This window comes from Euphorbia lathyris, chromosome 9 (genome assembly GCF_963576675.1).
Source record: "Euphorbia lathyris chromosome 9, ddEupLath1.1, whole genome shotgun sequence".
Lineage (NCBI taxonomy): Eukaryota > Viridiplantae > Streptophyta > Magnoliopsida > Malpighiales > Euphorbiaceae > Euphorbia > Euphorbia lathyris.
The window spans coordinates 42,115,054-42,187,142 of NC_088918.1; the positions used below are offsets into that span (position 1 = coordinate 42,115,054).

Genomic DNA, 72,089 nt, shown 5'->3' on the forward strand with positions numbered 1-72,089 from the left:
TGAGTACTCTTTTTCCTTTAAACAAGCTTTTTCCCATGTGGTTTTTCTTGTTAAAGGTTTTAACGAGGCTCATTTATAAAGACCTATTCGCTGTAATAAGGTGTTTCTCTCATTAATAAACATTGTTGGTTTTATTATTCATGTTCTTTTTATAGTTTACTGCTGCAATATCAATATTCCAGTCTTAAAAAGAAGGGGGGCATCCAACGCTCTCCACATTCAATGTAGATCCGCCACTTGGCGGATCCTGATCACCGATTGAGTTAAAATGATCATTGGACGCAAGGTCTTTACACTCTCTTATCCCTCCCAGAGAGGGATTCACAAGTCCTACGGGCGGATCATTTCACCTCAAAGATAGGTAGCAAATTGAACCCCTGGGCAGCTTTACTTCCTCCAAGAAGGAATAAAACAGCTTCAAACCTTCACAAAGGTTCATACCATGGAGTATGGCTAGCCACCTACTCCAAACATAAAATCCTAAACATGCTTATGTTTAACGTACTTCTCTACGTAAATGTGAGAGTAAAATAAATGGATAACAGTGTAAAAGATTAACCAGATTGTACTTAGAAGATTTTTTACAAAAAGATCTTTAAACAGAAAACTAAATAATAATAGGGGCATCCTCTTTCTTGCTTCCTTCGCCTATGATGCTTGCTTGAGGATCCTTCTTCTCCGCAGTCACAGATCCGCCACCAGAAGATACCTCCTTATCCTTTGAAGAAGTAGGACCCGGTGGAAGGACAGAATCAGGAATGGGCTCTGTGCCTACCTTGAGCGGCATCTCTTCAGAAGATCGGCGTTTGCAGAGGCAATGGTGGAATTGGCATTCGCTATCTCTTTTTCTAACCTTTCAATGGTTGCCCTGTCCGCCACGTTCTGAAGGAGTCCATTTTCCAAAGTACGCACACGGGCATACAGCTATAAAAGACAAAATGATTTAGTCTAAGGGCGAAAAAGAGGTGAAGGAATTATCATTATCTACATTCTTTTTGAACTCACCGAAAGAAGCTCCGATTTCCCCTTCTGGACATGAGTTGGCCCAGGGATTTGGTTATAGTTCCTTTGTACCTCTCCCACCTGACCCAAGGCCTCATCCAGATCATTCAGAAGGGATTCATTCTCAAAAGAACCTTGGGCCCCCAATTTGGCAGACCAATATCCTCCAATATCGGGCTTCGCCATCTGCACAAACAGAGAAGAGCCATACATCACTTTAGAATCGGATGAGCAACATAGGAAATCAAAAGATGGATTACCTGAACAATCTTCTCAGCAGGTTTGGCGGATCGTATCGCGTCCGCCATAATCTTGGTACTACCCATAGTGTTGGGCCGCCTCTTCTTCAGTGGCGGATCAACAGCTATCTCTGCAGGACGTTTGCCCGTATCGGCTTGAGGATTAGCCGCTTGACTTTTCTTACGCGCTTCATCTTCCAAAAGCTTCCTGCGCGTCTCTGCAAGAGCGTGATTGGCCTTAGATACACCCCTGCCAAAGAAGACATCAAGACATTGAAGTAACGGAAAGGTACCTTGATCAAACTGAGTAATTTTCGAATAAATAAATTGATCCCCTTCTCGGCGAATCAATGGAATGTCACTCATCATGAAGGCTAAGGCATCTGCATAAGTCCATGCATCCGCCTTGATCTGCTTCATGAGATCCGCCACCTCTTCATCACTGCTTGTTAGGATCCGCATGTCACCCGCCATATGTAGCGGACGAGAATTCCAAACTGAAGGGAAACCTAACGGTTCATCCTCCTTTATCTTCACATAGAAGAAACTCTCATCCCAGCTATGAACGTTGGACATTTTGTCGTAAAAAGGCGAATAGACACCAAATTTGGCGAATGTAAGATAGGATTCTGACTTCCTCTTGGAAGGTTTATGAAAGGCCCTAAAAATACGGCCCGTATAAATAACGCCTAAATTTGAAGCGAGATAGCATTCTAGGGCCATGTCGAGCCAGCCATTAGGATGTAACTGACTGACGGCAATGTCAAAGTATGAGAGGATATCCGCCATTATCTTGGGAAGAGGAAGGCGAAACCCTCTCTCTACATGACTACAGAATACAGTAAAGAAGTCGTTAGGCGGATTGGAGGGGCGTTGATGAGAAGCAGCAAGTTGGGTTTCGTAATTTTTGATCCACGGAAAGCGATCCACCAGATTTGCCAAATCCGCGGCATTCATACGGGATGGAGTGGACTCCGTGCGAGGATTCTTTTTCTTAGCAGGGAGGGAAGAAGTGGCCATGGAACCCAGAAACCGGTTACAAGCACCGGCCGGAACGGCACCGGAAACAGGAAAAAAGGAAGAGGGATTTCTGGTTGAACGAGTCTGGTAATGGTTACGCGCCGAGTTATTGAACTCAGCTAAACCGGAATTAATCGCACCTACAGAAGATTGGGAGTCCTCCGACGATGAAGTGGTCCAGCTAAAATCTACTTCAATCTTAGGAGGGCATGACGAGTTAAAAAGTTCAGAAGTCGACCCAGAAGACGAGGATGAACTTCTAAACATTCAAGATGAAAAGAAAGGGCACTTACATGGAAACGTAGAAGGTTGAAGAAGAGCTCTGGAAAACTTCTAGGAAAAGCTTCGAAAACGGAGAGAGATGAAGAAATGAAGAAGAAAGAGAAATTAGAAGGAGAAAAAGGTTTCTTTTGAACCTACCTGGGACAGTGTGCCACCACACGTGTCAACCATCAAATGGCATTGAACAGAGCGCACATTAATGATGGAGCATATGACGGCGCGCGGAAGTCTAAAAGCCCTAAAGGACTTTAAAGGCATTTTAGGGGGGGCTTCTGATAACATCGAGATATTATCATGAGGACCAAAAGAGATATTTGCCTTTAAGTAGGCCACGTAGCAAAGGAAGTCAGCTGGCGGATCTCCCTGGACTAGCTCTAAGAGATCCGCTGGCGGATCTATAAGGCGAATCTCTCCATTCACCTTGGTAACGGCTGGCCGCCGACTCGGCCATAAAGGATCATTAAATGGGTCATTAACTGTCTTACCCGCCAGGTTAAGAGTAACTTGTAACCGCCATTAAATGAGCATTAATGGGGACTTTCTAGTTACCTAGAGGTTACGAACTTCTCAACTATATATAACCTACCATTCTAGGCTATCAAGGTACTCAGACTTTTCTATATTCTCTAAGCTTTGTCAATACAGTTTATTCTTCATATTCTCTACTGACTTTGGCATCGGAGTTTCCCCCGTCGAACCCAACGACGCCCCCCACAGGGACGAGCTCCGATCAGAAGTTTCTCCCTTGTTATCAAACCTCTAAGGCAAATATTGCAGAAACCTGAATGTTCTGGACGTCTTACGAAATGGGCAATTGAGTTAGGAGAATACGACATCAACTTCGAGCCTAGACAAGCAATCAAGGGACAAGTCTTAGCCGATTTCATTGTGGAATGCACTGGAGAGAGAATAGTGGCAAGAGAGAATGAGCACACATGGAAATTATTCGTTGATGGAGCATCAAGTTCAACAAGGAGTGGAGCCGGAATAGTATTGATATCTCCCGAGCAAGAAACAATCGAATACTCCTTGCGTTTTTCTTTTCCAAGTTCAAATAATATTGCAGAGTACGAAGCCCTTATAGGAGGAATGAAACTTGCAAAAGAATTACAAGTTCAAAAGATAATAGCTCACAGTGACTCACAGTTGGTGGTTCAACAATTCAATGGAGAGTATGAGGCGAAGGAACCTATCATGATTAAATATCTACGAAAGGTCAAATCTTTATCTCGAGAGTTTAAAGATTTCCAATTGCTACAAATCAATAGGTCTTCTAATAGCCACGCAGATGTTTTATCAAAGCTTGCATCATCAATGGAAACGAAAGGAAGAATGGTGCATTTGGAGGAACTTAAAAGGCCGAGCATAGAGGAAAAAATTGTAGCATGTATTGAAGAAATACAAGATTGGAGAACACCATTTGTAAAATTCTTGAAGACGGGGGAGCTTCCCGTTGAAGCTACGAAAATAAAGAAACTGAAGATAAGAGCAGCACGTTTCACTTTGATAAATGATGTCCTATACAAGAAGGGTTTTTCGATGCCACTTTTGAAATGTTTGGGTCCACAAAAGGCAGATTACGCTCTAGCTGAAATACATGAAGGGATATGTGGGCAACATTTGGGAGCAAGAGCTTTAGCAAGTAAAGTGTTGCGTAGTGGATTCTTCTGGCCTACATTGAGGGATGACGCTTTAAAGAAGGTTAAAGCTTGTGATAAATGCCAGAGATTTGCAACCATTCAAAGTGCTCCAGTCTCGCTTTTGAGAACCTCAATCGAACCAACTCCATTTGCAAAATGGGGATTAGATTTATTAGGACCTTTTCCCCAAGCAACCGGAGGAAGGAAATTCCTGATAGTAGCAACAGATTATTTCACGAAATGGATAGAAGCAGAACCCTTAGCTACTATTACTGCGAAGAAGATAGAAAACGTGGTATGGAAAGATATCATATGCAGATTTGGGCTACCAAGGGTGATAATTACAGATAGAGGGAAGCAGTTTGATTGTGATTCATTCAAAGGTTTTTGTGAAAGGCTTCATATCCAACTCAGCTTTGCTTCAGTAGCATACCCACAAGCCAATGGGCAAGTAGAAAGAAGCAATCGAACAATCCTAGAAGGTTTAAAAATGCGCCTGGATAAGGCAAAAGGAGCATGGGCGGATGAGCTTCCATCAATCCTTTGGGCATATAGAACAACCAAAAGAGTCCCAACTGGAGAAACTCCATTCAGTCTAGCTTATGGAATGGAAGCTTTGATCCCTGTTGAGATTGGAGCAATTTCTCCAAGAATGGTTGATTTTGACGAGGAATCAAATTCTGATGCACTACAGGATAACTTGGATTTGTTAGATGAGTATAGAGATCAAACGTGCATACGGTTAGCAGCATACCAACAAAGAGTCTCTCGTTACTACAACTCAAGGGTGAAGGAAAGAGTGTTAGTAGAAGGAGATCTTGTTCTGAGAAAGACAGCCATAACCAATGCACATTTGGAAGAAGGGAAGCTTCGTCCAAATTGGGAAGGACCGTATCGGGTAAGAAGGATAGTTGGACCTGGAACTTGCTTACTCGAAAGAATAGAAGGAAAAAAGATTCATAAGACGTGGAATGCAAATCACTTGAAGCTCTATTTCCAGAGCAATTGTATTAACACTTATTATGAATAAAGAGACTCAGGCCGTGATTACGGTCCCGTGGTTTTTCCCCACATTGGGGTTTCCACGTAAATATTGTGTGTTTTCTCTTTATCATTTGTTTACCAGCTTACTTTATTCATGCTACGTGCTTTTAATTTATTATATAACGCTGAAGAAAAGCTAATAAATCTGTAAAGATTATCATTCTATGCTAATAAGCTTTAACGTATTTTCCAAATGTGTTAAGGAAAATGGTAAAATAAAAGCTGGTAAAATAAAAGCCCATCTTCTACGAGGGAAGATATGCTCTTTACCATGGATCTTTACCATGATGCACACAATTGTGTTCCATTAAAGCTGTTAAGACACATGGTATAGATAGCTCTTTACCATGATGCACGCAGTTGTGTTCCATTAAAACTGTTAAGACATATGGCATGGAGAAAATACAACTTCTATAGGGGAAGACATGTTTTTTGCCATAATGCAAGCAGTATAAATAAGTTCATCAAAATCACATTTAATTCGGATTGAATTTCACGTGATTGGGGAGCAGGAAAGATTAAATAAACATAACTCAAAAAGGAAATGATAAAGTTTTCCAATAAAATGAAAATGTATCTCTAAGAAGCAGGGGTGGTAGAGGCATCATCATCATCATCAAGATCCTCATCAACTCTATGATCTTCATCCAAGTTTTGCAAAACAGCTATTTTTTCATCTTCTATAATCCCATTCTTCCCGTGAAATGTCCAAGGCCCGCTAAGATTCTCCAAATCATCGTAGAGACCTTTATTAAAAGAGGGTGTGACATCCTCTTCATCGGGGTCGAAACTTTGCCATGGACGGGAGTCAGAAATTGATGCAGTTTTTTAGAACACTAACTCAGGATACATTCGGCCATGTTCTTCCTCAAGAATTTGGCGAGCTAGATAGAAACCTGTCTTGCTAAAAGAGACCCCTACAGCACATTTCCTTTGGTAACAATCAAAAGATTCTCTGTATGATTGAACGTTGGTAGTGGGCACCGATTTAAGTTCTCCTTTCAGCTTTTGAACCATCTCACGCTCAACGTTTAACTCGCTTTGGAGTAAAGTAACATCGTTAAGAAGCTTACAAGTCTTCTCTCCCAACTTCTTATTATCATCAACCATGGCTGAATATTTAGAAGCATCCTCTTTGAAATGATCACACTCAGACTGCAGCTTTTTATTATAATCTCGAAGATCTCTAATGGTTTGCTCCATTTTCTCTTGATGTGTATGACAATTTTCTAGCTTTTGGTTCCGCTCTTGAAGATCTTTGATAGTCTGATCCATTTTTTCATTGCGAGCAAGACAATCGTCGAGCTTTTTCTTCCATGATCTCGCGAACCCAAAGGCAAGAGAAGCACGTTGAGCTCCCTGTAACAATAAGAAGAGGTAAAGAGACATCTTTGGTTATTTCTAAATTCACGATTATATATAAAAAAGAAAACAATATATAAGCCTATCACCTCAACAATCCGGCGCTCGGCTAAGTCCATGTTATGTTGGATATCTTTAAAATATGTTTCTTCATCTCGAGGAAGAATGGAAGAATACATTAATCTTGAAGCTACCCCAGGAAGAAAAACAGAATCTGTATCAAGCAACCCAGGATACACTCTAAAATCATCGTCGTTTAAAGAACGAGTCATGGTAGGTTCATCCCTATATAGCTTCCATAATGATTTAGGTCTATCTAACAAGGGAAAAGATGGACGAATGTCATTTAAAGACTGGGATCGAAGTGTCCTCCTTGAAATGCGTGGGGTTTTAGGGTGTGAAAAATCTGAGCCACCCTTGTCAGCATGGAAGGTGTTTGTGCGCAGATTGGGAATATCTTTCTCAACTCCACTCTCACAAGCAACTTGGGGATCTCCCGTCTTTGATGAGTCGGCTTTAGCTTCCTTACAAGGATCTGTATCGACAGATGCATCAATAGTTTTAACCTTTTTAGAGGTTAAGGTATCATCTCTAGAATTTACCGAATCATGAACATTTTCTCTGCTACGTTTCTGGTTGCCCGTCTTCAAAGCGATGAGAGCAAATTTTCCAGGCGTGGAAGTCATACCTATAAAAAATAAAAGAAGTATTAAAGTTAACAAAGCTACTTTATTTTTAGAAATATCATTTGCTATATCAACTTAAGTCATTCACCAAGCTCAGATATGGCGGGTGTAGAAATTTTCGACATTTCAGACATTGAAGAAACGCTAAACTTCTCGACCAAGGATGGATCATCTACGGAATCGGATGCAGATGCCATATTTATAAATTTAGGAACTATATTTGTCTCTTCCGATGAAGAATTAAAACTCAAAGTCTTGCCATTTTCCACATGTATCAAAGATGTAATTCCCCAACCAGTCGTGATACGTCGGAAAGCATTTAAAGCGTGGTTGAGAGGACTTTTCGCATATTGAAGAACAGGAATCTCGAAAGAATATCTCTCTAAAAGCTTAGTATGCGATGGCCATGAGACACCTCTTCTAATCCAACACCAACTCCATGGAAGTGGAATATTCCATGCCATTTTAGGAGGAAACACGAGGATCCATCTATCTTCATATCGCTCGATAGGAGGAAGATCATCAATAAATAATCCATCATTGCACATATCAGTCCTCTGAAGAGAAAATCGCCCGGATTTGTCCTTGAGAGGTCTAAGAATGTAAAAAAGATGAAAAAGGTTGACGGCTGGAACTACTCCTTTTTTATTACAAAGAGCATAAAACGCTACAAGCAATCTCCATCCTTGAGGATGAAGTTGAGACGGAGATAATTTGTTGCTTTTCAAAAACTCCATGAAAAAAGAAGGTAAAGGAAAACGAACTTCCATCTCTAGTAGAGCCTCATGTATGGCGAATGATTCTGAAGGAACAAAGGCAAAGGAGGTCTTCAGGTCTGGAGGGAGGCGGCCCTCCCAACCAGACGGAAACGAGAATTTTGTCTTGAAAGTATGAACATCATCTTTTGATAGACGAGTAGGAACGCATAAAGCCAAAAAGTCCAAGGAATGAGGCCCCAATGCTTCGGATATGTGTTTTGATGTTTGCTTGGTACGAACCATGATAAATATTCTTCAATAAAACAAGCCAACTGCGGAAGAAAAAGCTCAAAAACAATTAAAAACAAAGGCGATTAGCATTTTACAAACGGGTTTCTTCGCCATTTCGAGGGCAAAATATACAGAAAGATATTAAGAGATGATTATTATCTCTGTCAAATATAGGGTACATTTATACATTTAATAGAGATATGAAAGAGTAATATTTGTCAGCTGGGTAGAGCATGAATATATTTCATGTGACATTTTCAAAATGATAGTGGATCATGTCATGGGGGAGTAATAAATTAAATTAAAAATAACAGGTTTTCATAAATGATTTTAATAACTATTCACTGCTTGGTAGTTCGAAATCCAGTAATTCAAAAAAATAAACCCTAAATATCATAAATTATAGATAATAGGTTTTTATTAATGACATATGTTTTGATAGTATCTATTAAATTTTAAATTACAACAAACTTTATACCTTTCTTTCACACCTCAACTCAATTATAATTCTACAATTAGAACTTCCCCTTTCATCAAATTATTCCACATTTGATTTTGTCAAACCCAAATATTATGTCTTAAAAAAAAAAAGCTCAAAATACTGGAAAAAGAAAAAAACAGATGGTTGGCACAAATAAATGTTACAGAGACAGACGGCGCCAATTTATTAGCTTTCTCACATTAGGTTTCATTAAATGCAATTCTCTTTCAAGCTATCCTTGCTAATTTATTACAAAAAGTAAAATAGAGAACTCACATACAAGGAAGAAAAAAAAAGAAAAAATAAATAAATAAAACAGTTTACATGCCTGTGAGAAAGAAGACGCCGCAAAAGAAAATTGAGGAGGCAGAAATTGAGGAGACAGATGGATGATGATAGGTACGCTGTTGATTGTTGATGGCTTTAAATATCACATGTGTCTAATATCCTAAGTAGAATAGGACTCTAATACCTATTATTATTTTAGTTTGTTAATATTTATTATTATTTTAGTTTGTTGAGATAAGGAGTAAAAAATCCATATCCTTATCAAAACAAGTACGTCCATCACTATCCCATAAAAACAAGGGATTTGATAAGTTTGCAATTTAAAAATTAAAAATACCCACTCACTTCCACCTACTAGATCTATATAATTAAATATTGTTCTTATTTTCTTGAAAGTTTCTTATGTTTATATTTATGTTTATTTGTCTTAATTTCTACTCTATGTTGTTGACCTCAAAGGATCATATGTGCCACCGTCCATAAAAAAGGATACGGCCAAGAAAAATGTTGGAAATTTATACAAGAAATGTATACAATAGCCAATTTAACCATATTCATTTATTACTCTTATCCTTGAAAAAATTAAAAAATAAGAGTGGGGAGCAATTGATATAACTTTAATACACGTAACTAAAGGTTTCATTAACTACACCCACGTTCAAAACCATATCCTCATGATAATTCCAAGGTAACCACCATCCAGGTAACTTCCTCCTCAATTCCTATAAATAGTCTTTCAATTAATGAGGAGGGGGTTGGTTTTTAGAGAGAAAAAAGAATATTATATTTTAAGATATCTGACTTAAGCATCGGAGCGTTTGTGGGAAGATCGCTTCCCACATTGTAACAGGCTTTATCCTCAAAGAAGACGTTCAACCTTCATCTAGAGACGTTCAACCTGCATCCAGGGACGTTCAACCTTCATCCAGGAGGTTCGATCCTCAAGGAACGCCAACGGTCATCATCCTGTTTGGAAGGACCGCCTTCCTTCAGAGATTCATCGATTGATCTCCCATTCAACAAATTTATTGTTTTAGTTCAGGCTACAACAATTTTTATTTTTATCTTAATGGAGGGGACGAAACCCCAGAGCATAACAAAGAACAAGTTAAGTGATACTAGTCATCCTCCTAGGAAGACAAGTACCATAAATATCAGAAAATAAGATATCCAGGATGCTTGCAGGGGGCACTTCACACTCCTGAAGACCCAGGGGTAAACTTCCTGCATAATTCGTCATCCTTATCATTCTTCACCAAATCCACAATCACAAGCGAGTCCATTTCGAATACAACTCTACGGAAATATCTATCCCAACTTCAACCCGAAGTACAGACCTCATAGCTCCGTAAACACAGCACTACAAATACCTAAGTTAACAGCGAACCCTCCTACCCAAACTCCATTGTCATTCCGAGCAACGCCCCCTGCAGCCGCCGGACCCGGGGCTCCCTTACAAGCGCATCACTATTCACCTTGATCCAGCTCTTTGACGGGGGCTTCCAACTAACCAGGACAGTCCTTCTACTTCTATTTCTCATGTACTGCTCATCTAAAAAGGCTTTCTGACATTCCCCAGCTTTACCATATACAAATTCCAGCTTATTTTGACAAACAGCAGTATCCGGATCGAACACCGCCGAGCATCTCCACCGCCATAGCCACCAAATGGTGTAGACAAACACGGTACTCCATCCTATACCACGCCAATTCCCCTTTTTACTGAGACCAGCTAACAGCCAAGAACTAAGATCAGCGCGGCAAAACTCAATCCAATCCGCAGTAGGTATCAGGATCCGCCAAAGCCCCACAGCTTCACTGCAGTCCCTCAAAACGTGCAATAATGACTCCGACAAACTGCACACTAAGCACATATCAGACTAGCTCAGATGTCTCGCCATCTGAACCGCATTAACCAAAACAGCTTCATACATTAGTAACCAAATGAAGTATTTCAATCTCTCCGGGATTTGCAAATTCCAAATCATCTTCCAATTCTTAGGGCCCGTTTGGTTCACCTGTTGCTGTTTGATGTTTGCTGTTTGCTGATTGTTGTTTGCTGTTTGCCGTTTGCTATTGTTGTTTACTGTTTGATTGATTCTTAGTGTTTGGTAAAACTATGATTGTTCGTTGCAGTTACGATGTAAATGACTAATATGGACATGACTTAAATTGATAAATAAATATATAAATTTAATTCAAAAATTAATAAATTAATTTATATAATGCAAAATAGTTTAACGTAAACCTAACATTAGAATTATTATCTCCCAACTTCATTCATAAATCTAACATGTATTAAAAATCACAAATTTCATAATTAATTATCCATTTTCTTCTCCAACACTACACATCAAGTCATCAATATATTATCTATTAAATGGTAGGAACTAGTGAAATTCATTGTAAATGAAGGACTCACAGATGTGTAATTTGTCGTTTGTTGGATTCAGCCACACATAAGTAATATCACATGACTTTAATCAATTTTCAAGGAGATGGATAAGGGTATCAAAGACATAAAATAGTTAAACGTAAAAGTAGTCTAGAAAAGCAGTAAAACACTGTTGATAGGAAAGGCAGCTATTTTATTGTCAAACAGCAATAAGCAGCTATAGCCAAACAGTATAATATCTGCTGTTTAAAGGTGAAAGGCAAACCGCAACTAAAACGGAGGTAAACAAGCACCCTCTTAGTATGCATCAAATCCCTCCACTGGACTTGAGTTAAACTAAACGCAGATTTGACGCTAAACATACATGAACTAGTGAGCCGCCACCTCCATGAATCTTGCTGCTCGTCGCCAGGAAAAACGACCATTGATGCCAGATGAAGCAAAGTAGAGCTCGGAATCAGACCATGAAGCATCTCCCAATCCCAGCCCCCTTCCCTCCTCCAATAGGAAGCTATAGATCTACCTCTAACAGTCTCAGGAATCGCTGAAATACAATTTTCCTCAAGAGTGCTATCCCCCACCCATCTATCAGTCTAGAATTTCGTTGAAGTACCATTCCCGACGAGCCTTTCAAGCCCATGATTCAATAAAACTGAACCCTGCACAATGCTCTTCCAAACATGACTAGAATTTTGCTTAGCACAAATCTCCTTAAGATCAGACGTACCTCTCATATACCTGTTCCTCAAAACTTGAACCCAAAGGGTCGAGTCTTTAGTGATTAACCTCCAACCAAGCTTCGCCACCATAGCCAAATTAAACTCCCACATGGGGCGAATTCCCAGGCCACCCTAACATCTTGGTTGACACACAATGTCCCATCGGACAAGGTGAATTTTATGCCGGCTACCCACACTACCCCACAAAAATTGATGATTCAAACGATCCAAAAGGTGACACACATTTATCGGCATAATCGTCGTCTGCATAATGTAAGAAGGAATAGAGGAGGCAACAGAGCGAATCAGGGTAGTTCTACCAGCAAGGGATATACAATGACTCTTCCACCCGTTCAGCCTGTTCTGCACTCTATCCACTACATGCTGAAAGTCAATGCGATCCACACGTTTATGGAAGAGAAAAACTCCCAGATACTTACCCAGGTTCATAGTCGGTGCCACTTGAAACACCACGCAAATCCTATAAGCAACCCACTCCAGAACATTAGAGGAGAAGGAGACCCTCGATTTGGAGAAGCTAACACACTGCCCTGAAGCAAAACAAAAATTGTTCAGGACGTCTTTCATCGTGATGGCCTGATCTACTGACGCCTGCACCATCAGCATGATATCATCAGCAAACATCAAATGAGAGAGCTTAGGACCTCTTATAGACACTTGCATCGGCTTCCAGCTCCCATTCCCAATGGCATCACCAATAAGATGGCTCAGCCGCTCAATACAAAGCACAAACAAATAAGGGGACAGAGGATCCCCTTGACGAAGACCACGGTTCGGGCTGAACTCCTGAGACTCTTCTCCATTCCACAAAACTGACATATGCAGAGTGGAAACACAAGTCATAATCAAGTCCACCCAATGAGGAGGAATATTAAGAAGCACCAGCATATCACAGAGGAAATCCCAATTAATGCGGTCATAAGCTTTCTCCAGATCAAGATTAAGGATCATGACTCCCGTTCTACCTAATATTCGTTTAAGGGAATGCACAACCTCTTGCATAAGAATAACATTATCAGAAATCTGCCTACCCGGAATAAAACTACTGTGACACGGGCCAATGAGATACTGGAGGTGTTCTTTTAATCTCAGAACTAAGCATTTAATGATGGTCTTAAACAGAACGTTACATTACACAAGCTAATGGGCCGGAATTGGGTCAGGTTAACAGGATTGGCCACTTAATAATAAGGGTAATCAGGGTTGTGTTCAAACCCTCCTCCAAAACTCCCGAATTGAGCGCCTTCAGAGAACAAGTGCAAGCAGCGGGCCCAAGGATGTCCCAGAACTTCTGGTAGATAAAAGCTTGGAACCCATCTTTACCAGGCGCTTTAAAAGGGGGCATAGCAAAAATTGCTCTCCTGACATCCTCAGTAGAAAACAACCTGTTTAGACCATCAATGGCCGTAGCGTTCCAATTTGAAAAACTCTAACAAGTCCTGAGCTTTGGTCTACCCCTCACGTCATCCGTGTACACACCCTGAAAGTAGCTAACTGCCAGCTGCTTCAGACGATTATCATCCCAAATCCACTCACCCTCAATATCTTGAAGACCATCAATGCGATTTTTCCTCATACGGATCAATGTCGAAGTATGAAAAAACCTGGAGTTCCGATCACCATATTTAATCCATTGAACACGGGATTTTTGGAACCAAAGAAGTTCCTCCTGCAGAAGAATCGCCGACAACTCATTATACAATCGTCTTTCCAGTTTAAACAGACATCCCTCATTAACCTGACACAACCTTTTTTTAACACCATCAAGACGAGCCATAAGCCTTTTCTTTCTATAGAAGATATTACCATAAGTGATAGAGTTCCAATTCTAAAGACTAGAAGCCAGATGCTGGAGGCCCTTAACCAACCCATTCAACCCATCCCATTTATCTCTAAAGACAGCAGCAAAATCAGGGTGTTCAGTCCAAACAGCCTGAAATCTAAACGGAGTGCGGCTACGCCTCGGGCTACCATCCATTACATCAATCAAAATAGGCGAATGGTTAGAGTTGTGTCTCGGGAGATGCCGAACAATCCCGTTAGGAAACAAATGCCTCCAGCCAGAATCACATAGAGCCCGATCCAACCTACAGGCAACACGAGTGCGAGGGGAGCACCCACAGAACCAAGTAAAAGGGGGGCCAACAAACCCCACATCAATGAGCTGGAGAGAGTTAATCCAATTAGAAAAAGAAGCACAACGAGAAGCAGAAACACTTGAGCCTCCTAATTTTTCCTCAGCGGATTTAATACAGTTGAAGTCTCCTGCAATAACCCATGGAAGTCTGACAGAGGACTTAACACTCACCATATCTGCCATAAACTGACTCTTAGCAGCGCCCTGGGGTCTTACGTAAATAGTAGTAAGCTCAAACTTAACTCCATTTGAGCTACCAACCAAGATAGTGACACAGGCATGAATAAACTAGTAATTTTTGTACTGAACATCAACTAGCACATCAGCAGCGTCCCAGAACATCCAAATTCCTCCCCTAAAGCCATCAGTTTCCATAATCTCCATAGAACTAAACCCCATACCTTTCCGAATTTGGTCTGCACGGGTTCCATGAATTCTAGGTTCAAGAAGAACAACAATAGAAGGGCGATGGGTCCTAATAAGATGAAACAGCGACCTCTGGAAGACCCTTCCTTCCTCTAGTGCCAAAGCAATTCCAAATGACAAAACGCATTAAAGGAAAAACAAAAAAGAGAAGCAAAAAACACCAACAACGCTTATCTAGGGGGGTGCAACCTCTCTTCCACAACTCCTTCCATGTTCTCTAACTCCTCAGATATCCTACCAGTAGCCAAACATTCACTTTGACTAGAATGGAGGCCGCTAGTCTGTCCCCCAGCATCCGACTGCAACCGAATCCATTTACCTTTATTTTTCCTTGCATCAAAGCCAGGTGGAGCCAACTTCAAGGCCTTGTTAGCCCTATTCGACTCAGGACCAGCCAAGTCCCTAAAAGAGTTCTTGCTCACAAAAGAGCTGCTACTTGTAACCACATTCAACCTTTTCCCTTTCTTGTTTCGACTCATATGAGCCTCATTTAGCCCCGAGCTAGCAAAGACCTTGCTACCAATTTCCTTACTCTTGCCCCAATCCGAATGGACTCCCTCAAAGGGATTCACATCAACATTCCCAGGGTCAATAGCAAGCGGCTTAAAAGGGACTCTGACACGAGAAGCTTGCTTCCTTCGGGGCACAGCCATCCAAGGTCCATATGAAGGAAAATAGGCTAACGTTTAGCAGCGGAAATACAAAAATTTTAACCTTTTTCCATTAACCCAAGATCCGTTAATCGCTATTTCATATAAAGAGGGATAGAAGGAAATACCTTTCGAAGTTCTAGCTACCGTTGCAATCGATGTGCCCACAACTCTTACTCCGAGTTCCCGAGCACAAGACAAAAACACAAATCAAAATCAAGTTCGAACTCAACCGTGTATAAGCAATCAAGAATAGATTGCCTTTAATTAATCAACACAAGATCAAGGAATAAGAGAAAGTGATGAAAATCGATCGAATCGGAAGGAAGCAGTGAATGATCTCGTCCTCAACAAGGGGGTCGAAATTCTCTCTCTTCGGTAGACTAGGGCTTGGCCGAAATTTACATATAAGGGGGTATATATACTCTCTTGTATCTAAACCATCTTTAGATAGAATTAGGTTTACTGAATAAGAATTTAATTCGGAATAAAATTCTTATTAGTTATTATTTATAATTATATCTAAATATAATAATAATAACTTATTGGTAGGATAATAATAGGAGCAATTTAATCTCATTAAACCTTCTAACTTATTATCCTTTAATTAATTTAATTTACAATCATAATCTAATTAGGATTGCTTAAAATCAAATTAATTTCTTTATGTATTTTATACATAAATTTCGCCCCCTATATACTGGGCCTTAGTGGACTCAGTTGGGCTTCCATCAATTAATTAACATTTGTTTCTCTTTTGGGCTCCAAGTCTTATGTGTGACCCATTAGGTTCTTATTGCTTCTAGCTGTATGCAACTATTAAATTAATTTTCACAGAATTATATTTAATCTTTGCATAACGGAATGAGTACGCGAAACGTGATTAGCAAATCCAAAACATTCCCCCAGAGCTATAAGAAGACAGGTTGATTCTGTCGTTGACCTTTCCGTATTAGTCACAGTATAATTCGATCCTACATCAACTACATCCTTGAACTGAATATTATGACTATGGATAATGTCAAGTCACATATAGCGAGACGTTCGTTTTACTTGTACAGGCCGAGTTAACTCCAATTAGATAGGTTAAGTGAAATCTGCATTTCAAGTCTTAAGCTATCACCTTGCAAGGATTTAGAGTCAAGTCTTCCACAAGCGATCCTTGGACGTATCTCCCATTTATCGAGAGTGACAAATGCTCAATCCAATGTATAACTATCCTGCAATTACTTCCTGTGATACCCAACATCTGCCGTTCACACCCCAGAGTCATCTATGTTATGGATCGTGTTACAACAGGATCAAAGCATCACATTCCATAATCCATAATCATTAATTAACATTCCTTTGAGTCTTAGGATTACTTATACCTATTAATACCAATGAGATGAACAGCTGACAAGGATAAATCTACCCATCCTGTTATCTCAAGTCGGGTCCCCGATCCTAATGAACTCTCTTTCATTAGATCCATGTAACTGTCCAGATATCTGTATATCTGAAGCTTGTGAGATCAGCTCTCTGTCTCGACAGAAGACATTGTTACATGCAAGTCTCAGCAGTGATATGTCAATCCTATTTCTAAACATATTACTTGACTTGGGGTGGTTTTAAGTTTATTAGTTTATTATAAAGTTTCGTCTCACTTCATGCTTGTATGAACACTTTACAATCACTTTAAACAAACTTAGGGATTTCCTTTTATTAGACTTATTTAGTTCTTAAAAGGGGTTGCCTTTATATAGTTATGAAACCATATCTTATTAAAACAAATGATATAAAGAACATTTCATTTACATTAAGTTTATATCCTAGAACAATTGTCTATAGGACACTAAACCCCAACACTATACTCATGCTCATCCCGACTTGAAATAGTAGCAGCGGGAATCAGAATTGACTCACTATTGTTTCCTTCAATCATAGGATCCATTATAGGCTTCTTAGTCTGCTTCATTGTATCATTCTCAACTCGTGTCACTCTTGTGCACAAAAACTTCATTGACACTAGGCCATGAGCAAACATGTCTAAGATGACCATAACGACCGCAGCCAGTACACACGGTATGTAAACCTTCATATTCTACTCTCTGCTCCATCCCATAAAGATCAAAACAAGCAATACAGGGTTTCAGCAGGTTAATCTCAACATAGACCGTTGCAAACTTACCACGATCAGCAAAGGTCGTGTTATCATCGACCTTAATAGACTTTCCAATAGCTTCGGCAATAGCCAAAAGAACATCTTGATTATAATAGAACAATGGTATTTGAGGGAACCTAAGCCACACAAGGGTAGATTCAATAAGGGAGTCTGAAGGAGAAAACATGGGGGACCAGGTATGAACTGTCAAATAAGTTCCTTGAACAATCCAAGGTCCATCCAGTATTACATGCTCTCTGTCCAGGGGGTCATCAAATTTAACAACATAAAACCATTCCCAACTTCCATCATCTTAAAGTTGGCAATCGGCTTCCACAAATCTAAAACCTTCTTGTGCAAGGCAATACAACCCAGCTTTCTCCCTAACAGCTTAATGATTAGGGCACTATCCCATTGAGTTGTTAATTGTTGTTTCAGGGATGAGTCAAGTGATACCTTTGGGTATAAAGGATTCGCCTCATCAACAGTAATCACCATTTTCCCATTCTCACGAAGGTTTTCATGAACCTTGGAATCCCGTAGCACTTCTTTATTCAGTAATAGGTCTCTCTAGTTCCTGCGTGGTGGCTCCACACCATGATTCAATCTCGACCACGAAGGCCCCTGTGGAACAGAAGAAAAAGGATTCGGGGGGTCAGCCGGAGGCCGGCCGAAGACGAGCGGCTGAAGGGTCTCCATTAGGAGACCGAACGACAATCGCAAGGTTAATCGCTAAGAGGATTTATCACAATATCCTATTTTTTCTCCAAGATCCTATTTTTTCTCCCCTTACCTTGGGCTTAGCTAATTAAGCTTGCTTCATTACCCAATTAACTATTTTAATATGTTCTTTCTTTTATTTTTAATAAGTAGTATATATACTTATAAGACCTACCAATTATATTAATTGTAACATAAAAAATGGAATATAAAAGTAAACTAAAATTCAGGGAAAAAATAAAATTATTGTGTTGCTTATTAAAAAGTTAATTTTTATCGATGAAAAAATAAAAAATTAACACAAATACAGTAGTATTATGGTTTGTTTTTTCCATGCTTTGTTTGTTTGTATTTTATACTTTTATTTATCACCACGAGATTAATTTCATATCCATCATCTAACGATAAAAATACACAAAGTAATAGTTAATTTATAAAATGTAAAATAACCATAAAATTTATCTTAATATTTAATATTTAAATATTGAAACATTTAAACAATAGAAATATTTAGTAAGTGATATGGTTGAATCCTAAAAATCTGTGTATCAACCTCCAACTGCATAAAAGTGATGTCAAAAGAGGGTCGTTGTCCGGCGAACCCGCTCTGATGTCTAAGTCATTTTATAAAAAGGTTGGAGGATAATCACAATCAGCAAACAAAAGTTGTAATATAAGCTTAATAAAATTTGTATACATTGAGTTGCGCTTACTCTATTTATACTAATATCGAGTTATAGAAAACAATTATGGATTGTGGAGCAGTGTGAACCACGTGTCTCATGTTGATAGGAGGACATGTGCTCAGATATCGGGTTCTGATATCCCTCAAGACCACTAGGCCCGTGATTCTCGGAATCGGGCGTGATTATAGTAACGATGAATCCTTGACTGGGTTTAGTGGGACTTATTGAATCAAGTTTCCTGATACACAGTCGTATTATTTTATTTTACTAAGGAGATGTAGCATATTCTCTATCTTCGAGAGTTGGTTCACACCTCTTAGGCGTCACATGGCAAAGTTGTATCTGCCTGATATGAGATGCCCTTCTTTGGGTCTAATTTATTGTTCTTTAGAACGAGAAAGTATTGGCTCTGAAAAGCGTTGTACTTGTTCTTTTCTGATAAGTTGAATGAGAGAGATTTGATCTTGATGTCTTTTTGGATTTTTAAAAAAAAAATAAAGGACTGATAAAGAGATTATGCGAGCGTTTGACGGTCGGTTTTCCCGACACCTAGTCTAGTTATTAATGTGACTGTCAAAGCTCTATGCTACTGAGCATCTTTTCAATTAACAGTGGTTCACTTCTGTCTTGCCACATGTCGTCGTTGTTCTATTTTTAAGGGAGCATGCAAGGGGTTTTTAGTTCTCTTTAATCATTACCCATTAATAATGATGTCATTTGTCGATTTGTTTGCCCTTTGAATAATATAAAAGGAGAAAGGTATTGGATGAATTTCTTTGATTCCTTATCCACTTGTCTTATCCTCTATTTATTCATTGTCCTTCTAAAGACTAGAAGGTTCTTTTGAAGGACGACTTCTTGATTTCTCATATTGATCTCGATGAGACGTGGTCATGTTTTTTTATGATGGACGTGCCTCTCCTTCTCTTTTTTCATTATCGAGTGAACATATCTGGGTATTTATGCTCCATGTGTTAGTTAAGGTGGCGATTCTTTTATGAGCAGTGTTGTGAGAATTCTAGAGGGGATTTTTATCTTACCTTTCCTAAACCTTTCTAAGTCCTCGGGTGGAGCTTTTGGACTTTACAAGGTTTTGGGATGACTAGAGCCGCTTTTCATTGTTTCTTAAAGCCCAAACAAAGGAGTAGGTGGGAGCAAAAGGAATGGTTTGATTGGCAGCCTAACGTTGAGTGGGTTTTTTTGAGTAAGTTTTAGAACATATGAGTTTCCCAAACAATTTTGTAAAGTTGACGTTGACGTGTGCTTCTATAGTTTCTATGTCTTTCCTGGTTAATGGGCAACCAAAGGGTTCTTACAACCCACTAGAGGGCTCAGGTAAGGGGACCCTATTTTCCCCTATATAATTTTAATTTATGCAGAAGCGTTTTTAGAGAATATCAGGAAAGCTGTAGAAGAAGGTACACAATAAGAAATTGAATTTTTTTGTGGGGAAAATTAGTGGAGAATATCAGGAAAGTTGTAGGAGAAGGTACACTGCAAAAAAGTCAGTCGACATAGTCCTAACATCTCTCATTTGTTCTTTGCTGATGACTCAATAATTTTTGGTCGGGCTGATTCTATTGAGATTAGGGTTATTAAAGACATTCTCATTAAATACGAACATGCTAGTGAGGTTATCAACTTTGATAAGTTGGAAATTTCCTTCAGTTGTGGAGTTTTGAGCCTAAGAAGGTCTGAAATATGTTATATGAAGAATGTGAATGAGACATGGGCATTTCCTAAATATTCAAGTCTTCCTATAATTAATAGGTGTTAAAAAAAGGAAGTCTTTTTGGGAGAAAGAAATGGTTCATCTTCGTCTTAAATGGTGGGAGGAGAGATTTTTATCGGCTAATGGGAAGAAATACCTATTAAATCAGTGGTTTAGTCAATACCTCAATATGTTACGTATTGCTTTTTGCTTCCCGAGTCTTTCTGTCTAGAGATTCAAAGGCTTATTACTAGGTATTGGTGGTGGGGGAGGGGATTAAGGAAACGACATATGCATTGGCTCTCTTGGGATGTCGTTTGTCAATCTAAAAAAATGGAGGTTTGGGTTTTCACTGGCTTCGTTCTTTTAACATTGCTTTACTAGGTAAGCAGTGTTGGAGATTGGTTAAAAATTATGGATATGTATGTGCTATGGTGCTCAAGGAAAAGTATTATTGCAACTCTGATTTTCTAAATGCCACGATGTGTTCTAATCCTAGTTTCTTTTGGAGAGAGTGTTGGGAAGCTAGGAAAATTTTATGTCGCAGCTTAATATAGAGGATTAATAATGGCTCTTGGGTTAACATGTGGCAAGATAATTGGGTCCCTACTATCAACTATAAAGAACTGATTGTTTCTTTGGTCCTCCAAAGTTGGTTCTAGTGTAGGAACTTATTGCTTTAGACTCAGGAGTCTGGGATAGACAGTGTCTTACTGAGTGTGTTTTCCCCTAATGAAGTAGCTAAAATTATGAAGATAAAAATTAGTTTTAAGAGACTTGATGATGAGACTTTTTGGGCCCCCTTATTGGGGTTTAGTGTCCTATAGTCAATTGTTGTAGGATATAAACCGGCTGTAAATGAATTATTCTTTTATTTGTTTTAATAAGATATAGTATGTTTAAACTATATGAAAGGCATTAATCTTTTGTAAGAAAATTAATCCCAAGTTTATTTAAGTAGTTATAAAGTGTTCATACAAGCATGAAGTGAGACTATACTTTATAATAGACCAGTAAACTTAAAATCAAGTCAAGTAATGTGTTAAAGGGGTTGGCATATTACTGTTGAGACTTGCATGTAATGGTGTTTTCTGTCGTGGCAGAGATCTGATCTCACAAGCTTTAGATATGAAGATATCTAGACAGTTACATGGATCCGGTGAAGGAGTTCATTAGGATTGGGACCCGACTTGAGATAACAGTATGGATAGATTTATCTAAGTGTCAACTGTTCATCACATTGGTATTAGTAGGTATAAGTAATCCTCAGACTCAAAGGAATATTAATTAGTGATTCTGGATTATGGAGTGTGATACTTTGACTCTGTTCAAACACGATACATAATAGGGAGGACCCTGGGGGGGTGTGCGGGTAGGTGTTGGGTATCACACGAAGTGATTGCAGAATAGTTAATATTGGATTGAGCATTCGTCACTTCTGATAAATGGGAGATATATCCAGGATCACTTGTGGAAGACTAGACTCTAAATCATTGCAAGGTGTTAGATTAAGAGTTGAAGTGGAGATTTCACTTAATCTATCCATTCAGAGTTAACTCTACCTGAACAAGTAAAATGAACGTCTCGATATATGCGACTTGACACTATCCATAGTCATAAGATTCGTTCGAGGATATAGCTGGTGAAGGATCGAATTATACTGGACCTAATACGGAAAGGTCAACGACAGAATCAATCTGTCCTCTTATAGCTCTATGAGAATATTTACGGTTCTGTTATTCACAGTCCGCGCACTCATTCCGATATACAAAAGGTTGAATGTAATTTTGAAAATTAATTCACTAGATGTATACCGCTAGTAGGAATAAGAACCTAATAGGTCACACATAAGATTTGGAACCAAAAGAGGACATAATAATAATTAATGAATGGAGAATTAAAACTGTTTAAATATGAACATAAGGGTGGCCGAATTTTATATATAAATGTATATATTATTTTAGTTAATTTATTTAGATAGATATAATTGGATTATAATTGTGCTTAAATTAATTATAGGATAAATAAGTTAGGAGATTTAATGTGATTACATCTCTAACTATTAACTAATAATATCCTATCTAAAATAAATATATATATCATGGATAATTAATTTATTTAGATAATTGTAATTAGATTATAATTATGATTAAATTAATTATAGGATAACATAGGTGTTATATCCCTAATTATTATCCTATCAATAATAAATATTATTTATTATATTTAGATTTAATTATAGATGATATTAATATTAATAAGAGTGCTATTTGGAATACGACTCTAATTAAGTGTTCTAATTCAATCTAACTAGGGATTAGAATTAAAAGGCTATAAATACCCCCTATATGGGAATTTCGGCCTAGACAATATTCCAAGGGTTGGAAATTTCGGCCGACATAGATTGAGGAAGAAATCATCCCACTCGTCTCCATTCGATTAATTGCTATCTCTATTTCTCTTTTCTTGATCTTGTGTTGATTTGTTAGAGGCAATCTTTATTGATTGCTATTGGTTGAGATTCTAATCGTTTACTTGTTGTTTTGTTTGTGTTCGTGAAACTCGAGATTAAGAGTTGTGGGCACTTCGTTTGCAACTGTAGATAGATTCGCCAATAAAGATATTTCGTTCTATCCCTTTTTATATGAAATAACGTTTAACAGATCTTGGATTAAGGGAAATAGGTAAAAAATTTATATTTCCGTTGTGCCCGTGTTTGCCTATTTTCCTACACCGCTAAAACATGATTTTTCACTGTGACTAATGCTTATTATGTGGCCGAAAATCTAAGAACAACAACATTGGATTAAAGGGTTCATGCCGAGATGATGCCTTATGAAGGAAGCTAAAATGCCCATCCAAAATCATCCATTTTATTTAGAAGCTAGTGAAAGGAATTCTACCTAGATTTGATCAACTACATAAACGTGGGATTGGTTCTAGTAGGAGCTACCAAGTATGTGGTTTTCCTAATGACAATTTATTTCATATTTTTATATAGTGTGAGACGGCAAACGATATTTGGAAAATATGCAATTTGAGCCTTCGTTTGGACAAGATGATTGCTCGAGGTGTCAAAATGTGTTGACCCAACCTATTCAATAAATGGATCAACCCAACACAATCCATTTAGTAGATGGGTTGAGACAACCCATTTATATATGGGTTAACATGACCAACTCATTTATTAAATGGGTTATATATATAGGTTGACGCATTTAACCCAATTAACTAAATTTAATTAAAAACTGAAAAAAAACGTAGTATAAAAACATTTATCTTTTGAAATTCTGATGGGAATTCAAGATTTTTTGAATTCCATAAAATACTCCAGAAATATGTAGTTCTAGATTCTAAAAAATACTGGAATTTCAGGATTTTAGAATTCCAAAAAATATTGGAATTCTAGTATTTTTTTAGAATTCCAGATTCTAGAATTCTAGAAATATGAAATCCTAGCATTCTTGAATTTTGAAAACTATTGAACTTCTAGCATTTTCTAGAATTTCAGAAAATACTGAAATTCTAGTATTTTTTTTGAAATTCTAGAAATATGAAATTTTACATTATGGAATTCTAGATTTGAAATTTTAGGAAATTCTGGAATTTTAGAATTTCTAGAATTTTAGAAAATACTAGAATTCTAGATTACGGAATTTTAGAAAATACTGAAATTCCAAAACTTTGAAATTTCAAGAAAATACTGAAATAGTATTTTTTGGAATTCTAGAAATCTCAAATTCTAGATTCTAGAATTCTAGAAAAGTGTTGAATTCCAAAAAATATTGAAATTCTAGATTCTGCAAAAAAAAAAAAAAAAAAGTAGAAGGAGAAGGAAAATACCCATATATTTTAACGTTGTTAAGAGATTTGCCGCGAATTTGCTAACGACATAAACCACATGGTTATTTTTGGAACACAAAAAACATAGGTACGATCTGCGAGTTTTTTTAAAAAAATCATTCATGACCCAATTTATAAATGGGTCAACCAATCCATCTATTTTATGGGTTAAGTGGGTCATTAAAAAGGTCGTGACCAATTTTGACACCTCTACTCCTAATGTTGGCGAGTGGTTAGCAGAGTGTATGAATAACCTTTCGCGGATCGAGTTTCAACTTATGGTGGTGGCCTTGTGGTGGATGTGGGCCCGGATAAACAAATTTATTCACGAAAAAGTGTACAATGAATCCTTTGTGCTTATTGTCAAAGTTATGGATTTTATTTAAGAATACAATAACGTTTCTGCAAACCAAGTTAATTTTTATTTACTCAAGTCATCCTTTAGCTCTTTAACCCTTGCCCTACAAAAGTATGGTGTCTTCCCCTGAGTGCCGTTGTAAAAATTAATTCGAGGTATATGACCATACATGTAGGGTACCATTAATAGCTCAAGATTCTTTAGATAATATTATGACTTATGCATGTATGCCTATCTCTTTGCCTTTGTCCGTGGAAGCAATAGAGTTTCAAACCACCTTGAAATGCTTATTTCTAGCTAGAGATTCCAGCTTTAATGAAATTATTGTTGAATCAGATGCGAAAATCATGATGGATGCTCTCAAGGCTAGATCCTTTCTTAAGTCTACTCTTTTATTGTTGTACGAGAATGTTATTTCTTAGTGCACTATTTTTCGAGTTTGCTCTTTTTCCTTTTGTACCTCGAAATGGTAATAGAGTAGTTCATTCTTTAGCTTCCAGGACAAAGCAATATTGAGTCCCTTTTATAAAGGATTGTCTAGTTCCGGTTTGAGATCATGTGTGTAAAGACTCCTTCACTGGTTGATTTAATCGAATTTGGTTTTCATAAAAAAAATATATATTGGCCCTGTTTGGTAAAGAGCGTTTTGGGATAAAAAGAGCGATTTTGACCAACTTTAGCGGTTTGACCACTGAAACCGCTGATTGGAGTGTTTGGTGGAGAGAAGTTTGGAAGAGAGTTTTGGGATGAAAACGCTAATTTAGAAAAAGCTCTTAAAAGGAGTTTTTTCAATTAGCGTTTTGCAATATTAAAATTAATGGACTTCTTTAACCCTAATAGATAGACTCCCCATTTTCTCCTGCGCCAAAATTAAAAAAGAAATGCCCTTATTCGTCTTTTTATACAAACCGCTATTATCAATCAGCTAATTTTTACCAAACAGGTCTATACAAACAACTAGTCAATCAGCTAACAGCTAATAGCTAATGTAATCAGCTACCAACTAACAGCTAATTCCCAAACATGACCATTACAAGTTTAACATAAATGCCAAAATTATGCACATTTTGATATGCGTGCGTTACTAATATTTTGTTCCAAAAGTAAAATCTCGTATTTGTATTTGTATTGTCTAGAAGAATGGGCTTGTTATTGAGCGGAGAGGCTGAATAACAAGGCCCGCTGCAGAGTCTCTCACTCTCTCTTATCTAATTAACTCTTCATAGCTCTGTCTTTGCCGCTCCGATTTCCTGCCATTCCTTCAATTTTCGCGCTGCTCCAACAACCATGGCGGGAACTTCATCCTTCAATATCGCTTTTGCTTATTCTATCTTTCCAACTTCATCGCCAACTACTTCATCTCTTTCACTCTCATCGAAACCCTCCTTTCTTCCAATGCGGATTTCCCCCAAAACTCCATCGCGTTCCACACTCTTCAGTAACTCTTTCTGTCACCCCTAACCTATTTATCAACCGTGCCATTCAGCATCTGCATCGCTCCTTCGCAATTATAACTTTTTGGTGAATGCTAATGGCTATTGCTGCTGTTTTTCAGGAATTTACGCATTGTCTAGCAACGATATCAAAGTAGGCACCAACATTGAAGTGGATGGTGCTCCTTGGCGTGTTTTAGGTATTCTTATGCTCTCCTCCTTTATTTATTCCTCATTTTAGAAAATTTTATCGGGCTGCTTTCGTTTTAAGTATCTATGTCTGGTGTTTGTTGGCATTGAATAGAGTTTCTTCATGTCAAGCCTGGAAAGGGGGCAGCATTTGTCAGGACCAAAATCCGCAATTATGTTACTGGAAACACTGTTGAGAAAACTTTTCGAGCTGGAAGTGGGGTAATCTCTTTTGAACTGTGAATGCCTCTCTATGTTACCAGACCTTGTTCTGTACTATCTACACATTGGATCCACCCTGCACCTTGTAACCAGTTAGTAACTAAGCCTTAGGCTTTTTTCTTCTTTGCTTACCTATCTTGTAGAAGTACGAACCAGGGGTCGTTTGAAAAAACCCTACCATCTCAAGAATAACTTTTAATTAGAATAATGCCAAACTTCCTGTTTACTATATGGAGCCTGATGGCTTCTTTTGTTAGATTATTGACTGCGTTATGGCAAGAGTCCAAGGGTGTGGCGCCTCAGTGGCTGCCCTGGAAAGAGAATTGTATATAAGGCCCTGTCCCAAATGGTAGTTTTGACTCCTTTTCTCTTCCTCTACAATTGTAAATTCGAAGTGTACGAGTTACTTTTATTAAGCAACTAGTGCGACTGTTGGCGTAGGTCACATTGACCGAATTCTCTATTATCTATGGTTTATTTTCTTGTTCTTGTTACTGTTTAGATTCGTTTTCAGTTTTGTCGCAACACATTCTCATTATAAGGAAGTACAAGCCAAGGGTAAGACTAACTGCAGAAATTCCAACTTATAGCGAAACTCAAAATAAATAGCTAGCTAATCGATATGCGGCTTACTAATAGGAAATAAGCCTAATTCACTCTTCTTTTACAAGACCTGTAAATGAGTTTGTTTTAACCAGGTCAGATTTCCTAGCAATCTACCTGTATTTTCCTTGTACAGACCAATACATTTCTCAATTTATATGCAATTTCCCTTAGTTTGGTCAGATTCTACAATTTCTTCCAGTTTCTTACACAAATTGTAGTTTGAATAACTCCTTTCATTAAATTGATGGTCTGGTAATAGACCTTATTGAAATATGTACTGAATTGTGTCAACGCTTGTGGAAAACTTCAACTTGCTTATTTCTAAACTTCCAATGCATCAGTAGCACTGCTATTACTATATGTTGTGAATGGTTGAAACATAAAAAAGTTAAATCATTTTAGGACGCCAACAGTTGAAAGTATGTGGATCTTTATTTGTCTATGTATTTTTCAATGTTCCTGTCTATAAGTAAATGCTTGGCTTTCGAGTTTTATGATTATTTTGTATTTTATTGTTTCTATGAGTAGGAATCTCATTTTAAAATGACAAATCAGCAATATGAGGACCAAGCTTGAGTTCACACAAGAGTCAGCATTTTGCTTTTGTCAAGTCCCTGAGAAGTTAACCTAAGGTTGTTTCAATCATGTTGAACTATTAAATAATGAGTAGTCAGTAGTGGCGTCCTTTCCTAATTATAGAATTTCCACCAAAGAGTTGTAATATTTTTATAATACTATATGCCGGTGCCAAAATGTCAATTTTGAACTATAATTACTTGGTCTCAACCTATGAGATGCATGGGCTTCATTTTCAAGTTTATATTGGATCAGAGCACATGTGCATGAAGAAAACTCCAGCATTATAGGCTATTTGATCAAGTTTTTCTGACATTATGCTTCTACAGCTTGAGGAGGCAGACGTTTTTAAGGAGACGAAGCAGTTCACATACAAAGATGGTGTTCAATTTGTCTTCATGGACCTGGTATTGCTTGGTATTTATATAATGTACTCCGTTTTATGGTAGAGATTAACATTCTTGCTTTCCCATCATTAGTCTTAAAGATTTCATAATCTGTAATCAGCCATCATTTTTTAACCCAGTGGCAAACTTCTTTGTAAACTTGAGGTAAAAAATCTGGTGTTTAATTAGTTCCAATCAGTTTGTATGAGTTGATTCTTTCTAAAAAATCACATTATCTTTTCCTCTTAAGTTCCTGAGTTTGATTTTAACAGAGTACGTATGAAGAATATCGTCTCAGCGAGAAGGAAGTTGGGGACAAGACAAAGTGGCTAAAAGAAGGAATGGACTGCACTTTGCTGTTCTGGAATGGAAAGGTACTTCTCAATTCCTGTTTAACTTTAGGAAACCTCAATTCTTTGTATCAGAGGCATCATTTTTTTTTTTTTTGAGGACAGGCATCACTACTTCTAAGAAACTATATTTACTTGTTTAGATGACCTGTGCTTACCCTTGACAAGAATTCTCTGTTGTAGTATGTTCATTCCAGAACCATATGATGAGAACTAAATAATGTTGTGTTGCAATTCAGTCATATATATATGCCCGTTGAAGACACTTAAATTAAAACTTTGCATATGGTTGGGTCTACTGGCCAATTCGTATTATTATGGTGCTAGCTAACACCAAGCAATCTGTTCGCTCAAATGCTTTCAGGTTATTGATTTTGAACTTCCAACCACTGTACAACTGACTGTAGTTGATGCTGATCCTGGGCTCAAGGGTGACACTGCTCAAGGTAACGTCATCTGATTTAATTGATAAAAGTCAAGGACATAGTATATTCTTAGATACAAATGCTTATTGATGCATAGTTTGTAGAAATATTGAATTAAGGCCTAATGATGCAATTCTGTTGATTTTATTCAAATTTCAGTAGTCATATGCAACTTTATCAGAGCACTAAAATTAATTTTAATATCAACAAGTTCCTCATGTTTTGTTAAAATGACTGTATTAGATATAATGACTTAAAAATAGTATATCTGAACGATCTGGTTTTTGTCCTTCCATCGATAAAGCGCCAGCCAGTGCCTTCAACCGAATGGCATTTCTACTAAACTTCTAGCTTCTTTAAGAGACGAAATGCGCACCTGCAATAAGTGAAAAAAGAACAAAGCACATAGGAGCTTAAAATCTTCTGCAGGAAGAGATAGCGGTAACAGAATCAAGATGGTAGACTGATCCAAAAGGGTCAGGTCACACCTCCGTCAAAGCGGGAAGCTACATATCCCAAGTTAGAAGGTAGAAAGGTAAAAGAAAGACCCTATTGGCATGGATCCCCCGCCTTTACTTTAAGAGGGCTCCGATCATCGATTTCGTATAGCGGCTAAGACTTTATCAGGTCATGTAGAGCAGGAAAGCCAGAGCTAGGACGACCATGGAGAAAAAAGTAAAAAGGGAGAATAGAGCGTAAAGGACCTGCTTTCGGCACCCGGCTAGGCCCCGCTTGTAATGGATCTTGGATCGCTTCCATTTTGTTCAATAAGAGTTGTGAGTGTGAATTACTCTAAAAAGAGAAAAAGCCGTCAAGAGTGAAGGAAGAATCCGAGTTGCATCCTAAAATAAGGAACATCAGCGCTTTCAGTCAGAGTCAGCCAGGTGCCTAAGAAAGGTCATCTACAGCCGATGGAGTACGCGCTAAGGAGCGAAGATAGTCGACTTACAGGAGAGAAGCGAAGACCGAGTCTTTGTACTTGCCCAAAGCTACTGCTTGCAAGGGATCGAACTGTTTACTTCTCTTTCTTTCCCCCTCGAAGAAGATGAGAAAAGCCTTGCTTGAAGCTTGCATTCAGGAAAGTCTTATTCGTCATCAACAGGAAAGTCCTTCGCCTACGTAACAAAGACAACAGATTCGTCCTACTCCTACTTCTACTGCTTGGAAGAGTGCTTTCTTTAATAAGAAAAGATTGGAGCCTGTTATGACGAAGGAAAGATTCCAGCCAAAGAGTATGGTGATCTTAGTAGAGCCGAAGGGAGCTTCTTCAAGCAAAAGTACCGGGTGCAATGGCAAAACTTGGGGGACTAGAACACTCAATTCTTCTTCAGGGCTATGAAGAATCACCAAAGCAAAAAGAATATCATGTCAGTGTGCAAGGAAGATGGGACAAGAGTAGAGAATCCTACCGGGAAGAAATACTGGGGTTTTTTCAGAGACTACTTAGTGAAGTGCCATCCAATACGCCTATAAATCAGGAGGTGCTTAGGAAGGCCTCACCTCGAAGACTAACCCCTGACCAGTGCAATGATCTATTGAGAGGGGTTACTGAGGGTGAAATAAAGGATGTTCTCTTCTCTCTGAAGGATAACAAGGCACCAGGCCCGGATGGATATAATGCTCTATTCTTTAAGAAGGCGTGGGGTATTGTTGGGAACGATGTGGTGAGGGCCATTAAGTCTTTCTGCCAGGATGAGGGATTTCTCAAACTTTGGAAACAGCGAATAGTAAGGGAGCGAAGCAGCTGGTTTATAAAGGTAAGAGGAAGGAGATAATTTGCGAAGGCAGAAAGGTTACGGTTTCAAACTCTTATTTGACCTCGGGAACAAAGAAACTATAATAGAAATAAGCATCCGTTTCAAACCCGAGCTTCTACAGTACCCAGGACTTCTTTCTATAAGGAGATTTCCGTTATCGTATGCCAATCTCCCCGAGTTCTGAGTTTATCTGCGAGCTAGCCCCTACAATTTGAGTCTTTATTCTATCCCGTGAGAGTTTCCTTCCAGCCATACGCCTCTCCGAAAAGTTCTTTTCTATACGATATTTCACGATATTTCGTATTGAATAGAATTACCTCCTTGGGGGCGTAATGGGGCCTGAAGTACTATTTCCGCGTCCCCCTGACCAAATCCACCTACATTAGGATTACTCGTTAATGGTTGATCAACTTTGATGGATTCGCCTTCTGAAACAAGAAGTTCCGGTCCTGGGGGTATAATATCACTCACTTGACGTCCCTCTGACGCATCTGTTATGGTTATTTCGTACCCCCCTTTTTCTTTTCGTATTATTTTACTTACTATCCCTGTGGCTGTAGCATTATAAACCGTATTGTTACTCTTGCTCCCGTCGGGATAAATCTGACCCCTTCCTCTGTTTCCGCCTACATATATGGGATATTTTAAAAAGTGAACATCTTTCTTAGTGGCGGGGTCCGGAGAAAGAATTGGAAAGGTAATTTCACTATATTTCTGACCAGGAACAGGACCTATCACAAGAATATTTTTTTTAGTGGGGCGATAACTCTGAAAAGAAAGATTTCCTATCTTTTCTTTAATCTCTGGCGAAATACGATTGGAAGGGGCTATGCTGTGCCAATAATCCGTTACTCCTATCGTCTGCTCTTTTCTTGATTTCTTCTTGAACCCTCTAGAGCAATGGAGTACACATCGGCCTCTCTTTCAATGACCTGGAGAGGAAGGTAAGAGCTTGTACGGTGGGTCTAGTAGGAGAAAAAAAACCCGAGCAAGCTGCTGAGAAGGAATTTCGTGTGGATACTCTCGGCTCGACTGTGATCATTTCTTTAAGCGAGATTCACCTTAGTCGATGGAATTCCTGTATTGAAAGACACAGAAATCGGGCTATGATAAAGTATGTAGCAGAAGTAGTCTTCGGGTGATTCAGCGAGACGGAGCATGCAGCTACCCTACTGAGCGGGGCTAAGCAAAGAGATGATAAAGGTAATCGCACATAGAAGTAGGGGAAAGGAAAGGGAACTACAATGGAGACTGAGCCCTATTCCACTACGGAGATTGAGTTACCTGTCTTCGAACAGAACCTTTGTCATTAGGTCTAAGAGTAATGAGGCCTCTAGTATGATTCGGATCTTCCCTAGACTAATTAAATTGCATTTACAGCGTGGAAGTGGAAAAGAAGACGAGTTAAACTTGCTTCAGTATGATTGCAAAATTAATATATGTGAGATGCATGCACCTGCTATCATACCAACAGAAGTATCATAATTAATTTTCTTTCCCTTGCAATTATGGAATAATTTTGATGGGACACAAGAAAAGACTCTTACCGACATGATAGCTTCTGATAGTGTCCTTGGTATCCTTTGGTGGACTTGAACAATAAGAGAATGAGCGTTGGAGTGAGGGAGTTGGGGAACAATATGAGGGTGAGTGTAAGTAAATCATTTACCTTGTAGTTTTGGGGGTATTTATAGGCGTGCCATGCTGCCATTGTATTCATACCATGGTGTTTAATTCCTAGGAGAGGTATCTTTTTATAGGTGCCTCTTTGTATTTCTAAGAGAGGGGTGTTGTGATAGAGAGGAGGAAAACAAAAATAGAAATGATTCTCAGGTTGTGGGCCCATGGACCTAAAATATGGAATGCTTATACGATAGAATAAGTGGAAGGCAGGAGTGATTGCTGAGCTGGTAGAAACGATTATGCTTGGGAGAGTGAAGGGAAAGGCTGTTCTTTAGGAGGTAGCTTTAAGAAATGTTCTTCCTGGAGTAGCCATTGTGCTTCTATTTTCTATTGTTATCTTCTCAGTTAATCAATAGCACTCGTGCTCCATGTCCATGATTCTGTTGTCTCCTCTATGCGGTTGGGGTTTCCTGTCTTCACCACAAGTACTGAATTAGGAATTAGGATCACACCGTTTGCTGTGTTTTCCACAGGAAAGGGCAAATCTATGTAATGTTTTCTACATGATATGGAACTATTTATTAATTAGAGCTTTAATAATTCTTGTGGCTTTTGTCCTTACTAATGAACAAACAAATTATGATTGACAGGCGGATCAAAATCAGTTAGGCTGGACACAGGTGCCGTGGTTAATGTTCCGCTGTTCGTTAATGCAGGGGATGAAATTATGGTTGATACCAGAACTGGTCAATACATGAACCGTGCATAAGATTTTTGTTTTTGTCTTTTTACGTACATAGCAGATGAGTTGCAAGCTCTTGTCCCGAAATTTAGTAGGAAAATCAGTTAGGCATGTATCTACCTGAAATTTTTCACATTGTAAGGTTCTTTTTGTTGTGGGAAAAGCGGAAAAAAATATGAAAGTTCATCTCTTCTTTGATGCAAGTATGTCTCTAAAATGCTTCAAAGTGTAACAGCAAGAAATAGCAATAACAAAGTCATGTTTGTAAATTTAAATGTCTAAATGCATAATTTATCCAGTTTTATGTACATATCATTAGATATAGATCCCGTAAACAAATAATATCTTATTCATTGTACTTGTTGGGGCGTCTTATTTGGAATTGTTCCTCGAACCAAAGCTGCACTGTAGACATTAGAAGCCTCCAAGAACCTTCCTTGTCGATTGAATTCCTGAATTATAAGGTCATAAGACATCCTAGTTGGGATCTTATGGGTTCCAAAAATGATAACTAAGACCAAAACTGCTTTCTCTAGCTTTCCTTGCATGCAAAATCCTCGAATTATTCTGTTTACAGTGCTCATTCTTGGAACATGCTCTTGAACACTAATCATTTGTTGCAAAACAAGCAAGGCATGCTCAACTTTCTTTCCAATCGAAAGAGCTTCCACTAGAAGATTGTAGGAGCTATGATCAATAACATATGCTCTCTTCCTCATTTTATCGAACACTTGATAGGCATCTTGTAGCAGTACATTATCTTTTATATATTTCCTACACAAACCTCTTAGTAAATTGTTGATTAACCTTTCATCAACCTCATACCCACTTTCCACCATTTCCTTGTAAACTCGCAGAGCTGCTCGGATTTTGTTCCATATCAGTAAACCACGAATCAAAGTGCTATAACTAATATAATCAGGCATACAATATCCTTGTTTCATTTTGTTTAACACACTAATTCCTTCGAGTGGTCTACCTTGTTTACTATATCCATGAAACAAAGTGTTGAAAGTGACAACACTTGGTTTTAATCCAGTCTGTATAGCTTCATTAAGCAATTCCATTGCTTCGTCTGATCGACCCACTTTACAAAAACCATCCATCATTGCTGTGTATGTATAAATGTCTGGCTCAATTGCAGATTTCTTGATATCTTGTAATAGTTCAAATGCTTCCTCCACTCTCCCTACATAACATAATCCTTTCAACAAACAATTGTATGTTTGGACACTTGGCTGACACCCATTTGTATTCATTGACTCTAAAACTTGGAATGCTTTCTGTAATTTACCCTTTTTGCAGAATGCATGTATCAATGTGGTAAATGTTGCCACATTTGGATTCAACCCATTATGTAACATGTTGTCTAAAACCCTTTTAGCTTCATCAACATCGTTTTTGTCGCAATGACACCTCAGAATTACTGAGAATGTCCATGAATCTGGGGATAAACCGTGTTTGGATATATCAGAATACAATTTCAAGGCGAGGGTAGATTCATTGGCTACCAATAGCGCCGTAAGAATATCATTGAACTCCGATATGCTCCCAATTCTGTCTATAAAGGGTGAAGTTGTGATTGCTGCATCTTCGAGATTCTCGACTTGCAATCTACTAGTACTAGTAATTTCCTCCTTATATTTCTGAACCAAATGGGGGAGTTCCAGTTCCGATGCATCCTTTCTGGAGGATAATGTTTTCCTTGAAGGTTTTCCTGTTGGTAACGATAAGTTTGGAAGATGTGGATAATACAATCCACCTGAAGATTCAAGGAGACGATGGGGCGACGGCATCATCATCAACAGAAACATGGATAATAGAAACATATTTTTTTTTTTATATATATAAATAAAAGTTGCGTGTAAGGGGCAAGTTTGACCCTATTGCTTTTGGCAACTTCTTATTTACCTCACCTTAAAAAATGATACCCATCTATCAAACTTTTCCTGATTAAGATCAAATTTACTTCATTGGAATTTGAATGAACTTGTTTGATAGATATTTAATTGTTTCTAATCAACTTGCTTCACAGTTATTTAAAAGCAGAGGTCTTCGACAAAGTAAGCATTAGTGGAGGATACAAGATTTCGGAATAGGGAGGCTAATTTTAGCCCAATATTAGAAAAAAAATCATGTATAAAAATTAAAATCAAACTATATAAAATTTTAATTCTATTGATAAATGCTAAAAAGTACTTGTTACATATATTATATTATTGATAAATGTACCTAACGGTTAAACTACCGATAGGTGGCAAACTTAGTGTTCAAAATTACGAATTTTGAAAACGTTGCAAAAATGGCTTCATCTTAAAAACATATTAAAAAAAACAAGTTAAAGAACCTACCATAAAAAAAAAATTAAATAACAACTTAAATTAAATTTCAAATCAAAATCCCTAATTAAATTTTCAAATTAGAATCCCCAAAATCAAAATCTCTTAATTAAATCCTCAAATTAAAACCCTCAAATCAAAACTCCTTATTTAAACCTCCAAATTAGAACCCATCAAAAAAACTCTTATTAAACCCCTAAATCAAAACTCTAAAATCATATTAAGATGATTCACAATTTAATCAAAACTCCTAAATTAAATCTCCAAATTAGAACCCCAAATCAAAACCCCTTAATTATAAAGTTAATACAACCTAAATTAAAATCTCTAAATTAGTTCAACCAAAAATCTAAATAAAACAAACCTAATTTATTTAAAACCTAAATTAATTAAGATAAATGAGAGAAAGAGAGAAGAAAGACTTATTGATTGGATTGATGGCGTTAGAAGATTGAGAAAGAAAAATATAAAAAAGAGGAACTAAAAATGTATTTCTTAAAGAAAAATGGAGAGAGAGAGGCGGGGAGATTAATTTGTCTATTCATTTTTTTTAGCCCTTTACCAAAACGATGTCGTTTTGGTAAAGGGCCAAATTAAAAAATAAGTGCCCAGTCCATTGGGCTGGGCACACACCCTAATCTTCTTCTCCTTCTCGACAGAGAAGGAGAAGAAAAGCAGCAGCCATCCATGGTTGCTGCAAAAACAGGGGGCTAATTTTCCCCGCCTGTACGTTTTCTGGAGGCTGCGCCGTCATCGAGAGGCTGCGACCCACAGACGTCGGGCTACGTCCATCACTGGTAAGCATTACTATGTGGGTTTTCACTATTGGAATGATGAAAACACATAAAGTAATGCTTATTTTGTTAAAAACAAAGTAAGCATTTGAAAGACCTAATGTCACAATTAAATAAAAGTCAAACTTAATCTATTCAAATTCTTACTATATAGTGATAACATGCAAATGTTACTTGTTAAGCTTGCAATTGAGGCCTAACCAAGATAGTCTAACATGATTAGATGTTAATAGAGGTGTATAAAAATTAGGGTAAGTTACATAGTCATGATTAGAATAATTATTTACAGCTATCCAATATTTATAAAGAATTTCTTAAAATGTCAAGTACTTGAAAACTAAAAATGGTTTTAACATATTTCAAATGAAAAAAAAGTGGTTTTAGCATCCAATCAAATGGTGAAACTGTCTTTCTTTTTAAACCCCAAAAAATAACGGTATATTTAATAAATGTATAATAAAAATACCAAACCCGATTTTACAAATGTAATTTCCTCTAAAGAAAAATTAACTAACCACAAAGATGTGAATTTAAGCTTGTTCGAGAAAGTTTAAATTCAGAAGATACAAATGGTAAATGTTTATGCACATGAATTTCACAAAATCATTTTGAGAAGATAGGATAGATGAGAATCTAGTAGTCTTATTATTGGTAGTCGGAGAGCGGGCAAAAGGGGGGGGGGGGGAGGGTTTGGACAAGCAAGCAAGGGTAAGGAAAAACAAGGGAGTAATATTCCGATTTACGCAAGGTACCAACGACTAAGCCCTATGTTGAGTAAGGGGTTGAGGAAGGAAGGGAAGGTGGAAAGGTTGTTTGCCGGGGTTGGATTGGTTCTCCACAATCGCTTTTAGAAGATCTTAGCTTAAATGATCGAATAGATAGAGAATGGAGTTGGAAGATGAAGCTCTTATGGAAATCGACGAGGTTTCTGATGAACAAATTTTTAGGCTCCGGGCCTTGTGCATTGATTATCGGGCGCTCAACAGCAAAGGAAAAGTATAAGACCTAAAAATGGGTGGATGGAAAAATCATTACCAACAGGTGGGTCTCTCCGAATGTGGCTCACGCCATTCTAGGTCATTCCATTCATGGGAAGAGGAAGAAGCAGATAGAGCAACATCCTTTTCTTTCCATCCGCTCGTTCTAAAAAAACGAGAGGTGGATCCACCGAAGAAGAACTAGGTGCCCCGGAGTCCTAGTTCAGACAAGAAAAAAGAGGGCAAATAAACTCCACACAGGAACTGACACTCGCTTTCAGAAGGAGATCATATAGTTACTCGAAAACTAAATTAGCGTATAGAAAAGACTATTACACTAATAGAAAGAAAGGAAATGAGCCCCAAGATGCGCTTACCACTAGAGTTGTGGTTAGGCGGCGGACTTCCACTCAATCCTTATCTTAGGGGGCAAAATAAAAGGTATTATATAGTTATAAGGTTCATAAAAGATAATAGAAGTAGAGAAAAGAGAAAATCAAAATTCCATGAGTAAATGACATAATATCTATCAATAAGAGAGCATATATCAGAGATCTTTTTTTTTTAAGGAAAAGCTTAACTTCATTAAATAGAAACAATATTATTATCATCAGCTGGTCAAATTGGCATTACATCAGAAACAAACTATTAGTATTGAAACAGGTTTGACTTGCTATTAAGTGAACAACTCCATTTGCTAAACGAGGAACAAACGACATATAGAAACCTAAGTTAACCTTAAGGATCTCTACAGTCTTGAATTAAAGTACCAAAATCAGGCAGGTCTAACGACTTTGCATTTATCGCATCAGTAATAATTTTGGCATCCGTTTCAAATTCAACCTGACTTATATTTTTTTGCACACATCCATAACATACTTGCACAAAGAGCAAGTACTTCAACGAACTGGGGCGATAATGCACCATCCGCGAGACTGCTAACAGAAGCAAAATCTCTCGTGATCGTCTATTGATAAGGGTATTTTACCCCTATCTTTTAGCGTGATTTACAGGTTAATTTTAGAAGAAATAAATAAGTTTAATTACAAAAATAGAGTGTTTTAATAAAATAATAAAATAAAAATAAATTCCGTGCTTTCAGTCAATTTTCCTTGTTTTTGATTAATTTAGGAAATAAAAACGTCAAGCTAACTCGACCCTCGAGATTTGTATTTCAGGTACGAGCAAGGAGTGAAAAATCCACTCAATACGCGAGGCTCCTCATTCCTTACGCGGGGCGTGAAACATGGAGTCAGAAATAATTGCCCTATCCACAAGCACTATGTGGAATCTAGTCAGCATACGCGAGGCGTATGCCAACCTACGCGAGGCGTATGACACATGTCAGAAATGATTAGCCTAATCCTGAAAGTCAGACTGCATGGTCTCCCTGAGTCAACTATCCCTACGCGGGGCGTACTACCTTACACGCGGGGCGTGTGAGGGAATTCTTCAACATAAAAGTTCAGAGACTCATTTACGAGGGGCGTGCCTCAAGCTACGCCCGGTGTAAAAGGACCAAATCAAGCGATAAAAAGTCAGAGTCTCAAACACGTGAGGCGCATCCCAGTCTACGCGGGGCGTGTTTGAGACAACAAGATCTGGAATTGGTCCACATGCAGGAGATTTCTGACGGAATGGGCACACACGCAGGGCGTATACCACCATACGCAGGGCGTATTATGGGATTTCTGCACAAAATTATGTTCCTCCATGCTTGCACCTTGTGGAATTACAATCTTACCCCCAGCTTGATGTATAAATAAGAGTGACTAGCACTCATTTAGATACCACTAGACCTTAGACCATACACATTAGACACCTCACATCTTGTAATTCTTAGTTTTAGATTTTGTTTTTAGGCTTTATATAACCAAACTCTTCCATCTTGAGAGCTTGTTCGTTGATTCCGGCATTCCATCAAAGTTCCGCTCCATTTCCGTGCACCAAGCTCGAAAGCGCCACCATCCAAGTCCTAAGAGACGGCTTTGAGTCCGGTTAGCTAGTTCCGAGGGTGGATTCTTCCCTTTTCACTTGCTAATTAGCTTGAACTCATCCTATGTACTAGGCTTGGTTGTAATTCATATTTACATTCTCCATATTTATAATTTATGATTCATAATCTTCTTTTCTATATATGTGTTGATGTTTGCTAATTGCTTTGATATTCATAATTGATTATTGTGTAGGAGAACGCGATTTCCGACGCCATTCGGGCTATCTTTAGGGATCCATATAGGTGTTGCCTTACCGAAAGTGACAAACCGGAAACCGTAGGAATTGACAAGCCACGGAACTTACGGGCCCTAATTTCTGGTCCCAAGCATTAGACACGCCTTGACTAGGAACCACGTAGTCTAAGTACTTCACGGGTCGGTTACACTACACGTAGTCGTCTTTGCAAGAGCAACCCATCAACCGTATAGACATTAGAAGTCGTTATTTGTCATAGTTATAACTTATCGCATCCACATCACTTCATAGAGTTTTGTTATATAAATTCGCCTCACCCGTAGTTAGGAGTAGTTTGTAGTTGGTCCCCATATCAACCTCAAAGTATTCACCGTTTAAATAACGTATAAAATCGAGTCGTTTAATACTTGCAGTTATAAATCCCGTGGATTCGATACCCGGTCTTAACCGGATTATTACTTGATACGACGGGGTACACTTGCCCCTAAGTAGTGACGTCTAGTAAAGATATAGCATTTAGAAAGATCACATCCATAGTCATAACGCACTTATCATAATATACATATTTTGTCGTAGAAAACACTACGCTAGACGTTTATCGCATCAAGTTTTTGGCGCCGTTGCCGGGGATTTATAACATCTTGCAATATTAGACAAAAACGTTTTATTGTTAGTTTAAGCGTTCTTTTTGTATAAATTGTTTATATATACTTTTACTAACATCATTCTTTCTTGTTGATATTATATTTTATTCCATTCTTTTTATGCATACCCGATCTCGAAGTTGCCCTCTTGTTCCTATTGATCTCGAAATTGAACGTACTCTTTGTAGGATTCGGAGAGGAAAAATGGCAAACCTGAAGGAAATTAAGGCTAAGGTATAGCAGCGGAAATATAAAAATTTTAGCCTACTTCCTTTTAACCATAGGATCCGTTAATCGTTATTTCATATAAAGAGGGATAAGAAGGAATACCTTTTGAAGAACAATCTACCGTTGTTAAAGAAGCGCCCACAATTCTTCTACGAGTTCCCAAGCACGAAGTATAACACGGTGAGGTTAAGTTAGAATCAACCCTTATGAGATGCAACCAAAATAGATTGCCTCTAATCAACCAACACAAGATCAAAGAGAAAAGGAGATGAATGAAATTAATCAATCGACGGAAGCCGTATGAATTCTTGTCCACGAACTAGGGGATGCAAATTCACTTTCTCTCTCTAGATGTAGGTTTCGAAAATCACATAGAGGGGAGGGTTAAGCCTTAGTCGAAATTCATGTAGTAGGGGGTATATATAATAACTTGTATCTAAACCCTAGTTAGATAGGAATAGGTTACTTAATAGGAATTCAATTCGGAATAGGATTCCTAATTATTATCTTATAATATATCTAATATATTTAGGATAATAATAAATAACCTAATTGGATAATAATAGGAGTATATTAATCTAATTAAAACTCCTAACTTAATTATCTCTTAATTAATTTAATTCACAAACCTAATCAAATTAGGATTAATGGAATTAAAATAATTCCCTAATTTATTATATATAAATTTCGGCCCCCTAATTAAATGGGCCTTACTGGGCTCATTTGGGCTTCCATCTATTAATGACACCCATCTCTCTTTTGGTTCCAAGTCTTATGTGTGATCCATTAGGTTCTTACTACTTCTGGCCGTATGCAACTATTAAATTAATTTCTTCAAGAATTATATTTAATCCTTGCATAGCGGAATGATGTACTGAGTATGTTATTGGCAAGTCTGTAATCATTCCCCCAGAGTCCGTTAAGAAGACAGGTTGATTCTGTCGTTAACCCTTCCGTATTAGTTACAGTATAATTCGATCCTTTATCAACTACATCCTTGAACTGAATCTTATGACTATGGGTGATGTCAAGTCACATATAGCGAGACGTTCGTTTTACTTGTATAGGTCGAGTCAACTCAAATAGATAGGTTAAGTGAAATCTGTATTTCTTACTCTTAAGCTATCACCTTGCAAGGATTTAGAGTCGAGTCTTCCACAAGCGATCCTTGGATGTATCTCCCATTAATCGGGAGTGATAAATGCTCAATCCAATGTATAACTACCCTGACATTACCTCCTGTGACACCCAACCTTTGCAGTTCACACCCCAGAGTCATCTCTGTTAAGGATCGTGGGACCGCAGGATCAAAGTCTCACATTCAGTAATTCAGGATGACCAATTAACATTCCTTTGAGTCTGAGGATTAGTTATACCTATTAATACCAATGATATGAACAGGTGACAAGGATGAATCTACCCATCCTGTTATCTCAAATCGGATCCCCAATCCTAATGAACGACGTTTCATCGGATCTATGTAACTGTCCAGATATCTATATATATGAAGCTTGTGAGATCAGCTTTCTGTCGGACAGAAGACATTGTTACATACAAGTCTCAACAGTGATATATCAATCCTAAACATATCACTTGACTTGGGGTGGTTTTAAGTTTATTAGTTTATTATAAAGTTTTGTCTCACTTCATGCTTGTATGAACACTTTATAATCACTTTAAACAAACTTACGGATTTCCTTTTATTAGACTTTATTTAGTGCTTAAAAGGGATTGCCTTTATATAGTTATAAAACATATATCTCATTAAAACAAATGATATAAAGAACAATTCATTTACATTAAGTTTGTATCCTGCAACAATTGTCCATAGGACACTAAACCCCAACATACTCCCACTTGGACTAAAGCCAATTGTTTCTAAAACTTATCCCAATAGAAGTTAAATGACGATCATGTACTTTCTGGGTTAAAGGCTTTGTCAACGGATCTGCAACGTTGTCCTCTGTAGGTACTCTTTCTATTCTCACATCTCCTCTAGCCACAATCTCTCTTATGATGTGGTATCGCTTTAGGTAGTGCTTGGATGCATTATGAGACCGTGGTTCCTTTGCTTGCGCAATGGCTCCATTGTTATCACAGTACAGAGTAATGGGATTGACAATGTCAGGCACCACACCTAGTTCTGTAATGAACTTTCTAATCCAAACTGCTTCCTTTACTGCTTCCGCAGCAGCGATGTACTCTGACTCGGTCGTAGAGAAAGCTACGCTTCCCTGCTTGGAACTTTTCCAACTGACCGCGCCCCCATTCAAGATAAACAGGTATCCTGATTGGGATTTAAAATCATTCTCATCTGTGAGATGACTAGCGTCTGAAAATCCTTCAATTTTCAGATCTCCTTCTCCGTACACTAGGAACATATCTTTAGTCCTTCTCAAGTACTTAAGAATGTTCTTGACGGAAATCCAATGCTCGTCTCTCGGATTCCCTTGGTAACGACTCATTACAGATAACGCGAACGCTACGTCAGGTCTAGTGCATAGCATAACATACATAATCGAACCGATCGCGCTGGCGTATGGGACTACAGCCATGCGTCGTTTGTCATCATCAGTTTTAGGACATTGATGATTGTTTAACTTTACTCCATGTAGCATGGGTAAGTTACCTCGTTTCGATTCAAGCATGCTAAACCGATTTAGCACCTTTTCAATGTATGTAGCCTGTGAAAGACCAAGCAGTCTTCTCGATCTATCTCTATAGATCTTTATACCAAGTATATAAGCTGCTTCACCAAGGTCTTTCATTGAGAAGTTATCGGATAACCATACTTTTACCGACTGTAATAGAGCAATGTCATTTCCCATTAACAGTATATCGTCCACATATAGTATGAGAAATGCTATAGAGCTCCCACTTGCTTTCTTGTAAATGCAAGCTTCTTCGCAATTTTGTTCGAAACCAAATTGTTTTATGGTTTCGTCAAAACGCTTGTTCCAGCTTCTAGATGCTTGCTTGAGTCCACAAATGGATCTCTGAAGTTTGCAAACTTTATTTGCATCCTTTGATATGAAACCTTCAGGCTGCATCATGTATACATCCTCAAGCAGGTTTCCATTTAGGAAAGCTGTTTTCACATCCATTTGCCAAATCTCATAATCGTAGTGAGCGGCAATAGCAAGCATGATTCTGATTGATTTGGACATAGCAACAGGAGAGAAGGTTTCGTCATAATCAACACCTTGTTTCTGACGATATCCTTTCGCTACCAGCCTAGCCTTGTAGGTGCTAACCTTTCCATCCATGTCAGTCTTCTTTTTGAAGATCCACCTGCACCCAATGGGAATTATCCCTTCGGGTGGATCAACCAAAGTCCACACTTGGTTAGTATACATGGAATCCATTTCAGAATCCATGGCCTCAAGCCATGCTTTAGAATCTGAACTAGTAAGAGCCTCTTCGTAGTTTTCGGGTTCGTCGTCTAACACGGGAACCTCGTTATCATCTCCCACTAGAAAACCATATCTAACTGGGAGTTCACGAAATCTTCGTGATCTACGAATAGGTGCCACTGGAGTCTCATCTAATGGGACTTCTTCGGGTACCTCAACCGCTTCTGTTGTTTCAGTCGGTGTTTCTTCCTCTTGAACTTCGTCGAGTTCAATCATGCTTCCCTTTTGTGTTTCTTCGAGAAACTCTTTCTCTAAGAAGGTTGCGTGCTTGGATACTATTGCTTTCTGATCATCTGGATGATAGAAGTAATATCCCATAGTTTCCTTAGGGTATCCAATGAAGAAACATTTATCAGATTTCGAATCTAGTTTGTCGGACGCAATGCGTTTGACAAACGCTGAACAACCCCATATTCTCATGAATGAGAACACGGGTTTCCTACCAACGAACAATTCATATGGTGTGGAACTAGCGGATTTAGTTGGTACTCGATTTAGGGTGAAGAGGGCAGTTTCTAAGGCATAGCCCCAGAACGACTTTGGAAGTAAGGCCATGCTCATCATGGATCGTACCATATCTAATAGGGTACAGTTTCTCCTCTCGGATACACCATTGTGTTGTGGTGTATAGGGAGGTGTCCATTGTGAGCATATCTCACATTCAGTTAGATAATTTAGAAAATCATCAGAAAGATATTCGCCACCTCGATCGGATCGAAGCGTCTTTATTTTCTTTCCTAATTGATTTTCTACTTCATTTTTTTTGAAGCATTTGAACTTGTCAAAAGCTTCTGATTTGTGCCTCATCAAGTAGATGTAACCATATCGAGTATGGTCATCTATGAAGCTAATGAAGTATCTGAATCCTCCTCTTGCTTGGACCGACATAGGACCGCATACATCTGAATGAATGAGTCCTAGAGTGTCTGATACACACTCACCTTTATTGCTAAAGGGTGTCTTTGTCATTTTACCTTTTAAATATGATTCGCATGTTTCCAATGATTCAGGATCAATTGGATCTATAAGCCTATCTGAATGTAGCTTTAGCATGCGTCTCTTGTTTATATGACAATGCCACAAGTAAGTTGAATTATCTAGCTTATGTCTTTTGGTATCAATTGCGAAAAACAGAAATCAACACATAAATCCCATTTTGTGATATTCCTGAGAAATAGAAAGTCGAATCTCTATAAAAATTGCAATGTTTGTTCTTTATAGAACATACCATATGTTGGAGTACCGGCTTTTCCCTTCTGGAGGGTAGCTCGGTACAAAGAACAATTTCTCTTCCAATGTCCCACGTCACCACAATAGTGGCACTTTCTTTTGGGCTTCTTCACTTCCTTTCCCTTAACTTTAGTGGGCATGGCTTTCTTACCTTTCTTGGGATGTATATGATTGGGAGAATTCCCTTTCCTCTTCTTTGATCCCTCTATGACAAGAGCCGGTATAGCCTTGTCTTTCTGAATATTGGGCTCAACTGACTTGAGCATATTTGCAAGCTCTTCAAGAGAGGTTTGCAAGTCATTCATCTGATAGTTCACGATGAACTATGAATAACTCTTTGGGAGGGATTGAAGAATTAAGTCTACACTTAGTTCGTTATCCATCGCGAATCCAATACTAGAAAGTTTGGTAATGTAGCCAATCATCTTGACACAATGTGTCATTACAGATGTGCCCTCTTGCATCTTGCAACGATATAACAACTTGGATATCTCATAGCGTTCGCACCTGGCCTGTTTCCCAAACAGTTCCTTTAGGTGCATGATGATGGAACAGGCATAGTTGCCTTTGTAATTCCGATGTCATCGATGCAAGTATGATGCATCCGGCATGATCGTCATCAGCCTTGTGCTTCTGGTAAGCATCGATTTCCTCGATGGGAGCATCATCCTCAGGGATAGGGGGTATCGATGTATCAAATACATACCCTATTCTATTGAACTTCAAAACAATTTTGAGGTTGTGATACCAGTCGGTGAAGTTTGAACTATTCAACTTGTTATCGGTAAATGTATTTTGCAGATTGGTGTTAGTCATGATTTTAAGAGTGTTTAATTAAACTGAGAGTGAGAAAGAGTAAACGTATGTCATTCATTTGCTTTAAAGTATAACAATCTAAAATTATAGGCCTTTTAATTTATTTCAGATTGCTCCCACTATTTTGCCAAATTAATAGCCCTCCATATTAATTCGAAGAATTTCACAAATCCTTTAGTGAGCTAGGATCCTAACTCCTGAGATTTCGCCTTGAGTTTACTCAACAAGCTAGTCTCATTCATTAGGTAGATTCATATAATCAATCATATCTCTAATGTGATTCCTAGGTTATTGGGTTACTAACCACATTAGTAACTAATATGCTATTCATATTAATCCCAACCATCTTGCCCATTAGTTTATGACAACATGAGTTTACTCATCCAATTATCATAATCTAATTTAAGTATTACCCCATATTCATGAAAGAACGATTTTCGATAATTCAGGTGTTACCATAAGACCCCGAGCTTGAGTTTACTCAACAACCCAAAGGCCCCCAGTACTGCCGGCTGAATTATAATATTAGGGAGGGGCAACCGATTTTAATAACTTGCTTATTTACTTAACTTTTTAATGAGGGATTTTATTTTAGGTCTCATAATCTAACTTAGTCTTGATTTGCTTTAGTATACATCAGACACATACATTCACATACATTGGCGTTATGGACATATCATCTAAATTATTCCGTCGAGCCAGAGACGAAATAAAAGGGCAAACCTAAGGAAATACTAACTATTACATATTTCTCTTTAGGTCCTCCGTCTTCTCCATGGCGCCTTGAAATTACATATTAATTTCTATACTACTAAAGAAAACTTCAACTGAATTGAAGGGAATTAGATGAGAGGAGAAATTACAATAGATAGTAGATAGGCAGGACTCGCAGGCCCTATTTCAAAAATACCAAAAGACTAAAAGAGGGTCCAAATATGTCCATAACTCCAAACATGCATAGACTCAATTAAATAAATTTAATTGGTTGATTACATAACCGTCTTATGTAATATTTAGGTTAATCACATTAACTCGTCAAATTAACTTTCATCCAATTTTACTTCTAATCGTTTTGTATCTTTATATTAATTCTTAGATTAATATAACCATATAAAACGTAGATTATGCATGTCCCAATTATTTTGATTTCAATTCATTTAACACTTTGATTTACAACTTGGTAAAAACAAACATTTAAACGAATTTTCATTCGATAATCAAAACAGAAAACTATTAATTTCTGAAACATATATATATATATATATATACAAAATATTTTCAAGCCGATTTTAACAATTAAAATCAAGTGGGATTCGGGCCGGGGGCCCGAAATTGGGCTGCTGCCGTTTGGCAGCAGCCCTGCGGCCGCGCGACAGCGGCTGGTCGCGCCGTGAGGCGCGACCCGAGCCGCTATCGTATTTATTTTATTTTATTTTTTTATTAAAACATATATATGTATATATATATCAGATTTTAAAACGGTTTTAAAAATGATTTTCAGAAATAGGAAAAACTACAGTAGATTTCCGTTTTATCTTTTAGAATTAATAAAACTAATTTTATTAATCTAACTATAAAACTAATAGATTTTGTTATAATGATTATCAACCGAAATAATTAGGAACATACGCATAATCTATTTTAATTAACAATTAACTAAAATTTATTTATCTTTAGAATTAATTAATCAAACTATTTGTTAATTAATCCTAACCATAAATATTAATTCAATCCTATTGAAAAACTTCTAAATTTTCATATATGAAATAACGGATTTAACGATGGCTCTGATACCACTGAAGGAAATTAAGGCTAAGGTATAGCAGCGGAAATATAAAATTTTTAGCCTACTTCCTTTTAACCATAGGATCCGTTAATCGTTATTTCATATAAAGAGGGATAAAAAGGAATACCTTTTGAAAAACAATCTACCGTTGTTAAAGAAGCGCCCACAATTCTTCTCCGAGTTCCCAAGCACGAAGTATAACACGGTGAGGTTAAGTTAGAATCAACCCTTATGAGATGCAACCAAAATAGATTGCCTCTAATCAACCAACACAAGATCAAAGAGAAAAGGAGATGAATGAAATTAATCAATCGACGGAAGCCGTATGAATTCTTATCCACGAACTAGGGGATGCAAATTCACTTTCTCTCTCTAGATGTAGGTTTCGAAAATCACATAGAGGGGAGGGTTAAGCCTTAGTCGAAATTCATGTAGTAGGGGGGTATATATAATAACTTGTATCTAAACCCTAGTTAGATAGGAATAGGTTACTTAATAGGAATTCAATTCGGAATAGGATTCCTAATTATTATCTTATAATATATCTAATATATTTAGGATAATAATAAATAACCTAATTGGATAATAATAGGAGTATATTAATCTAATTAAAACTCCTAACTTAATTATCTCTTAACTAATTTAATTCACAAACCTAATTAAATTAGGATTAATGGAATTAAAATAATTTCCTAATTTATTATATATAAATTTCGGCCCCCCCTAATTAAATGGGCCTTACTGGGCTCATTTGGGCTTCCATCTATTAATGCATCCATCTCTCTTTTAGTTCTAAGTCTTATGTGTGATCCATTAGGTTCTTACTACTTCTGGCCGTATGCAACTATTAAATTAATTTCTTCAAGAATTATATTTAATCCTTGCATAACGGAATGATGTACTGAGTATGTTATTGGCAAGTCTGTAATCATTCCCCCAGAGTCCGTTAAGAAGATAGGTTGATTCTGTCGTTAACCCTTCCGTATTAGTTACAGTATAATTCGATCATTTATCAACTACATCCTTGAACTGAATCTTATGACTATGGGTGATGTCAAGTCACATATAGCGAGACGTTCGTTTTACTTGTATAGGCCGAGTCAACTCAAATAGATAGGTTAAGTGAAATCTGTATTTCTTACTCTTAAGCTATCACCTTGCAAGGATTTAGAGTCGAGTCTTCCACAAGCGATCCTTGGATGTATCTCCCATTAATCGGGAGTGATAAATGCTCAATCCAATATATAACTACCCTGACATTACCTCCTGTGACACCCAACCTTTGCAGTTCACACCCCAGAGTCATCTCTGTTAAGGATCGTGGGACCGCAGGATCAAAGTCTCACATTCAGTAATTCAGGATGACCAATTAACATTCCTTTGAGTCTGAGGATTAGTTATACCTATTAATACCAATGATATGAACATGTGACAAGGATGAATCTACCCATCCTGTTATCTCAAATCGGATCCCCAATCCTAATGAACGACGTTTCATCGGATCTATGTAACTGTCCAGATATCTATATATATGAAGCTTGTGAGATCAGCTTTCTGTCGGACAGAAGACATTGTTACATACAAGTCTCAACAGTGATATATCAATCCTAAACATATCACTTGACTTGGGGTGGTTTTAAGTTTATTAGTTTATTATAAAGTTTTGTCTCACTTCATGCTTGTATGAACACTTTATAATCACTTTAAACAAACTTACGGATTTCCTTTTATTAGACTTTATTTAGTGCTTAAAAGGGATTGCCTTTATATAGTTATAAAACATATATCTCATTAAAACAAATGATATAAAGAACAATTCATTTACATTAAGTTTGTATCCTGCAACAATTGTCTATAGGACACTAAACCCCAACAAAACCCCAACGCCGAGGTTAACCAGCCCGAAGGAAACCAAAGGCCGCATGTGAACAACATCCGCGGGGGCAACGACACACGTTCGATGATGGAGATCCTTGCTCCGCATCGTCCCTAAAACCGTAACGGAATTGTCGCCCCCACGATACCGGCCAACACGTATGAGATAAAGACCGACATGATCCAGCTGATACAACAATGCGGTCAATTCGGAGGGGAACTCCATGAGAACCCCAACGAACACCTCGACAAATTCCTTATATGTGCCGACAACTCTCGGCAAAATGGTGTTCCCGTTGAGGCTGTGAGACTAAAGTTGTTTCCTTTTTCTTTAACAGGACAGGCGTTGGAGTGGCTACACTCGTTGGAGGCGGGATCCATCACGTCATGGGAGGAGCTTGAGAAGGAGTTCCTTTCCTACTATTTCCCACCGTCCAAAACGGTCAAGTTGCGGACTGATATCACGTCTTTTAGGCAACTAGAATGCGAGGCCCTTCATGCAGATTGGGCTAGGTTTCGAAAGTTGCTCCGAAACTGCCCCCACCATGACATCCCAAAGCACGACTTGGTAAGCACCTTTTACCACGGTTTAACCCCTAGTAATCGTGCGACTGTTGATTCCGCTGCAGGTGGGGATCTATTTCGGAAGTCAGCAAGTGAGGCCTACGAGCTCATTCACGAGCTCGCGAGAAAAAGCGTGCAGTGGCAAGAGGATCGGCTTGCCGGACCGTCGCGACATCAAATGTTCGCTATGGAGAAAGAGGCTCCGAAAAGTTCCATAGCTGAGATGAATAAGAAACTTGACTCGTTAATTGCCCAGTTGAGCCTCAACAAAAGTGCACAGGTCCTGATGTGCAATCACTGTGGTGGAGACCACGACGGACTCAATTGCCAAGCCGGTAGCCCTTTCGTCGGCGACATCGAGAGTGTAAGTTATGTAGGAGGCAATCCAAGGTATAATCCTAATCCGAACTCCTATCACCACCACAATAATAATAACAGCGGTTGGCGGCCTCGGTACCAACACCCGAACTTATCATATGGCAATAATAATAACGTGTTGATGCCCCCATCCGACTTTGAGCAAGAATATCGGGAAAACGGGCTCGGGCAATCACAAGCCATGCCCGGTAATCGGAACGCTCCACCTCCCGATAATGTACATGGCCAATCGGTCACGTCTTTGTTGAAGGATATATTAACCCGTCTTTCCGATAGCGAGGTGTTTTGCAGGGATCTTAGCCGCCAAGTAGCCCATCTGAACCGTCAGCAGCAAGAAAGGCCACTAGGAACCCTCCCGGCGAACACCGAACAAAATCCGCGGGGCAAAAATCGAGAATCCGGACAGGCGATAATGCTCATGAATAGTGGAGGTTCGGACCCGTCAAGTTCCAACTCGGACAACTTACATTGAGCCGCCGCACGAGAAAGTCGAGCTACTTCGACTCTAAACGTAGTATTGGTTTGAATTTCTCGAACCTCTTGTTTATATGTATTATAAACTTGTTTTATTTAATTACCCTTTTTATGCGGATTTAGTTTTCCCCTTTGGGTTGTTTTTATTTTTAAACTTGAAATTTTTATTTTTACTTTTATTTTCATTTTATTTTCGTTTTTATTTTTATTTTTATCTGTATTTTTATTTTTATTTTTATTTTTATCATTGTTCATAAATTCAAAGAAAATCAAATCCCATTGATAATCCAAAAATTCTTAAACACGCGGGACGTATAACCCAGTACGCCCCGCGTAGTTGCGTTTCTGACCCGTTTCTCTAAATAAAAGACACGTTACGCGGGGCGTCCCTCCTACCACGCCCCGCGTACGCCTTAGCGTTTAATAAACGCCACGTGGGAGGACACGCGGGACGTGCCCCAGGGCACGCCTCGCGTATCCTCGGGGAGTTGTGAATTACAACTCCCCATGGCAGCTTTTTCCCCAACTTCCCATCACTCCTCTTCCCCATGTACCTTTCCCACTTCCACACTCCACCTCCTCTTCCATCCAATCAACCTCCATCCTTTCAAATTCAAATCTTCAAACTTCCCTCTACAATAAATTTTGCATTAACTACCTCCTTAATTACAATTTAAACACACACAAATATTAAAAAAAAAGTTAATAAATAAACATCAAAATCATAAAATCAATTACAAACTCATTAAAAACTCATAAACCATAAAATTAAAAATAAAAAAAAAAAATTGCTCAAAAAACTGAAAAAATCCTTTGACTTCCTCCTCTTACGCGGGGCGTATCCCCATGTATGCCCCGCGTCCTCGCCCCTTTTTCCATCAAAAAGGGGGCAGGAGGCATGATACGCGAGGCGTGCTTCCCTTCACGCCCCGCGTACCATGCCATTTTCGCGTTAATAAAGGTCAGGGGGAGGGATACGCGTGGCGTGGCCCCTTCACGCCCCGCGTACCCCTCTGGGAATCCGAGTTTTACTTGGATTACCCACTTCTCCCCTATATAAACCCCTCATTTTCTCCTCCTTCTTCCTCACAACTCTCTCAACCTTCTCACAACCTTCCTCCACACTCTCTCAACCCCTTAAATCACACCATGGTTAGGCGAAAGCACACTGCTGACATGCGTCCCCCATGGTCCACTCGGGTCCGGTCTTCCCGTTCCGCACAAAACCAACAATCACCTCCACCTCCCGAACGAGAGGGAACTCCACCACTCACCCGCCAATACCGGGCTCCTTTTCATCTCCTAACCGAGAAGGAGGCCCAAAAGTACGAAGATCTTTACGCCGCCACGGTCAAGGAACTCCCGTACATCTCGGATAGCGTGCTTGATCACTATGATCTCGGTGCTCCCTTCGAAGCTCGCCTTCGCGCCCTCGGTTGGTATGATCTCTATTCTACGCATCGGCGGGTGTACCCGTCACTAGTGGTGGAGTTCTACACCACCCTCACCTCCAACAACGTCCCCGGAGTCGCCCTCTTCAACTTCTGCCTTCATAACCGCCCCTTCTCCATTGACACTCAATGGCTCCAAAACCACTTCACTTACCAAGCGGAGGGCGGCATCTCCCGTTGGCCCGATGGTGTTTTCGCTCATGATTTTTGGACCTCCATCACCGGGTCCGAGGATTACGATGTCTCCAACCTCTGCCCATCTCTCATCTGGGACCCTATCCTCCAACTTCTCCACCGCTTCATCTCATTCTACTTCTCGGGGAAGTCCGAGTCCACTAAGGTCAACAAGCACGAACTGTTGGCCCTCTACTGTTGTGCCAATGGGCTCACTTATGACCTCGCCTACCATGTGGCCGCTCACCTCCACTCCACGCCCATCTGGAAACGTGCCAAGCTCGGGTTTGGCCACCTCGTCACCATCTTTGCCCTCACCGCTCTCGGTGAAACTGCCCTTGATCGCCTCCCGAGCCTTTTGCCTCGGCCCATGGAGAAGAACGCCTTTAAGTCTCTTAAGCGTCCGACCTCCGGCCCGGGTGAGACTTTGGGGGCGGCCCACTCCAATGAGGAAGGTGACTCGGACTCGAGCATGGGTCTCAATTTCAGCCCTCCACCCCTCCACGACTTCAACGCTCTTTATGCCCGGTTGGACATTTTGGAGGGCAACCAACGTCGTGATCGGGCCCATTTTGACTCCCGCTTTGACACCATTGAGGCGCAACAACGAGAGGATCGGGTCCATCTCGATGCTCGCTTTGATGCCCTCACCAACTCCTTCGCCTCTTACTTTAACTTCCACGGCAATCCTCCTCCGCCTCAACCATAGTCTCCATTTTTTTGTTTTCTTTGCTTTTTCGTTTTTATTTTTGATATTTCCGTAGTAGTTTTGTTGACTTTTGTGTTTTTCTTGTACTTTCCTTTTTATTTTTAATATATTTATAAATTTTTTTTTGTGTTTCGTGTTATGTCGTTTTATTTTCGTAATCATTTTATCTTTAATATGTTTTTAATTTTGCACCGACAATAAAATTCACGCAGGGCGTACTCCCTTCTACGCCCCGCGTGATTCCCTTTTTCCTGGCATAAAATGCTCAGAAACTCAAACACGCGGGCGTCCCTCTTCCTGCGCCCCGCGTATTTGAGTCTCTGCCCAAAAAAGAGCTCAAAACGCAAAGCCTACACGGGGCGCCCCCTAGGGCACGCCTCGTGTAGGACCAAGCCTTTGACAGGCCTCATATTTAATTTCATGTCTATTTTTGTTTTTATTTTTCTCTTCTTTTGCGACGTCCTTGGAATAGACGTCATTTTAATAACGCGGAGGGTCGTGCAACCCCGCACTTTCAGTTTGTTTTGCACTAACAAAAACAAAAATAAATAAAAAATCAAATAAACAACAAAATAGTTAAACTAATTTATTGATTCTTTAAATTTTTTCCGACACACTACCCCCCCTCGGAAATTAAATAAAAGTTCCGTTACTTGTCCTTAAAATAAAAAGACGGAACACAAAGGATCGGTTTTAGTAAGAAATTTTAGTCTTAATTTTGAAGTTCTAGAATTTATGCAAAGCCTAGGTTTATACTAAACAAAAGCATCGAGTCCTAACCCACATGTCATCTCCATAATGAAATTTAAAAAGGCAATAAAAACGGGATGTTTGGGAGTTTAGCGAAAACTCGATAGTACACAATTTAAACCCGAAATTTTGTGAGGTAATTTTGAGCCTAAAGGAGTTCGTACGAGAACTCTATTTCTTTCACAATTTTTCGAGAGCTTTGACTTCACTCGACTCATAGAGTTTGCACCTAATACCGGGTTAAGTACACCTATTTTGGTTAAAATAGCAATAGATGATAAAACGAACACACTTAGTCTAATTCTTTTCTTTAATTATTTTTCTCGTTTTTACCAACTGCTAGGAAACCCCCTTGCGCCTACTAACCGACTTTTCTTGTCAATACCCTTTTAACAATTAACCCTCTTTTTCCTCTTGTTTAAATACCAACAAAATCGATTCGCACCCGAAATAAGTCAAAGCCTTAATAAGTAAGCACCATAAGTTCTCGAAATCGTTTTTGTGCCGCTCTCAAAACAAAAAGAAAAAGAAAAACACAATAAAGAGCAAAAGGTATTCTCAAGCTCCACCTGAGCAATTTCGAGTTATATTTTACAAACTTGCCAAGGCCAAAATAAAAGCACGGTGCGATCATCAAAATGGTGTTTAAACTCGAGTTTCCAAAAATTAACCACTAAAAAGCCACCCACATTACAACCCCCTTCCGGGTTCATTTTTAATATTGTCTAAACCATAACATAGGAGGAAAAACCCGAATGAAAATGCAAACTCAAAGTGATCTCGGGTAAGTGCAAAGAAGAGTGCTAAAACACCGACCCAACAAAGTTTGAGCGTAAGAGTGAAATCCCTTGAGAGATGCTTTGAATAGCGTATAGAAAAGACTATTACACTAATAGAAAGAAAGGAAATGAGCCCCAAGATGCGCTTACCACTAGAGTTGTGGTTAGGCGGCGGACTTCCACTCAATCCTTATCTTAGGGGGCAAAATAAAAGGTATTATCTAGTTATAAGGTTCATAAAAGATAATAGAAGTAGAGAAAAGAGAAAATCAAAATTCCATGAGTAAATGACATAATATCTATCAATAAGAGAGCATATATCAGAGATCTTTTTTTTTAAGGAAAAGCTTAACTTCATTAAATAGAAACAATATTATTATCATCAGCTGGTCAAATTGGCATTACATCAGAAACAAACTATTAGTATTGAAACAGGTTTGACTTGCTATTAAGTGAACAACTCCATTTGCTAAACGAGGAACAAACGACATATAGAAACCTAAGTTAACCTTAAGGATCTCTACAGTCTTGAATTAAAGTACCAAAATCAGGCAGGTCTAACGACTTTGCATTTATCGCATCAGTAATAATTTTGGCATCCGTTTCAAATTCAACCTGACTTATATTTTTTTGCACACATCCATAACATACTTGCACAAAGAGCAAGTACTTCAACGAACTGGGGCGATAATGCACCATCCGCGAGACTGCTAACAGAAGCAAAATCTCTCGTGATCGTCTATTGATAAGGGTATTTTACCCCTATCTTTTAGCGTGATTTACGGGTTAATTTTAGAAGAAATAAATAAGTTTAATTACAAAAATAGAGTGTTTTAATAAAATAATAAAATAAAAATAAATTCCGTGCTTTCAGTCAATTTTCCTTGTTTTTGATTAATTTAGGAAATAAAAACGTCAAGCTAACTCGACCCTCGAGATTTGTATTTCAGGTACGAGCAAGGAGTGAAAAATCCACTCAATACGCGAGGCGCCTCATTCCTTACGCGGGGCGTGAAACATGGAGTCAGAAATAATTGCCCTATCCACAAGCACTATGTGGAATCTAGTCAGCATACGCGAGGCGTATGCCAACCTACGCGAGGCGTATGACACATGTCAGAAATGATTAGCCTAATCCTGAAAGTCAGACTGCATGGTCTCCCTGAGTCAACTATCCCTACGCGGGGCGTACTACCTTACACGCGGGGCGTGTGAGGGAATTCTTCAACATAAAAGTTCAGAGACTCATTTACGAGGGGCGTGCCTCAAGCTACGCACGGTGTAAAAGGACCAAATCAAGCGATAAAAAGTCAGAGTCTCAAACACGTGAGGCGCATCCCAGTCTACGCGGGGCGTGTTTGAGACAACAAGATCTGGAATTGGTCCACATGCAGGAGATTTCTGACGGAATGGGCACACACGCAGGGCGTATACCACCATACGCAGGGCGTATTATGGGATTTCTGCACAAAATTATGTTCCTCCATGCTTGCACCTTGTGGAATTACAATCTTACCCCCAGCTTGATGTATAAATAAGAGTGACTAGCACTCATTTAGATACCACTAGACCTTAGACCATACACATTAGACACCTCACATCTTATAATTCTTAGTTTTAGATTTTGTTTTTAGGCTTTATATAGCCAAACTCTTCCATCTTGAGAGCTTGTTCGTTGATTCCGGCATTCCATCAAAGTTCCGCTCCATTTCCGTGCACCAAGCTCGAAAGCGCCACCATCCAAGTCCTAAGAGACGGCTTTAAGTCCGGTTAGCTAGTTCCGAGGGTGGATTCTTCCCTTTTCACTTGCTAATTAGCTTGAACTCATCCTATCTACTAGGCTTGGTTGTAATTCATATTTACATTCTCCATATTTATAATTTATGATTCATAATCTTCTTTTCTATATATGTGTTGATGTTTGCTACTTGTTTTGATATTCATAATTGATTATTGTGTAGGAGAACGCGATTTCCGACGCCATTCGGGCTATCTTTAGGGATCCATATAGGTGTTGCCTTACCGGAAGTGACAAACCGGAAACCGTAGGAATTGACAAGCCACGGAACTTACGGGCCCTAATTTCTGGTCCCAAGCATTAGACACGCCTTGAATATGAACCACGTAGTCTAAGTACTTCACGGGTCGGTTACACTACACGTAGTCGTCTTTGCAAGAGCAACCCATCAACCGTATAGACATTAGAAGTCGTTATTTGTCATAGTTATAACTTATCGCATCCACATCACTTCATAGAGTTTTGTTATATAAATTCGCCTCACCCGTAGTTAGGAGTAGTTTGTAGTTGGTCCCCATATCAACCTCAAAGTATTCACCGCTTAAATAACGTATAAAACCGAGTCGTTTAATACTTGCAGTTATAAATCCCGTGGACTCGATACCCGGTCTTAACCGGATTATTACTTGATACGACGGGGTACACTTGCCCCTAAGTAGTGACGTCTAGTAAAGATATAGCATTTAGAAAGATCACATCCATAGTCATAACGCACTTATCATAATATACATATTTTGTCGTAGAAAACACTACGCTAGACGTTTATCGCATCAAGTTTTTGGCGCCGTTGCCGGGGATTTATAACATCTTGCAATATTAGACAAAAACGTTTTATTGTTAGTTTAAGCGTTCTTTTTGTATAAATTGTTTATATATACTTTTACTAACATCATTCTTTCTTGTTGATATTATATTTTATTCCATTCTTTTTATGCATACCCGATCTCGAAGTTGCCCTCTTGTTCCTATTGATCTCGAAATTGAACGTACTCTTTGTAGGATTCGGAGAGGAAAAATGGCAAACCTGAAGGAAATTAAGGCTAAGGTATAGCAGCGGAAATATAAAAATTTTAGCCTACTTCCTTTTAACCATAGGATCCGTTAATCGTTATTTCATATAAAGAGGGATAAGAAGGAATACCTTTTGAAGAACAATCTACCGTTGTTAAAGAAGCGCCCACAATTCTTCTACGAGTTCCCAAGCACGAAGTATAACACGGTGAGGTTAAGTTAGAATCAACCCTTATGAGATGCAACCAAAATAGATTGCCTCTAATCAACCAACACAAGATCAAAGAGAAAAGGAGATGAATGAAATTAATCAATCGACGGAAGCCGTATGAATTCTTGTCCACGAACTAGGGGATGCAAATTCACTTTCTCTCTCTAGATGTAGGTTTCGAAAATCACATAGAGGGGAGGGTTAAGCCTTAGTCGAAATTCATGTAGTAGGGGGTATATATAATAACTTGTATCTAAACCCTAGTTAGATAGGAATAGGTTACTTAATAGGAATTCAATTCGGAATAGGATTCCTAATTATTATCTTATAATATATCTAATATATTTAGGATAATAATAAATAACCTAATTGGATAATAATAGGAGTATATTAATCTAATTAAAACTCCTAACTTAATTATCTCTTAATTAATTTAATTCACAAACCTAATCAAATTAGGATTAATGGAATTAAAATAATTCCCTAATTTATTATATATAAATTTCGGCCCCCTAATTAAATGGGCCTTACTGGGCTCATTTGGGCTTCCATCTATTAATGACACCCATCTCTCTTTTGGTTCCAAGTCTTATGTGTGATCCATTAGGTTCTTACTACTTCTGGCCGTATGCAACTATTAAATTAATTTCTTCAAGAATTATATTTAATCCTTGCATAGCGGAATGATGTACTGAGTATGTTATTGGCAAGTCTGTAATCATTCCCCCAGAGTCCGTTAAGAAGACAGGTTGATTCTGTCGTTAACCCTTCCGTATTAGTTACAGTATAATTCGATCCTTTATCAACTACATCCTTGAACTGAATCTTATGACTATGGGTGATGTCAAGTCACATATAGCGAGACGTTCGTTTTACTTGTATAGGTCGAGTCAACTCAAATAGATAGGTTAAGTGAAATCTGTATTTCTTACTCTTAAGCTATCACCTTGCAAGGATTTAGAGTCGAGTCTTCCACAAGCGATCCTTGGATGTATCTCCCATTAATCGGGAGTGATAAATGCTCAATCCAATGTATAACTACCCTGACATTACCTCCTGTGACACCCAACCTTTGCAGTTCACACCCCAGAGTCATCTCTGTTAAGGATCGTGGGACCGCAGGATCAAAGTCTCACATTCAGTAATTCAGGATGACCAATTAACATTCCTTTGAGTCTAAGGATTAGTTATACCTATTAATACCAATGATATGAACAGGTGACAAGGATGAATCTACCCATCCTGTTATCTCAAATCGGATCCCCAATCCTAATGAACGACGTTTCATCGGATCTATGTAACTGTCCAGATATCTATATATATGAAGCTTGTGAGATCAGCTTTCTGTCGGACAGAAGACATTGTTACATACAAGTCTCAACAGTGATATATCAATCCTAAACATATCACTTGACTTGGGGTGGTTTTAAGTTTATTAGTTTATTATAAAGTTTTGTCTCACTTCATGCTTGTATGAACACTTTATAATCACTTTAAACAAACTTACGGATTTCCTTTTATTAGACTTTATTTAGTGCTTAAAAGGGATTGCCTTTATATAGTTATAAAACATATATCTCATTAAAACAAATGATATAAAGAACAATTCATTTACATTAAGTTTGTATCCTGCAACAATTGTCTATAGGACACTAAACCCCAACAAAACCCCAACGCCGAGGTTAACCAGCCCGAAGGAAACCAAAGGCCGCATGTGAACAACATCCGCGGGGGCAACGACACACGTTCGATGATGGAGATCCTTGCTCCGCATCGTCCCTAAAACCGTAACGGAATTGTCGCCCCCACGATACCGGCCAACACGTATGAGATAAAGACCGACATGATCCAGCTGATACAACAATGCGGTCAATTCGGAGGGGAACTCCATGAGAACCCCAACGAACACCTCGACAAATTCCTTATATGTGCCGACAACTCTCGGCAAAATGGTGTTCCCGTTGAGGCTGTGAGACTAAAGTTGTTTCCTTTTTCTTTAACAGGACAGGCGTTGGAGTGGCTACACTCGTTGGAGGCGGGATCCATCACGTCATGGGAGGAGCTTGAGAAGGAGTTCCTTTCCTACTATTTCCCACCGTCCAAAACGGTCAAGTTGCGGACTGATATCACATCTTTTAGGCAACTGGAATGCGAGGCCCTTCATGCAGATTGGGCTAGGTTTCGAAAGTTGCTCCGAAACTGCCCCCACCATGACATCCCAAAGCACGACTTGGTAAGCACCTTTTACCACGGTTTAACCCCCAGTAATCGTGCGACTGTTGATTCCGCTGCAGGTGGGGATCTATTTCGGAAGTCAGCAAGTGAGGCCTACGAGCTCATTCACGAGCTCGCGAGAAAAAGCGTGCAGTGGCAAGAGGATCGGCTTGCCGGACCGTCGCGACATCAAATGTTCGCTATGGAGAAAGAGGCTCCGAAAAGTTCCATAGCTGAGATGAATAAGAAACTTGACTCGTTAATTGCCCAGTTGAGCCTCAACAAAAGTGCACAGGTCCTGATGTGCAATCACTGTGGTGGAGACCACGACGGACTCAATTGCCAAGCCGGTAGCCCTTTCGTCGGCGACATCGAGAGTGTAAGTTATGTAGGAGGCAATCCAAGGTATAATCCTAATCCGAACTCCTATCACCACCACAATAATAATAACAGCGGTTGGCGGCCTCGGTACCAACACACGAACTTATCATATGGCAATAATAATAACGTGTTGATGCCCTCATCCGACTTTGAGCAAGAATATCGGGAAAACGGGCTCGGGCAATCACAAGCCATGCCCGGTAATCGGAACGCTCCACCTCCCGACAATGTACATGGCCAATCGGTCACGTCTTTGTTGAAGGATATATTAACCCGTCTTTCCGATAGCGAGGTGTTTTGCAGGGATCTTAGCCGCCAAGTAGCCCATCTGAACCGTCAGCAGCAAGAAAGGCCACTAGGAACCCTCCCGGCGAACACCGAACAAAATCCGCGGGGCAAAAATCGAGAATCCGGACAGGCGATAATGCTCATGAATAGTGGAGGTTCGGACCCGTCAAGTTCCAACTCGGACAACTTACATTGAGCCGCCGCACGAGAAAGTCGAGCTACTTCGACTCTAAACGTAGTATTGGTTTGAATTTCTCGAACCTCTTGTTTATATGTATTATAAACTTGTTTTATTTAATTACCCTTTTTATGCGGATTTAGTTTTCCCCTTTGGGTTGTTTTTATTTTTAAACTTGAAATTTTTATTTTTACTTTTATTTTCATTTTATTTTCGTTTTTATTTTTATTTTTATCTGTATTTTTATTTTTATTTTTATTTTTATCATTGTTCATAAATTCAAAGAAAATCAAATCCCATTGATAATCCAAAAATTCTTAAACACGCGGGACGTATAACCCAGTACGCCCCGCGTAGTTGCGTTTCTGACCCGTTTCTCTAAATAAAAGACACGTTACGCGGGGCGCCCCTCCTACCACGCCCCGCGTACGCCTTAGCGTTTAATAAACGCCACGTGGGAGGACACGCGGGACGTGCCCCAGGGCACGCCTCGCGTATCCTCGGGGAGTTGTGAATTACAACTCCCCATGGCAGCTTTTTCCCCAACTTCCCATCACTCCTCTTCCCCATGTACCTTTCCCACTTCCACACTCCACCTCCTCTTCCATCCAATCAACCTCCATCCTTTCAAATTCAAATCTTCAAACTTCCCTCTACAATAAATTTTGCATTAACTACCTCCTTAATTACAATTTAAACACACACAAATATTAAAAAAAAAAGTTAATAAATAAACATCAAAATCATAAAATCAATTACAAACTCATTAAAAACTCATAAACCATAAAATTAAAAAAAAAAAAAAAAAAATTGCTCAAAAAACTGAAAAAATCCTTTGACTTCCTCCTCTTACGCGGGGCGTATCCCCATGTATGCCCCGCGTCCTCGCCCCTTTTTCCATCAAAAAGGGGGCAGGAGGCATGATACGCGAGGCGTGCTTCCCTTCACGCCCCGCGTACCATGCCATTTTCGCGTTAATAAAGGTCAGGGGGAGGGATACGCGTGGCGTGGCCCCTTCACGCCCCGCGTACCCCTCTGGGAATCCGAGTTTTACTTGGATTACCCACTTCTCCCCTATATAAACCCCTCATTTTCTCCTCCTTCTTCCTCACAACTCTCTCAACCTTCTCACAACCTTCCTCCACACTCTCTCAACCCCTTAAATCACACCATGGTTAGGCGAAAGCACACTGCTGACATGCGTCCCCCATGGTCCACTCGGGTCCGGTCTTCCCGTTCCGCACAAAACCAACAATCACCTCCACCTCCCGAACGAGAGGGAACTCCACCACTCACCCGCCAATACCGGGCTCCTTTTCATCTCCTAACCGAGGAGGAGGCCCAAAAGTACGAAGATCTTTACGCCGCCACGGTCAAGGAACTCCCGTACATCTCGAATAGCGTGCTTGATCACTATGATCTCGGTGCTCCCTTCGAAGCTCGCCTTCGCGCCCTCGGTTGGTATGATCTCTATTCTACGCATCGGCGGGTGTACCCGTCACTAGTGGTGGAGTTCTACACCACCCTCACCTCCAACAACGTCCCCGGAGTCGCCCTCTTCAACTTCTGCCTTCATAACCGCCCCTTCTCCATTGACACTCAATGGCTCCAAAACCACTTCACTTACCAAGCGGAGGGCGGCATCTCCCGTTGGCCCGATGGTGTTTTCGCTCATGATTTTTGGACCTCCATCACCGGGTCCGAGGATTACGATGTCTCCAACCTCTGCCCATCTCTCATCTGGGACCCTATCCTCCAACTTCTCCACCGCTTCATCTCATTCTACTTCTCGGGGAAGTCCGAGTCCACTAAGGTCAACAAGCACGAACTGTTGGCCCTCTACTGTTGTGCCAATGGGCTCACTTATGACCTCGCCTACCATGTGGCCGCTCACCTCCACTCCACGCCCATCTGGAAACGTGCCAAGCTCGGGTTTGGCCACCTCGTCACCATCTTTGCCCTCACCGCTCTCGGTGAAACTGCCCTTGATCGCCTCCCGAGCCTTTTGCCTCGGCCCATGGAGAAGAACGCCTTTAAGTCTCTTAAGCGTCCGACCTCCGGCCCGGGTGAGACTTTGGGGGCGGCCCACTCCAATGAGGAAGGTGACTCGGACTCGAGCATGGGTCTCAATTTCAGCCCTCCACCCCTCCACGACTTCAACGCTCTTTATGCCCGGTTGGACATTTTGGAGGGCAACCAACGTCGTGATCGGGCCCATTTTGACTCCCGCTTTGACACCATTGAGGCGCAACAACGAGAGGATCGGGTCCATCTCGATGCTCGCTTTGATGCCCTCACCAACTCCTTCGCCTCTTACTTTAACTTCCACGGCAATCCTCCTCCGCCTCAACCATAGTCTCCATTTTTTTGTTTTCTTTGCTTTTTCGTTTTTATTTTTGATATTTCCGTAGTAGTTTTGTTGACTTTTGTGTTTTTCTTGTACTTTCCTTTTTATTTTTAATATATTTATAAATTTTTTTTTTGTGTTTCGTGTTATGTCGTTTTATTTTCGTAATCATTTTATCTTTAATATGTTTTTAATTTTGCACCGACAATAAAATTCACGCAGGGCGTACTCCCTTCTACGCCCCGCGTGATTCCCTTTTTCCTGGCATAAAATGCTCAGAAACTCAAACACGCGGGCGTCCCTCTTCCTGCGCCCCGCGTATTTGAGTCTCTGCCCAAAAAAGAGCTCAAAACGCAAAGCCTACACGGGGCGCCCCCTAGGGCACGCCTCGTGTAGGACCAAGCCTTTGACAGGCCTCATATTTAATTTCATGTCTATTTTTGTTTTTATTTTTCTCTTCTTTTGCGACGTCCTTGGAATAGACGTCATTTTAATAACGCGGAGGGTCGTGCAACCCCGCACTTTCAGTTTGTTTTGCACTAACAAAAACAAAAATAAATAAAAAATCAAATAAACAACAAAATAGTTAAACTAATTTATTGATTCTTTAAATTTTTTCCGACACACTACCCCCCCTCGGAAATTAAATAAAAGTTCCGTTACTTGTCCTTAAAATAAAAAGACGGAACACAAAGGATCGGTTTTAGTAAGAAATTTTAGTCTTAATTTTGAAGTTCTAGAATTTATGCAAAGCCTAGGTTTATACTAAACAAAAGCATCGAGTCCTAACCCACATGTCATCTCCATAATGAAATTTAAAAAGGCAATAAAAACGGGATGTTTGGGAGTTTAGCGAAAACTCGATAGTACACAATTTAAACCCGAAATTTTGTGAGGTAATTTTGAGCCTAAAGGAGTTCGTACGAGAACTCTATTTCTTTCACAATTTTTCGAGAGCTTTGACTTCACTCGACTCATAGAGTTTGCACCTAATACCGGGTTAAGTACACCTATTTTGGTTAAAATAGCAATAGATGATAAAACGAACACACTTAGTCTAATTCTTTTCTTTAATTATTTTTCTCGTTTTTACCAACTGCTAGGAAACCCCCTTGCGCCTACTAACCGACTTTTCTTGTCAATACCCTTTTAACAATTAACCCTCTTTTTCCTCTTGTTTAAATACCAACAAAATCGATTCGCACCCGAAATAAGTCAAAGCCTTAATAAGTAAGCACCATAAGTTCTCGAAATCGTTTTTGTGCCGCTCTCAAAACAAAAAGAAAAAGAAAAACACAATAAAGAGCAAAAGGTATTCTCAAGCTCCACCTGAGCAATTTCGAGTTATATTTTACAAACTTGCCAAGGCCAAAATAAAAGCACGGTGCGATCATCAAAATGGTGTTTAAACTCGAGTTTCCAAAAATTAACCACTAAAAAGCCACCCACATTACAACCCCCTTCCGGGTTCATTTTTAATATTGTCTAAACCATAACATAGGAGGAAAAACCCGGATGAAAATGCAAACTCAAAGTGATCTCGGGTAAGTGCAAAGAAGAGTGCTAAAACACCGACCCAACAAAGTTTGAGCGTAAGAGTGAAATCCCTTGAGAGATGCTTTGAATAGCGTATAGAAAAGACTATTACACTAATAGAAAGAAAGGAAATGAGCCCCAAGATGCGCTTACCACTAGAGTTGTGGTTAGGCGGCGGACTTCCACTCAATCCTTATCTTAGGGGGCAAAATAAAAGGTATTATCTAGTTATAAGGTTCATAAAAGATAATAGAAGTAGAGAAAAGAGAAAATCAAAATTCCATGAGTAAATGACATAATATCTATCAATAAGAGAGCATATATCAGAGATCTTTTTTTTTTAAGGAAAAGCTTAACTTCATTAAATAGAAACAATATTATTATCATCAGCTGGTCAAATTGGCATTACATCAGAAACAAACTATTAGTATTGAAACAGGTTTGACTTGCTATTAAGTGAACAACTCCATTTGCTAAACGAGGAACAAACGACATATAGAAACCTAAGTTAACCTTAAGGATCTCTACAGTCTTGAATTAAAGTACCAAAATCAGGCAGGTCTAACGACTTTGCATTTATCGCATCAGTAATAATTTTGGCATCCGTTTCAAATTCAACCTGACTTATATTTTTTTGCACACATCCATAACATACTTGCACAAAGAGCAAGTACTTCAACGAACTGGGGCGATAATGCACCATCCGCGAGACTGCTAACAGAAGCAAAATCTCTCGTGATCGTCTATTGATAAGGGTATTTTACCCCTATCTTTTAGCGTGATTTACGGGTTAATTTTAGAAGAAATAAATAAGTTTAATTACAAAAATAGAGTGTTTTAATAAAATAATAAAATAAAAATAAATTCCGTGCTTTCAGTCAATTTTCCTTGTTTTTGATTAATTTAGGAAATAAAAACGTCAAGCTAACTCGACCCTCGAGATTTGTATTTCAGGTACGAGCAAGGAGTGAAAAATCCACTCAATACGCGAGGCGCCTCATTCCTTACGCGGGGCGTGAAACATGGAGTCAGAAATAATTGCCCTATCCACAAGCACTATGTGGAATCTAGTCAGCATACGCGAGGCGTATGCCAACCTACGCGAGGCGTATGACACATGTCAGAAATGATTAGCCTAATCCTGAAAGTCAGACTGCATGGTCTCCCTGAGTCAACTATCCCTACGCGGGGCGTACTACCTTACACGCGGGGCGTGTGAGGGAATTCTTCAACATAAAAGTTCAGAGACTCATTTACGAGGGGCGTGCCTCAAGCTACGCACGGTGTAAAAGGACCAAATCAAGCGATAAAAAGTCAGAGTCTCAAACACGTGAGGCGCATCCCAGTCTACGCGGGGCGTGTTTGAGACAACAAGATCTGGAATTGGTCCACATGCAGGAGATTTCTGACGGAATGGGCACACACGCAGGGCGTATACCACCATACGCAGGGCGTATTATGGGATTTCTGCACAAAATTATGTTCCTCCATGCTTGCACCTTGTGGAATTACAATCTTACCCCCAGCTTGATGTATAAATAAGAGTGACTAGCACTCATTTAGATACCACTAGACCTTAGACCATACACATTAGACACCTCACATCTTATAATTCTTAGTTTTAGATTTTGTTTTTAGGCTTTATATAGCCAAACTCTTCCATCTTGAGAGCTTGTTCGTTGATTCCGGCATTCCATCAAAGTTCCGCTCCATTTCCGTGCACCAAGCTCGAAAGCGCCACCATCCAAGTCCTAAGAGACGGCTTTAAGTCCGGTTAGCTAGTTCCGAGGGTGGATTCTTCCCTTTTCACTTGCTAATTAGCTTGAACTCATCCTATCTACTAGGCTTGGTTGTAATTCATATTTACATTCTCCATATTTATAATTTATGATTCATAATCTTCTTTTCTATATATGTGTTGATGTTTGCTACTTGTTTTGATATTCATAATTGATTATTGTGTAGGAGAACGCGATTTCCGACGCCATTCGGGCTATCTTTAGGGATCCATATAGGTGTTGCCTTACCGGAAGTGACAAACCGGAAACCGTAGGAATTGACAAGCCACGGAACTTACGGGCCCTAATTTCTGGTCCCAAGCATTAGACACGCCTTGAATATGAACCACGTAGTCTAAGTACTTCACGGGTCGGTTACACTACACGTAGTCGTCTTTGCAAGAGCAACCCATCAACCGTATAGACATTAGAAGTCGTTATTTGTCATAGTTATAACTTATCGCATCCACATCACTTCATAGAGTTTTGTTATATAAATTCGCCTCACCCGTAGTTAGGAGTAGTTTGTAGTTGGTCCCCATATCAACCTCAAAGTATTCACCGCTTAAATAACGTATAAAACCGAGTCGTTTAATACTTGCAGTTATAAATCCCGTGGACTCGATACCCGGTCTTAACCGGATTATTACTTGATACGACGGGGTACACTTGCCCCTAAGTAGTGACGTCTAGTAAAGATATATCATTTAGAAAGATCACATCCATAGTCATAACGCACTTATCATAATATACATATTTTGTCGTAGAAAACACTACGCTAGACGTTTATCGCATCATTTATTACCACTACTCCAAATCCAACTGCTCTTGAATCGCTAAAGATTGCATCATCGACATTACATTTGAGGAAACCCATTCGTGGATTTTTCCATACCGGTGGGCATCGAGTATTCTATCCACTTTGACAAAGATGGGATCTCCTACAACATCACCATACTTGGTCATAGTCCCGCGCTCGTCGAACGCATTGAGCAACATCATGTCTGTTCTGTTCTAGAGTCTGTTGTTGTGTTGCTGCCAAATGGAGCATAAAACTCTGATTAAATGCCTCATCAGCTCCCTACTTACCGTATGATTGCGCCATAGTAGCCAATCTTCTGCCGATGAGAAATTATCGGATGGACTTGCCAAACCAGCCGCCAGCCAACAATCACCTGTAAAAGAACAATTAGAGAAAAGGTGCCAACAATCTTCTTCAGTCGTCTTGCATAGCACACACATCAGCGGCATTGGAATGTGCTTTGCCGCCAACTGAGATCGTGTAGGCAGACAACCCACAACAAGTTTCCATGCAAAGCTTTTCCACGTATGCGAGATGTGCCAGTCCCATAACACCGACCACCTTTCAATCAAATCCCTATTATGTAAGACCCCATCAATTGCATGTTAACCTGACTTCGATGAATACCTTCCATCTTTTGTGTAACTCCAAATGAGAACATCAGGAGTATTTCGATGTGGAGGGATAATTGCACAAATTTTATCCGCTTCCTCTTCACAAACACATTCAAACACTTTATCTTTACCCAAAATTCTGGACCCTGCATAATACAGATCAGAAACAATCATATTCTCCAACCCTTCAATATAATAAGATTTGACTATAAACTCATCCAGCGATTTTATCCACGGATCCTTCCATACTTGTATTGTTTTTCCATCATCCACCCTCCAACGAATTCCAATATGCAAAAGTTCAATTGATCCCCAAACACTTCTCCAAACATAACTAGGGTTATTGCCTAATTTAGAAGATAGAAAAGAGTCAATAGCAAAATATTTAGCTTTGAACATCCTACTAACTAATGTGTGGGGAGAATTAATTAACTTCCACCCTTGTTTTCCTAATAATGAAAGGTTAAACAAATGTAAATCTTGAAATCCTAATCCACCCTGATCCTTTCCCCGACACAGGGAAGACCAGTCAAACCAATACAGATTTCGCCTACCACTTTCCTTCAATCCCCACCAAAATGAATTCATCATCCTTTGCAACTAATCACAAATTGATTTAGGGAGCAGAAGTTTACTCATATAGAATGTTGGTAATGCCTAGACCACAAACTTTAGCAAAAACTTCTTTCCCAGCTTCCGATAGAAACGGAAACCCCCAACTCCTAAACCATTTTCGAAGCCTATCAATTAAGGAAAGAAATATGCTTCGTTTGATCTACCAATCAGTGAGTGGAGGCCCAAGTACCTTCTAGTATCCAAGGAGATGAGACATTTAGAATAGATTTGATTGCCTCCCTCATATCACCTTTAACATTCTTACTAAAAAAGGTCCCTGATTTGTTCAATTTTATTGCTTGGCCTGATGTCGTCTCATATTCAGTTAGAATATCCACTATATTATGCGCCTCTTCAATATTAGCCCCAAAGAACATAAAACTATCATCAGCAAAGAATAGATGAGTAATAGACGGAGACCCATTACAAATTTTACACCCCTTTAACCGAGACTCAGATTCTGCTTTCAAAATTAGTTTTGATAATACTTCTGCACATAAGATAAATTAATAGGGGGGGATAACGGATCCCCTTGTCCCAAGCCTCTTCCCAGTGTTATCGGACCATAGCTCATGATTAACTGACCGAATAAGAGATGATTATTATACATAACATTATCCAATTCACCCATTTTCATGAAACCCCATACGGCATAAGACCGTCTTTAAGAAACCCCAGTCCACCTTATCATAGGCTTTGCTAATATCAATTTTGAGAGCCACATCTCCCTCAACCCTCATGTTATTATGGTGCATATAGTGTAATGTTTCAAATGCTATATGCACATTATCAATGATGGACCGATGAGGGACAAAACTAGACTGACTCACATGTACTAAATCAAGGAGCAAATTTTTTAGCCAATTAGCCAGAACCTTCACTATAACCTTATACAGAACATTACATAATGCAATGGGCCTATAATCCTTCAAAGGAGTTGGTGAATCAATTTTTGGAATCAACACTATAGTCGTATGATTTAACCTAGTTGGAAATTCACACCTCTCTAACTAGGTACCCCAAAAATGTTGATAAAACCCAGGACTTAGCTTGTCAGACCCTAGGGATTTATCAAAATGCATGGAAAAGACATCTTCTGTAAAATTCATCATAACAGAATGGGGATATTAATGTAGTATTCATTTCAGCCTTAACCACCTCCAAAACATCAACCATAGAAGAAGTGGAAAAAAAGAGATGGAGAAAACAGTTGACTAAAATAAGCACAGACATGAGTACCTAGTATTGTCGAGTCACCAATAGGGTCGCACTGGTCATCAAGGATCCCTAAAATAACATTTTGTTTTCTCCTCGCTTTGACACATGAGTGAAAAAATGGGTATTCAAGTCCGCTCATTTCAGCAAGAATTCTTTCGCCCGTTGCTTCCAATACGACTCTTCTTACTCTAAAATTTCAGTCATCTACCGTTGTGCTCTTGAAAACACCTCCACTGATTGCTGGTCGACCTTATCCCTAACCCTATGGAGTTGGTACTGTAATTTAGCCTATCTACCCGAGAACTTAGAATAAAAGTTCTTCCCACGACTATCTATTGCTCCTATACATCCTTCCAATTTTGCCATAACTAATAGCCTACTTTCTGTCACCCAACTCTCTTAAACCACTTCGTTGAACCCTGGTTCCTTGACCCAAGCCACCTAAAATATACACTCTCTCTTGAAAAGAACTTGACCTCAAGTTTCTTATTAAGTATGGGAGAAACTCGTCGATCTTGAACGGACTCAAATCTTTGAAATTAAACAAAAGTGTTGTTCTCAAGAAATTCATGAAGACCACTCCACAAGCTTCTAGATTCACATTCTTCTCAATATCTTCATCCCATATTTCACTTGTGTCTTGCCCTGATTCTTATCCTCATTAACATCCGTCTTCCACTTTCTACCGGTATCAATTAGAATATCTTGATGAAGCTTGTCAAATAACTCCTCAACAATAGTTTGAACGTTTTTCCAAACTCCCACATTATGCTGAATAGACCAATTCTGTGCCTTCTCAGTTCCACCTCACTAACTTGAAGACTAGACACAACCTTCCCCCGCTCATAACCGACCTTAAATGGAATGTGCCGGTGACACATATCAACCCAATCTGGAGCGATCCTAGGAACACTCTTTAAAACCCCAACATGACTTTGAGTTGAATATCCTTGGACTTCTTTATCCCTTACATCACTAAACCGGATGGTAGGCTTAACCTCTACACTTCATAGTGATCCCATGAAGACTTGTATAAACTCATTCTTTATCTTGAGTTAACAATCTCGGGACTTCTAGATTCTTCTATTCACTAACTGGGTCACTATTCCACAACCATTGAAGTCTCTCATCTTCTCTATATCCCCCAGATGCCATTTGTATTCATTAAATGCTTCAAGAAGCTCACATTCTTCACCACTAGGTTACATCTTATATAATCATCATATGGTTTATGCTCCCTTAACAAACCAAACATAGCTTCCAACACATAAATTTCAATAAAGCACAAAAAAAACAAGTTCAGATTTTACCCAATAGGAGACTTGATTCATCCGTGTCATGGATGTGGTAGGAGTCTTGGGTCTTCATAGAGGCATCGCAAGGTACCATTCATCCTTCTCTTTAGAGCTTAATATACCATGAGGAAGACTCATTACACGATCTCCGAGATCCCATTCAATGTCAGGCATTATCTTTCCCAATGGTGGAAGCCCTCAAGGTTACTATTTGAAGGAATCATACTTGCCATCTTCGGACATTGGTTCCACTTTATCACTTTAGAACTTGCTCTTTCCCTTCTCAACTTCATTCTTGTCTTTGGAGCTTACTCCATCATGATAGAGGCTAGGTAAACGATCCCTAAGATCCAAGTCAATATGATGTGATAGCTTTTCCCAATGTGGAAGTACTAAACGTTTCTCTTGTGAGGTAGCATCCTTGACATACTCAAGAATTTGCTTAACTACCATTGGATTAGTCTTCCCTGTTTTACTGATGCATTCATTCAAAATCAACTCCCGGGTTGGTCAAGAACTCAAGGTGGCCTTCTTTTTCTCAATAGAAGAACTCTTCAAGGGTGTAAGGATGTACTTGATATCGTCTTTGCATATTCCTGCATGTGAGGCATCGCAATCAAATTGTCATGGCCTTCCTAGGAGAACGTGGGAAGCATCCATTTCTACCACATCGCATATGACTTCATCTTGATAAGCCCCAATAGCAAAAGGAACTTTACATCAGTGAGTAACTTGAAGCTTCTCCACATTGTTGACCCAACCAATGTGATAAGGTCTAGGATGTGGCTAGGAAACCAAACCAAACTTGCTCAAGGCAACGCGACTAATGATATTTTCTCAACTTCCTCCGTCGATTATCACCTCATATTTCTTCCTAAGAACCAAACACCGAGTTCTAAACAATTGATGTCATGATCCTCCTCACTATACATTAACACCTTTGTCACCAAATAAGCAGCACACTCGTCGTCGTCATCATCATCATCATCATCACCTTCATAGGTACCTCCACATTGGCTCCACTCAATGTTTTCCAACTCATCTTCATTATAATAGAGTCTATCTTCATCATCTTAAC

General features: G+C 39.1%; 2 protein-coding genes across 2 annotated transcripts; one reads left to right on the forward strand and one right to left on the reverse strand.

The window, feature by feature from the left end:
* The first annotated feature begins 26,018 nt into the window (after positions 1–26,018).
* LOC136206209 (uncharacterized) lies at positions 26,019–33,459 on the forward strand. Its single transcript, XM_065997172.1, has 7 exons — positions 26,019–26,280; positions 26,398–26,475; positions 26,580–26,686; positions 28,198–28,275; positions 28,527–28,628; positions 28,969–29,050; positions 33,060–33,459. The coding sequence occupies exons 1-7, from the start codon at positions 26,130–26,132 to the stop codon at positions 33,176–33,178; spliced, it is 717 nt and encodes a 238-aa protein (XP_065853244.1). The 5' UTR covers positions 26,019–26,129; the 3' UTR covers positions 33,179–33,459.
* Positions 33,379–34,958, reverse strand: LOC136206208 (pentatricopeptide repeat-containing protein At1g62670, mitochondrial-like). Its single transcript, XM_065997171.1, has one exon. It carries the CDS (start codon positions 34,951–34,953, stop codon positions 33,502–33,504), a length of 1,452 nt encoding a protein of 483 aa, XP_065853243.1. The 5' UTR covers positions 34,954–34,958; the 3' UTR covers positions 33,379–33,501.
* Positions 34,959–72,089: the final 37,131 nt, after the last annotated feature.

Coding starts and splice junctions, on each gene's coding strand:
- LOC136206209 (XM_065997172.1), top strand. CDS start 26,130: ATGGCGGGAACTTCATCCTTCAATATCGCTTTTGCTTATTCTATCTTT. Junction 26,281..26,397: donor ATCGCGTTCCACACTCTTCA/GTAACTCTTTCT, acceptor GCTGTTTTTCAG/GAATTTACGCATTGTCTAGC. Junction 28,629..28,968: donor TGCTGTTCTGGAATGGAAAG/GTACTTCTCAAT, acceptor AAATGCTTTCAG/GTTATTGATTTTGAACTTCC.
- LOC136206208 (XM_065997171.1), bottom strand. CDS start 34,953: ATGATGATGCCGTCGCCCCATCGTCTCCTTGAATCTTCAGGTGGATTG.